The sequence below is a fragment of the Triticum aestivum genome, chromosome 6A, assembly GCF_018294505.1.
Source record: "Triticum aestivum cultivar Chinese Spring chromosome 6A, IWGSC CS RefSeq v2.1, whole genome shotgun sequence".
Lineage (NCBI taxonomy): Eukaryota > Viridiplantae > Streptophyta > Magnoliopsida > Poales > Poaceae > Triticum > Triticum aestivum.
In genome coordinates, this window is record NC_057809.1 from 610,671,978 (window position 1) to 610,744,066 (window position 72,089).

The following is a 72,089-nucleotide window of genomic DNA, read 5'->3' on the forward strand; positions in this document are numbered from 1 at the left end:
CATTTGCCTCTCGTTTTCCTCTCCCCCACTTCACCCTTGCCATTTTATTCGCCCTCGCTTTTCTCATTCGCCTCTTTTTCGCTTGCTTGTCGTTATGGCTAGTCCTCTATCTTCTCCGTTGTCTCCTGAGAATGAAGTTCTTAATTTTAAGCAAAGGGAGGGAGAAAATCTAAAAGACGCTTGATATAGAATTTGCAATGCTTAAAATAGATCTACCAGGAAGCAATCTACTTCCGTTCTTCTCCGCAATTTTTAAGTAGGCGCTACTCCTTGGTACAGATATATTCTTGATACCATTACCGAAGGGAATTTCTTGGGTAGCCATACTTTTCATTCTTATAATTCTATGATAGATTTGTTGGCTCGCCACCTCTTTTGGTTAATGGAACTATGTTAACTTTGGAGCATGTAATGAAAAGACTTGAAATTATTGAAAATAAAGTTGCTACCGTAGAGTTAATTGAAAATCTGGATAAAAAGATCCACAACCAAATTACCCAATATGGATCTAAAGTAGGAGTCACTTTGAAAAATATTAAGGAGAAGGAACCCATAGTTGATGAAAGAATGAATCAGGATTCCACTAGAATCGATAAACTTGAGGGTATCATTACCAACTTGGGGACCGCCTTCTCTTCCATAAAGAATACTCCAAGTCCTCTGACTAAAATTGCCAAGCTTGTTTATGTTCCTAAAAATAAGGGTGAATCCTCTAGTAAGGAAACTACAGATCTAAAATCAATAAGTGTTCATCCCAATCTTTTTGCTATCATTAAGGAACCATTTGTTGCAAATGATTTTCTTGATTTTGTGCCTAGAAGTTTGATAATTAATATAAAGAAAGAAACTCCTAAGGGTGATAGGTGTTTTATTGAAGAATTGCCTACCAAAGATGGCGATACCTAGATCTATCCTTGCTTCAATGCCTACCTAGGGGCGTTAAACAATAGCACTTGTTGGGAGGCAACCCAATTTTATTTTTATTTTTTTGCTTTTTGCTTCTGTTTAGGAATAAATCTTTGATCTAGCCTCTGGTTAGATATTTTATGTTTTAATTAGTGTTTGTGCCAAGTTAAACCTATAGGATCTTCTTGGATGATAGTTATTTGATCTTGCTGAAAATTCCAGAAACTTTCTGTTCACGAAAACAATTGTTAAAAATCACCAGCACGTGATAAAATACTGATTCCAATTGCTTCAGATCAATAAACAAATTGTCTAGGTCGTCCTATTTTCTTAGATTTTTTGGAGTTCCAGAAGTTTTCTTAAGTTACAGATTACTACAGACTGTTCTGTTTTTGACAGATTCTCTTTTTCGTGTGTTGTTTGCTCATTTTGATGAATCTATGGCTAATAAAATAGTTTATAAACCATAGATAAGTTGGAATACAGTAGGTTTAACACCAATATAAATAAATAATGAGTTCATTACAGTACCTTGAAGTGGTGTTTTGTTTTCTTTCACTAACGGAGCTCACGAGATTTTCTGTTAAGTTTTGTGTTGTGAAGTTTTCAAGTTTTGGGTAAAAGATTTGATGGATTATTAAACAATGAATGGCAAGAGCCTAAGCTTGGGGATGCCCATGGCACCCCAAGATAATCTAAGGACACCAAAAAGCCAAAGCTTGGGGATGCCCCGGAAGGCATCCCCTCTTTCGTCTACTTCCATCGGTAACTTTACTTGGAGCTATATTTTTATTCACCACATGATATGTGTTTTGCTTGGAGCGTCTTGTATTATTTGAGTCTTTATTTGTTAGTTTGCCACAATCATCCTTGTTGTACACACATTTTGAGAGAGACACACATGATTCGGATTTTATTAGAATACTTTATGTGCTTCACTTATATCTTTTGAGCTATATAGTTTTTGCTCTAGTGCTTCACTTATATCTTTTAGAACACGGTGGTGGATTTGTTTTATAGAAACTATTGTTCTCTCATGCTTCACTTAGATTATTTTGAGAGTCCTACAAAACAGCATGGTAATTTGCTTTAATTATGATAGGCATTCAAGATTAGTAAAAAAATCTTATGAGTGTGTTGAATACTATGAGAAGTTTGATGCTTGATAATTGTTTTGAGATATAAAGATGGTGATATTAGAGTCATGCTAGTTGAGTAGTTGTGGATTTGAGAGATACTTGTGTTAAAGTTTGTGATTCCCATAGCATGCACGTATGGTGAACTGTTATGTGATGAAGTCGGACCATGATTTATTTATTGATTGTCTTCCTTATGAGTGGCGGTTGAGGACGAGCGATGGTATTTTCCTACCAATCTATCCTCCTACGAGCATGCGCGTAATACTTTGCTTTGATAACTTGTATATTTTTGCAATAAGTATATGAGTTCTTTATGACTAATATTGAGTCCATGGATTATACGCACTCTCTTCCTTCCACCATTGCTAGCCTCTCTAATACCGCGCACTTTTTGCCGATATCATACACCCACCATATACCTTCCTAAAAACAGCCACCATACCTACCTATCATGGCATTTCCATAGCCATTCCGAGATATATTGCCATGCAACTCACCGCCATTTTGTTTATTATGACATGCTCCATCATTGTCATATTGCCTCGCATGATCATGTAGTTGACATCGTATTTGTGGCGAAGCCACCGTTCATAATTCTTTCATACATGTCACTCTTGATTCATTGCATATCCCGGTACACCGCCGGAGGCATTCACATAGAGTCATATTTATGTTCATGGCGTTCATATCCTACTCATGCTAGTGTACAATGTTACTTATGCATAATGCATGTTTATGAACATTGTCGCTCTGTAGTTGGCCGCTTCTCAATCTAATTGCTAGCCTTCGCCTGTACTAAGTGGGAACTCTGCTTGTACATCAAAAACCATGAACCCAAAGTTATTCCAGATGAGTCCACCATACCTACCTATATGCGGTATTAACCTGCCGTCCTAAGTAAATTTGCATGTGCCACCTCTAAAAACTTCAAATAAATATCCTTTTTTGTACCTGGATCGTTCATGGAACGACATGAGGTGGTCGGTATCTTCCATGCTAAGCGGGTTATTCTCAGGTCGAGTGTTTATTCACTCGCCATCGCACGAGAAAAGGGCGGTAATAGGGATTCCCAATCCCCGAACTCAAAAATGCAAATAATTAAACAAAACTCCCCCGGGACTGTTGTTGGTATGGACGGCACCCATTGTTTCGGACAAGCCGTGGAGTGTGATTGATGGTGGAGGGGGAGTAAACCTTTACTTTTATCACTTGGGAACCACCACTAGCATGCTTAGCATGGAAGATATTGATAACTGATGGTCGTGAAGTAAATGAAAAAGGTGCATGTCTCAAAATATCACTTACCTCTGTTTTAAAACTTGAGCTCTCGCACCTCTGCAAATCACTGCTTCCCTCTGTGAAGGGACTATCAATTTACTTTTATGTTGTGTCATCACCTTCTAAAACAAGCGCTAGAACCTGAGAGCATAGTTGTCATGACTTATGCGTTGTGTGTAGCTAATGTTGGGTGCATCATGACTGGATCTTTTCTACCATGAATTACAATGTTTAGTCGCTTCTTGAACTTTGGAGGTGCTCTGCATTTATGTTTTGCGGTCTCAGAAAGGGCTAGCGAGTTACCACTATTGTCATATTATATCATGGTTGTTTTGATAACGTATTGCTGTTTCAGATATCTTATTATTGCTCGCTAGCTGATTATGTCATTGATATGAGTTAATATGATTTTTAAGAGTTATTATCAGCATGGTTAGTTATAATGTTGGCTGAAAACCTGGGTGTTGTTTAAGCTTATTTATGAAACAAGAGCAAAATAGTTCGTAAAAGTTTTTCTTTTTCACTTTCAGTTTATCAACTGAATTGCTTGAGGACAAGCAAAGGTTTAAGCTTGGGGGACTTGATACGTCTCCAACGTATCTAATTTTCCTAACACTTTTCCTCTTGTTTTGGACTCTAATTTGCATGATTTGAATGAAACTAACCCCGGACTAACGATGTTTTTAGCAGAACTACCATGGTGTTGTTTTTGTGCAGAAATAAAAGTTCTCGGAATGGAACGAAACTTCTTGAGGATTTTTCATATAATAAATAAGAATTTCTGGAGCCAAGACCTGCCGGAGAGGGGCACCTGGGTGGGAACAACCCACCAAGGTGAGCCCCCCTCTCCTGGCGCGCCCAGGTGGGTTGTCCCCACCTGGTAGCCCCGCTGGCCCTGAAACTGACGCTATAAAAATCAGATTATTCCAAAAAAAATCAAGGAGAAAGAATTATCGCGATCCATGAGACGGAGCCGCCAGCACCTCCTGTTCTTCATCGGGAGGCCGGATTTGAAGTCCGTTTGGGGCTCCGGAGAGGGGGATATTCGTTCGCCATCATCACCAACCCTTCTCCATCACCAATTCCATGATGCTCCCCACCGGGAGTGAGTAATTCCTTCGTAGGCTCGCTGGTCGGTGAGGAGTTGGATGAGATTCATCATGTAATCGAGTTAGTTTTGTTAGGGCTTGATCCCTAGTATCCACTATGTTCTAAGATTGATGTTGCTATGACTTTGCCATGCTTAATGATTGTCACTTTGGGCCCGGGTGCCATGAACTCAGATCTGAACCATATATGTTATCATCATTATATCCATGTTTTAGATCCGATCTTGCAAGTTGTAGTCACCTACTATGTGTTATAATCCGGCAACCCCGGAGTGACAATAGTCGGGACCACTCCCGGTGATGACCGTAGTTTGAGGACTTCATGTATTCACTGTGTTAATGCTTTGTTCTGGTTCTCTATTAAAAGGAGGCCTTAATGTCCCTTAGTTTCCAATATGCACCCCGCTGCCACGGGAGGGTAGGACAAAATATGTCATGCAAGTTCTTCCCATAAGCACGTATGACTATTTACGGAATACATGCCTACATTATATTAACGAATTGGAGCTAGTGCCGTATCGCCCTAGGTTATAACTGCCTCATGATGAATATCATCCAACAAGTCACTGATCCAATGCCTATGAATTTATCTTATATTGTTCTTGCCAAGTTACTACTACTATCATCACTGTTACAGTTGCTACAAAATTACTGCTATCACTATTACCGTTACCGTTGCTACTGTCACTACTATCAAAACTATCATATTACTTTGCTACTGATTACTTGCTGCAGATAATTAATCTCCAGGTGTGGTTGAATTAACAACTCAGCAGCTAATACATTCAAATATTCTTTGGCTCCCCTTGTGTCTAATCTATAAATTTGGGTTGAATACTCGACCCTCGAAAACTGTTGTAATCCCCTATACTTGTGGGTTATCAGACGTCAGCAGACGCGTCATGCCATCCCTCTCTTTGTTGTCTACCACAGACGGCAAACCGACCCAGCCTTTGCCGTCAGCCACAGACAACAAAGTGACAAAATGGTCAGCTCCCAGGTTGCACAGGTTGCTGCCACATGGCCTCTTTGCCATAGGTGGCAGACAACAAAGTTCATGTATAGCTACTACTTTTTGTTATATCCCTGCATTTTCAAAATACATATATGATATATATATTTTTTCAACCTCAAACATAGCCCATGTATCCAACATCTAGCAGTCCATCAATGGAACAGAACACATAGGGTATTAAAAGGTCCAATACATACATAGTTTCACGAAGTTCATCAACATATATACATACATACATAGTTTCACGGAGATCATCAACATACATTGGTCATCAACACAAAATCAAAATAGAAACTAAAACTAGCAGTCCCTCAATGCCAGCTTCCATGAAGTGAATCAAATCTGCAAAAATGCCAGCTTCCATGAAGTGAATACTAGAAGAATAAGAATAAGAAGAAGACTAGCAGAAGAAGAATACTAGAAGAAGAAGAAGAAGAAGACTAGAAGAAGAAGAACAAGAAGAAGGTTTTTACCCTTTTCCTTCTCATTCTTCTTCTTCTTTTATTCTTTCTTTTTCTTCTCTTTCTTCTTCTATTCTTTCTTTTTCTCCTCTTCCTTGTTTTTCTTCTTCTTATTCTTTATTTGTGTCATTTTAGAGCTAACATAGGTAATTATGCCATTTTTTAGCTAGCTAAGCTTATTATGTCATTTTGGAGGAAAATAAGGTAAGTATAGGTAATTTTTGTGCTAAGCTAAGTAATTATGCCATTTTTGAGCTAACTTGTGTAAGTATAGGTCATATACTTAGCTTATTTTCCTCCAAGATGGCATAATTACCTAAAAATAAAGAAGAGAAAAAGGAATAATAAGAAGATATTTTCTTCTTCTTCTTTTCTCATCTTTCTTCTTCTCTTCTACCTTTTTATCCTTTTTCTTCTCATTCTCATTCTTCTTCTTTTATTCTTTCTTTTTCTTCTCTTTCTTCTTATATTCTTTCTTTTTCTCCTCTTCCTTGTTTTTCTTCTTCTTATTCCTTATTTGTGTCATTTTAGAGCTAACTTAGATAATTATGCCATTTTTAGCTAACTAAGCTTATTATGTCAACTTGGAGGAAAATAAGGTAAGTATATGCCATTTTTGTGCTAACCTAGGTGGTGATGACATTTTTGAGCCAACTTAGGTTAGTATAGCTCATTTTTTGGGAAAATAAGCTAAGTATGTGGCATAATAGGGCTAACAAGCATGCACGAAGCTAAGTATGCATTTGTTAAGCAAAACACTAGAGAAAACTTACCCTCGTCATGGAGCTGGATCACTGGGGTTGCTCGTGCCGGCACCATCTGGAGAAGGATCGTGCGATGCTTGTCTGGAGTTATGCTGCACCAAAGATCATTTGCAATGTCTGGTTAGCATGATGACACTAAAATGTTAAGACTAGTAACTAATGACCATTCAAATGAAACTCACCGTGGTCCCCAGAGCAATGACTGGCATCGGCGGAGGGGTCTGACCAGTCTTCTCGCACATAGACTACACATTTGGTTTTGACGAGTCAGACATATTAGTTAGTAATGAAATGAACATTACGTGCATGATTTTGCTAATATGCAGAAGAAACTTACCACGAAGAGCTCGCACATGGCCCGGTTCTGCATGTCATTCTGTGCCCTCTCATCCTCCACCAGCCTAGTCGTCCTCTCCTCCAACTCCCGCTCCTTCTCCGCCGCCTACCGGTCCCTCTCCGCCAAAAGCGCCTTGGTTCTCTCTCTCTCTCAAGAGCAGCCTGCAACACCACTCCTCGTTAGCATTGTAATCATCGATAGCTGCACACACAATGTAATGCATGAAAGAAATCTGAGTCTATATAACTAACCTCGAAGGCGAGCTCGATTGGCCGTGGACAAGGCCTTATCTCCAGGAGAGTGCGAGGACAATGTACAAGTCCATATCCAATGGCTATCGAGCCATGCGACCTCCCGCCACCATATATCATCACCAGATCCGGATCAAATTGCCCGCTCGGGTTAAAGTCCTCCCCTTTCCTCACCTTCCCCACATCTCTGTACCTCATGAGCTTGTTGTGGGAGGAGATATTGGTGAAGTTCTCTGGATGATCGAGGTCAGACGCAGAGAATGCCTTGGGCTTCTTGTACGGGGCAGTATGGGCCATGGCATAGAGGTCGAACACTGGTGGCACCGGTGCCATATTGTCACTGGTATAGCAAGGTGCTATACAAATGGTTTTTAACCCCTTTCGGCGACGACGTGCGGAACCGTCACCTAGTGAGTGACTGCGATAGGGGGTCCTTCCCACATGACCCAGAAACCGTCGTGGATATGCCCTCCTGGCACACACGCTCGGCAAAATGAGGTCGTGTGTGACCAGCGAGCACTCAAATACGGAAATACATACAGTAGAGCTAAAAAATAAAATTATACAGGCGAAATCATTTTTGGTCATAAGTACATCCCACACAGTCAGTCCCCACTAAACGTTTCCGTTCGTATATACATCCCACACAGTCACTCCAAGGAAAACGTTTGTGCAAGGTGGCATAACAAAACAGTTTTCAAGAGAATGTCGTGTGTGATTGTTCATTGATCCAACACAGTTTATTCCTAGAAACTATGTGTGTTGCCTGTGGTCGTCGCCCACGGTGTTTTCTCAATAACCGTTTGCAACAGGAAAACCCAATTAGCAGGCTAATTGCCCTATTATTAATAATCCATTTACTAATGTAATTAACATTCATATTAAGCACATAATATATTTCATTTCCATATTAAGGAAGCAGGATTTCATAATTGAAATACATCCGAGTACGACATGATATAGCTTCAGCACTCAGCTACCCCATTACACAACTACACCAGCACCAAGTTTCACATGCAACATCTAGAACCTTTCGAAATTAGCATCATAGACGGTACATAGACAGATGCATCTCATCTGGAAAACTGCTGAAGTGGAAGGCGAATATTGAGCCTTCATTCATGTTGAAGGTCTTTGCAACTTTAGGCCAGTGCTTGTGGATGATCGACTGTCCATCCTTCGACCTCTTTAGGAACACTTCAATATTGAACCGTGGGTGTTGTATGAAAACTTTCCTCGCCTCCTGACCACAGAGGTGGTTTGAGAGGTAATCATCAGTGAACTGCTTTGGAAAGGCCTGAAAACAAGGATGTGCATATATATCTTCTCTATATTGGAAATGGGGCAAAGGAATAAAAAGGCAAGGTATAATAGTTAGTACCATCTTGTAAACCTCAGTGCTTCCCATTGTTTCCCTACAACACATATAAGGTAGTTAGTCATCAGGTTAAGTAAGGGTTCGCATGTTATCAATAAAATATGTTGATGATAAATAAGCACATTCCAGATTCATCAGATTAATTCAAGCCACATGGAAACCCCATTTATCCAAACCAAGCATGATTAAGAACTAGGAAATATAGCACTTGTATATGTTTCTCATGTATTAAGTGCAGCCAAATTCGATTTATTCCTCACATGGTATACAATAACAGAATGCAGCCACAACAATTGAACACCGCATTGCAGAATTGAACCAAGTAGTTAACTAAACACCACAACAAATGAACCAAACTTTAACTGAGCACCACATTGCAAAATATAACATACTCCTAATAGAAGATCAGACAGTTAACCAAACCAAGCATGCTTAACAACTTGGAAATATAGAAATTGTATTTGTTTCACATGTATTTAGTACAGCCAAATTTGATTTATTTGTCACATGGTATACAATAACAGAATGCAGCCACAACAATTGAACATCGCATTGCACAATTGAACCAAGCAGTTAACTACACACCACAACAAATGAACCAAACATTAACTGAGCACCACATTGCACAATATAACATACTCCTAATAGAAGATCAGACAGTTAACCAAACCAAGCATGCTTAACAACTTGGAAATATAGTAATTGTATTTGTTTCTCATGTATTTAGTACAACCAAATTCGGTTTATTTCTTGCATGGTATACAATAACATAATGCACCCACAACAATTGAACATCGCATTGCAGAATTGAACCAACCAATTAACTAAACACCACAACAAATGAACCAGATGTTAACTGAGCACCACATTGCACAATATAACATACTCCTAATAGAAGATCGGACAGTTAACCAAACCAAGCATGCTTGACAACTTGGAAAATTGCACCCTGAAGAATTGAACATCACATTTGCAGAATTGAACCAAACAGTTAACTGAACACCACATTGCATGACATATAGAACATATCCTCTAGAGCAGAAGATTGCATGGTAAAAGTACATAGCACAATCCACTAGAATTTGTTAAGGAAACGCAGTAGCTAGCAAACTGAACATGGGTCCTTATAGTGAGCTAATAAGACAAGCTACTCCTCATTGTCGGAGATATCGATGACGGTTGGCTCCTTGGACATAGAAGAGGGCGAGGCCTCCACATCGTGGGTGCCCTCGTCGTAGTGGTGAGTTGCCTGAGCCACTCCGGGCACCAACCTGCTGGCTCTCGAGATGAGGTAAGCACGTGCACGCTGAGAAAACACCTCGTAGTCTTTGTCGAAGTCACCGACGGTGGCCTTGAGAAAACACCATGAACTGTCGTTTAAAGAAGCCAACCGCGTCGCGGCATCGCGTGAGAGGCGTCAATGGTGGCCTCGACGGCGAGGTGCTCCTCCAAGATCTGGGGGTCGGCACGAATGGTAGCCATCGTGACCTCATCCGCGTGTGCGGCCGCGATTTGCTTCTCCGCTGCCAAATGCTCCTTAAGCTCCTGGCTATACTGCATGCACCATGGCTTAGGGCAGCTCTTATTTGGTGGAGGGGTCAGTGATTTGGGTGGAAGGTGTTGCGTCGGCGGTCGGGGCATGTGGTATGTGGAAGGAGGAGGAGGAGGATGGGGGTCGGGTGTGGATTACCTGCCTGGATAGACGAGGCCGAGCAGTGTGAAGGAGGGTCACCAGCGAGGAGGTGGCGCTACAAGCAAGGACTGAAGGTTTCAACTTGGAAAGGAAGGCGGAAACAGGGGAAATGTGGCTTTGGTAAGGGGAGGGGGCGGGGAGGTATATTTCTGCGGAAGCCGAAAATTTGGAATCGCTTCAGCGAAAAAACTGGACGCGCAAAGTGTCACCAGACACGGTCCCTTATTCAGAGCGGGCTATGGACTGTAGCCATTGCACCTTCTCACGTACGGTGCTCCAAGATATTTTGTGCTGCATCTCACACAGTTGGTTATAATAAACTGTGTGGGATCTACTTGATTTTTTGTCTTGATTTAATGGACGGTGTTTGAATTGCTAGACCTTTTATCTGCACTGAACATGCAACTATATGTGTGTCGTAAAAGAATTGGAATTATTCAGGGTTTGTTTGGACATTTTATACATTAAATTGGTTTTCTAGCCATTTCAGGTGCACAATTCAAAATTAAACTACATGCACATGCTCCGGTGCACCAACATGGGTTGTAAAATCATATATGTGTCCATGGGTTTATGCTTATGTCTCATGCAAGAATTGGGGATGAATTTCGAACACCACGGCACCATGGCTCTCCAGCAAACGTTGGCATACTTGCTTTTGTAATTATAGTAAATCCAAAAGTCGTCCAAATTCATGAAACTTGGCATGCTATCATGGAGCGGCATCAACATGACGTGGTAAACTTTTTGTCCCATTTAGGGTAGGTTTGGGTATAAGCTTCTCATAAACCAGAGCTTCTCACAACAAGCGTGATGGTTTCGGTAGGGAACGTTTCATCTTTCTAGACGAAACGATATCCGTTCCCTCTTCTTGATTTCAATTTTTTCCTAGTGTCAACATAGAACAACGGGAGTGTTGTGTCAATTTTTGGGATTTTTTAGGGTTCGCTTGGACATTTTTATACATTAACTGAGTTTTCTATGCATTCATGTGCATAATTCAAATTTGTACTACATGCACATGCTCTAATGCATATAAATTAGTTGAAAATTCAAATTTGTGTCCTTGGTTGCATGCTTAGGTCCCATGCAAGAAATGGAAATGAATGTCAAACACCCTGCCACCGTCACTCGGCCGCAAACATTGAGATACTTGGTTTTTAAATTCTAGTAAATCCAAAACTCGTCAGAAATTCATGAAACTTGGCATGCTATCATGGAGCGGCATCAACATGTTGTGGTAAAAAAATTGTCCCATTTGGGGCAGGTTTGGGTATAAGCTTCTCATAAACTAGGGCTTCTCACAACAAGCGTGATGGTTTCGGTAGGGAACGTCCTACCTTTGGGGACGAAACGATATCCATTGCCTCTTCTCGATTTCATTTTTTCCCTAGTGTCAACATAGAACAACAGGAGTGTTGTGTCAATTTTTGGGATTTTTTGAGGTTCGCTTGGACATTTTTATGCATTAACTGTGTTTTCTATGCATTCATGTGCATAATTCAAATTTGAACTACATGCACATGCTCTAATGCATATAAATTAGTTGAAAACTCAAATCTGTGTCCTTGGTTGCATGCTTAGGTCCCATGCAAGAAATGGGAATGAATGTCAAACACCCTGCCACCATCACTCGGTCGCAAACATTGAGATACCTGGTTTTTAAATTCTAGTAAATCCAAAATTCGTCAGAAATTCATGAAACTTGGCATGCTATCATGGAGCGGCATCAACATGTCGTGGTAAAAATTTTATCCCATTTGGGGCAGTTTTGGGGATATGCTTCTCACAAACCAGAGCTTCTCACGATAAGCTTGATGGTTTCCGTAGGGAACGTCCTACCTTTGGGGACGAAACGATATCCATTGCCTCTTCTCGATTTCAATTTTTTTTCCTAGCGTCAACATAGAACAACAAGAGTGTTGTGTCAACTTTTGGGATTTGTCGGGGTTTGTTTGGACATTTTTATGCATTAACTGAGTTTTCAATGCATTCATGTGCATAATTCAAATTTGAACTACATGCACATGCTCTAATGCATATAAATTGGTTGAAAATTCAAATCTGTGTCCTTGGTTGCATGCTTAGTCCCATGCAAGAAATGGAAATGAATGTCATACACCCACCGTCACTCGGCCGCAAACATTGAGATACCTGGTTTATAAATTCTAGTAAATCCAAAACTCATCGGAAATTCATGAAACTTGGCATGCTATCATGGAGCGGCATCAACATGCTGTGGTAAATTTTTTGTCCCATTTGGGGCAGGTTCGGGGATATGCTTCTCACAAACCAGAGCTTCTCACAACAAGTCTGATGGTTTCGATTGGGAACGTCCTACCTTTGGGGATGAAACGATATCCATTGCCTCTTCTCGATTTCAATTTTTTCCTACTGTCAACATAGAACAACAGGAGTGTTGTGTCGATTTTTGGGATTTTTGGGGGTTTGTTTGGACATTTATATGCATTAACTGAGTTTTCAGTGCATTCATGTGAATAATTCAAATTTGAACTACATGCACATGCTCTAATGCATATAAATTAGTTGAAAATTCAAATATGTGTCCTTGGTTGCATGCTTAGGTCTAATGCAACAAATGGGATTGAATGCCAAACACCCTGCCACCGTCACTCGGCCGCAAACATTGAGATACCTGGTTTATAAATTCTAGTAAATCTAAAACTCGTCTGAAATTCATGAAACTTGGCGTGCTATCATGGAGCGGCGTCAACATGCCGTGGTAAATTTTTTGTCCCATTTGGGGCGGGTTTGGGTATATGCTTCTCACGAACCAGAGCTTCTCACAACAAGCATGATGATTTCGGTAGGGAACGTCCCACCTTTAGGGATGAAACGATGTCCATTGCCTCTTATTGCTTTCAAAAAAATTCTCGTGTCAACATAGAACAACAGGAGTGTTGTGTCAATTTGTTTGATTTTTCAGGGTTCGTTTGGACATTTTTATGCATTAACTGAGTTTTCAATGCATTCATGTGCATAGTTCAAATTTGAACTACATGCACATGCTCCAGTGCATATAAATTGGTTGAAAAATCAAATCTTTGTCCTTGGGTTCATGCTTAGGTCTAATGCAAGAAATGGGAATGAATTTCAAACACCAGGGCACCGTTGATTGCCGGCAAAACATTGAGATACTTTGTTTTTAAATTCTAGTAAATCCAAAACTCGTCTGAAATTCATGAAACTTGGCATGCTATCATGGAATGGAACCCGACGTGTTGTGGTATTTTCCATGTCCATTTTGAGAGAAGGCGCACTCGAATAACAGCCAACAAAGGCATTTTGGAAAAATAGTTGCCACTTTAATATCTCAAACGTTTGTATAATTCAAACCGTGTGCGTTCTGTTAACCATTCACGTGACACCATGTGTCTTGGTTTTAAAGGCTATAGGTTTTAATGGCTCTTGATCGCAAACGTTTTAGATAGAACACTCGTATGCAAAGTGAGAGCAGGATTTGTGCATCTCTTGAACGCAAACGGTTCTTTTGGATGACCCGTGTGCAACCACTTACAAACAATTTGGTAGGATTTGCATCTGTCATATTGGGTATGTTGACATTTGTCAAACTGGAAAGATTGACATTTGTTGATCTAGTAACATTGCCATTTGTCAACCTTGTAACACTGCGTTTGTCAAAATATTAAGCTAAAGATCACTAGCGGTATCTAATTTTTGGAACTAAAATTCAGTAATTAAGCATAGATGGAGGCGAGGAGGCGTGTTCAGTCGGGCATGCAGTGGGCGGTGCAGTACAATTCGATTTGATAGCAGGCGGCGCAATTCCCGATACGACTTTAATGCAGACGAGGGAGAGGGTAGCGATTCCCAAAATGTTGAACGACCAATGATGCATCCTCCTTCAATTAGCATCGTGAATACATGAGGGAAGTAATGGGAGGAGGACCGGGAAAAGAGGCAGCACGATGTGAATGCAACGCAGTTTGCACCCATATAAAGGCGCCCCTCCATTCCAATGCATCTACCACATCGTATGCACCTAAGCATTTGCCTAAGCACCGACACTAATAAGCGCAAAAGTGCTCACTCCAGACCCATGGCGGCGATGCGCGCGAGCGGCCAGTGGTTGTGCCAGATGGTCCATGACGTTGGCCTGCGGCATGGCACCGAGGATCGTCTCGAGACGGTGTTGGCGACCGGCTGGTGGATGGCCGCCGTCGATGCTAGCTACGACTTTCAGTTCGACCAGATGATCGTTGCCACCACCAACAAGTTCACCGTCGTCAATAAGCTCGCAGACAACATTGTCGTACTCCTCCAGCTCGCGCACCCGGGCTCCTCATTGCCTACCACCCTAATCGGCCTCCATGGTCAGAACCTCTTTCAAGCACTGGTGGCCCTACGACTACCCGTCGACGCCACGAAGAATGTCCACCTCAAGGTCACGCTCGCCGCGAGGCGCCTCGCCCTGCAAGAATTCGTCAGCCTACACATCCACGTGTACGAGCAAATCGTGTACATAGGTATCTACAAGGCCAGTGAGGACGCTATAACGTTGGCCTTCTTCAACCGGCTGGAAGCCTTGGATGCCTTTGCTGAGAAGCACCTTGACCTCGCCACAAAAGTCGCCGCTCCTTGATGGATGCATCTTTCTTCTTGCCTCCTTTAACCACCACTACGATCGTATCATCGTGGCCTTAATTCTTATTGTGCTATTGCATTCTCGTTCCAGTCAATACAGACATGTGCGATCCCTTTTCTTAATTATATGCATCACTTTAACTAGTACTCCATCTGTCAATTTATAAGTTGTGCTGCTAGTGTTTGGGGACGGCGCATGATCACGCATGTTCGTGTGCATGCGGTTGCGCCGGGCGCGGCGCAACGATGCAGTTACCCGCTGCAAAAACTGCCATGCGGAGGACGTGGCATTGACCATTGGGCGGCAATAGCCGGTCATCCGGGTGCCCAATAAAGGATGCAAAGAGGGATCCTACAGCAGCAAGGACCAGCTTCCCTACCGATAGCTCATCTAATATAACTCCCAAGTTAAGTGTGCTGAGGCTTGAGTAGTCATCAGATGGGTGACCGGATGGGAAGTGGCCTCGATGTTAAATTAACTAATGTGATGGGTCACTGTAAATATTTAATTGCATTGAATGTATATAGTGCTCCATCATATTAGTAATTAAAGGGCTCAAGCTAGCATGACAGAATGAATTGCATGAATCATGAAGCAAACCACATACCCAGTTCCACCCGTACTGATATAAGTTGGCGCTGCCTTGATGGTGTGGCACACTTCTCATTTGGGCATGCCGGTTCTTGGCATCGGTGTGGACGGCTAGCCATGCGTCTGAGCACCACTCATCCACCAACGCCTCCCGACAATCCATCTTATCCACACACCATCTCGGGGGCACCTTAATTAGTAAATAGAAACTTGAGCGCTACGCCTACAAATCAAATCAATGAAACTAAGAAAAAGGCCTTAAGAATATAGGCAATTACCACCATGTACTGCTCCTTGTTCAGAAACTTCCTGCGACACTTCTTCTTGGGCTTCCTAACACCACGCGAGGCGAAGTAGTCTCAAACAGCCTGCACCCAAGCCTCGTGCCGTAAGTTTTGTAGTAGGCGTCTACACTCGGCATCGATAACCGTGCACATGCCTCCTCGTATCCCTCCTCACACCTATAGAAGGTCTGAAATCAAACGAGACAACATTGATTAGTACAATAACTAGTTATTTGAAGATTTTAGTTGTGTAAAGGAGAAATTACCCAAAACATTCTGATCACCATGTCGGTATCGGCTCTTGTGTGGCATAAGACAACGTCGATCATCTCCTCCGACAAGGCCAGGGCAGCCAGGTAGTTCTCCCAGCTCAATCCTAGTTATGGAAGCTGACCCTCACTGGGCAACGTGACAAACCCCGAGAAGTTTTGTCGGCAAATCACACCAAGGACTTGGTTGGGCCTGCGAACATCCTGAGCGTGGTCCCAACCCCTGCAGTATGACAAGGCCAACACATTAGATATTTGAAGAAACTGAAGGAAATATGCCCTAGAGGCAATAATAAAGTTATTATTTATTTCCTTATTTCATGATAAATGTTTATTATTCATGCTAGAATTGTATTAACCGGAAACATGATACATGTATGAATACATAGACAAACAGAGTGTCACTAGTATGCCTCTACTTAACTAGCTCGTTGATCAAAGATGGTTGTGTTTCCTAGCCATAGACATGAGTTGTCATTTGATTAACGGGATCACATCATTAGGAGAATGATGTGGTTGACTTGACCCATTCCGTTAGCTTAGCACTCGATCGTTTAGTATGTTGCTATTGCTTTCTTCATGACTTATACATGTTCCTATGACTATGAGATTATGCAACTCCCGTTTACCGAAGGAACACTTTGTGTGCTACCAAACGTCACAACGTAACTGGGTGATTATAAAGGTGCTCTACAGGTGTCTCCAAAGGTACTTGTTGGGTTGGCATATTTCGAGATTATGATTTGTCACTCCGATTGTCGGAGAGGTACCTCTGGGCCCACTCGGTAATGCACATCACTATAAGCCTTGCAAGCATTGCAACTAATGAGTTAGTTGCGGGATGATGTATTACGGAACGAGTAAAGAGACTTGTCGGTAACGAGATTGAACTAGGTATTGAGATACCGACGATCGAATCTCGGGCAAGTAACATACCGATGACAAAGGGAACAACGTATGTTGTTATGCGGTCTGACCAATAAAGATCTTCGTAGAATATATGGGAGCCAATATGAGCATCCAGGTTCCGCTTTTGGTTATTGACCGGAGACGTGTCTCGGTCATGTCTACATAGTTCTCGAACCCGTAGGGTCCGCACGCTTAAAGTTTCGATGACAGTTATATTATGAGTTTATGTGTTTTGATGTACCGAAGGTAGTTCGGAGTCCCAGATGAGATCGGGGACATGACGAGGAGTCTTGAAATGGTCGAGACGTAAAGATTGATATATTGGACGATTATATTCGGACATCGGAAAGGTTCCGAGTGATTCGGGTATTTTTGGGGGTACCGGAGAGTTACGGGAATTCGTATTGGGCCTTAATGGGCCATACGGGAAAGGAGAAAATGGCCTCAAAGGGTGGCCGCACCCCTCCCCATGGACTGGTCCGAATTGGACTAGGGAGCGGGGGCGCCCCCTTCCTTCCTTCTCCTTTTCCTTCCCTTCTCCTACTCCAACAAGGAAAGGAGGAATCCTACTCCCGGTGGGAGTAGGACTCCCCCCTTGGCGCGCCCTCCTTGGCCGGCCGCCTCTCCCCCCTTGCTCCTTTATATACGGGGACAGGGGGCACCTCTAGAGACACAACAATTGATCTGTTTGATCTTTTAGCCGTGTGCGGTGCCCCCCTTCACCATAGTCCACCTCGATAATACTGTAGTGATACTTAGGCGAAGCCCCGCGTTGGTAGAACATCATCATCGTCACCATGTCGTCGTGCTGACGAAACTCTTCCTCAACACTCGGCTGGATCGGAGTTCGAGGGACATCATCAGGCTGAACGTGTGCTGAACTCGGAGGTGCCGTGTGTTCGGTACTTGATCGGTCGGATCATGAAGACGTACGACTACATCAACCGCGTTGTGCTAACGCTTCCGCTTTTGGTCTGCGAGGGTGCATGGACAACACTCTCCCCTCTCGTTGCTATGCATCACCATGATTTTGCTTGCACGTAGGATTTTTTTTGAAATTACTACGTTCCCCAACAATGGTATCAGAGCCAGGTATTATGCATAGATGTCATATGCACGAGTAGAACACAAGTGAGTTGTGGGCGATATAAGTCATACTGCTTACCAGCATGTCATACTTTGGTTCGACGGTATTGTTGGATGAAGCGGCCCGGACCGACATTACGCGTACGCTTACGCGAGACTGGTTCTACCGACGTGCTTTGCACACAGGTGGCTGGCGGGTGTCAGTTTCTCCAACTTTAGTTGAACCGAGTGTGGCTACGCCCGGTCCTTGCAAAGGTTAAAACAACACGAACTTGACAAACTTTCGTTGTGGTTTTGATGCGTAGGTAAGAACGGTTCTTGCTAAGCCCGTAGCAGCCACATAAAACTTGCAACAACAAAGTAGAGGACGTCTAACTTGTTTTTGCAGGGCATGTTGTGATGTGATATGGTCAAGACGTGATAAGATATAAGTTGTTGTATGAGATGATCATGTTTTGTTGAAGTTATCGGCAACTGGCAAAAGCCTTATGGTTGTCTCTCTATTGCACTAGATGCAAGCGCCACATAATTGCTTTACTTTATCGCTATGTGATAGCAATAGTTGCAAGAGCAATAGTTGGTGAGACGACCATGTGACGACACATTGATATAGATCAAGATGATGGAGATCATGGTGTCATGCCGGTGACAATGGAGATCATGACGATGCTTTGGAGATGGAGATCAAAGGCACAAGATGATGATGGCCATATCATGTCACATATTTTGATTGCATGTGATGTTTATCTTTTATGCATCTTATCTTGCTTTGATTGACGGTAGCATTATAAGATGATCTCTCACTAAATTTCAAGATAAAAAGTGTTCTCCCTAAGTATGCACCGTTGCCAAAGTTCGTCGTGCCCAGACACCACGTGATGATCGGGTGTGATAAGCTCTATGTCTATCTACAACGGGTGCAAGCCAATTTTGCACACGCAGAATACTCAGGTTAAACTTGACGAGCCTAGCATATGCAGATATGGCCTCGGAACACTGAGACCGAAAGGTCGAGCGTGAATCATATAGTAGATATGATCAACATAGTGATGTTCACCATTGAAAACTACTCCATTTCACGTGATGATCGGTTATGGTTTAGTTGATTTGGATCACGTGATCACTTAAATGATTAGAGGGATGTCTATCTAAGTGGGAGTTCTTAAGTAATATGATTAATTAAATTTTAATTTATCATGAACTTAGTCCTGGTAGTATTAGCATATCTATGTTGTAGATCAATAGCTCGCGATGTTGCTCCCTGTTTATTTTTGATATGTTCCTAGAGAAAACTAAGTTGAAAGATGTTAGTAGCAATGATGCGGATTGGATCCGTGATCCGAGGATTATCCTCATTGCTGCACAGAAGAATTATGTCCTTGATGCACCGCTAGGTGACAGGCCTATTGCAGGAGCAGATGCAGACGTTATGAACGTTTGGCTAGCTCAATATGATGACTACTTGATAGTTTAATGCACCATGCTTAATGGCTTAGAATCGGGACTTCAAAGACATTTTGAACGTCATGGACCATATGAGATGTTCCATGAGTTGAAGTTAATATTTCAAGCAAATACCCGAGTTGAGAGATATGAAGTCTCCAACAAGTTCTATAGCCAAAAGATGGAGGAGAATAGCTCAAGCAGTGAGCATGTGCTCAGATTGTCTGGGTACTAAAATCGCTTGAATCAAGTGGGAGTTAATCTTCTAGATAAAATAGTGATTGACAGAATTCTCTAGTCACCATCACCAAGTTAGTAGAACTTCGTGATGAACTATAATATGCAAGGGATGACGAAAACAATTCCCAAGCTTTTCGCGATGCTAAAATCGGCGAAGGCAGAAATCAAGAAAAACATCAAGTGTTGATGGTTGACAAGACCACTAGTTTCAAGAGAAAGGGCAAAGGGAAGAAGGGGAACTTCAAGAAGAATGGCAAGCGAGTTGCTGCTCAAGTGAAGAAGCCCAAGTCTGGACCTAAGCCTGAGACTGAGTGCTTCTACTGCAAAGGGACTGGTCACTGGAAGCGGAACTGCCCCAAGTATTTGGCGGATAAGAAGGATGGCAAAGTGAACAAAGGTATATTTGATATACATATTATTGATGTGTATTTTACTAGTGTTCGTAGCAACCCCTCGGTATTTGATACTGGTTCAGTTGCTAAGAGTAGTAACTTGAAACGGGAGTTGCAGAATGAACAGAGACTAGTTAAGGGTGAAGTGACGATGTGTGTTGGAAGTGGTTCCAAGATTGATATGATCATCATCGCACGCTCCCTACACTTTCAAGATTAGTGTTGAACCTAAATAAGTGTTATTTGGTGTTTGCATTGAGCATGAATATGATTTGATCATGTTTATTGCAATACGGTTATTCATTTAAGTTAGAGAATAATTGATGTTTTGTTTACATGAATAAAACCTTCTATGGTCATACACACCAATGAAAATGGTTTGTTGGATCTGGATCGTAGTGACACACATATTCATAATATTGAAGCCAAAAGATGCAAAGTTAATAATGATAGTGCAACTTATTTGTGGCACTGCCGTTTAGGTCATATTGGTGTAAAGCGCATGAAGAAACTCCATGCTGATGGGATTTTGGAATCACTTGATTATGAATCACTTGATGCTTGCGAACCGTGCCTTATGGGCAAGATGACTAAAACTCCGTTCTCCGGAACAATGGAGCGAGCAACTGACTTATTGGAAATAATACATACTGATGTATGCGGTCTGATGAGTGTTGAGGCTCGTGGCGGGTATCGTTATTTTCTGACCTTCACAGATGATTTGAGTAGATATGGGTATATCTATTTGATGAAATACAAGTCTGAAACATTTGAAAAGTTCAAAGAATTTCAGAGTGAAGTGGAGAATCATCGTAACAAGAAAATAAAAGTTTCTACGATATGATCGCAGAAATAAAATATTTGAGTTAACGAGTTTGGCCTTCAGTTAAAACAATGTGAAATAGTTTCACTACTCATGCCACCTGGAACACCACAGCGTAATGGTGTGTCCGGACGTCATAACCGTACTTTATTGGATATAGTGCAATCTATGATGTTTCTTAACAATTTACCACTACCGTTTTGGGGTTATGCATTAGAGACAGCTGCATTCACGTTAAAAAGGGCACCATCTAAATCTGTTGAGACGACACCATATGAACTGTGGTTTAGCAAGAAACCTAAGCTGTCGTTTCTTAAAGTTTGAGGTTGCGATGCTTATGTGAAAAAGTTTCAACCTGATAAGCTCGAACCCAAATCAGAGAAGTGCGTCTTCATGGGATACCCAAAAGAAAATGTTGGGTACACCTTCTATCATAGATCCGAAGGCAAGATATTAGTTGCTGAGAATGGATCCTTTCTAGAGAAAGAGTTTCTCTCGAAAGAAGTGAGTGGGAGGAAAGTAGAACTTGATGAGGTAAATGTACCTGCTCCCTTATTGGAAAGTAGTTCATTACAGAAACCGGTTCCTGTGACATCTACACCAAATAGTGAGGAAGTTAATGATGATGATCATGAAACTTCAGATCAAGTTGTTACTGAACCTCGTAGGTCAACCAGAGTAAGATCCGCACCAGAGTGGTACAGTAATCCTGTTCTGGAGGTCATGTTACTTGACCATGACGAACCTACGAACTATGAGGAAGCGAAGATGAGCCCAGATTCCACGAAATGGCTTGAGGCCATAAAATCTGAGATGGGATCCATGTATGAGAACAAAGTATGGACTTTGATTGACTTGCCCGATGATCGGCAAGCCATAGAAAATAAATGGATCTTCAAGAGGAAGACGGACGCTGATAGTAGTGTTACTATCTACAAAGCTAGAATTGTCGCAAAAAGGTTTTCGACAAGTTCAAGGTGTTGACTACAATGAGATTTTCTCACTCATAGAGATGCTTAAGTCTGTCCGAATCATGTTAGCAATTGCCGCATTTTATGAAATCTGGCAAATGGATAGACAAAACTGCATTCCTTAATGGATTTATTAAAGAAGAGTTGTATATGATGCAACCAGAAGGTTTTGTCAATCCTAAAGGTGCTAACAAAATATGCAAGCTCCAGCGATCCATCTATGGACTGACGCAAGCATCTTAGAGTTGGAATATACGCTTTGATGAGTTGATCAAAGCATATAGTTTTATACAGACTTGCGGTGAAGCCTGTATTTACAAGTGAGTGGGAGCACTACAACATTTCTGATAAGTATATGTGAATGACATATTGTTGATCGAAAATAATGTAGAATTATTCTGCAAAGCATAAAGGAGTGTTTGAAAGGAGTTTTTCAAAGAAAGACCTCGGTGAAGCTGCTTACATATTGAGCATCAAGATCTATAGAGATAGATCAAGACGCTTGATAAGTTTTTTCAATGAGTACATACCTTGACAAGATTTTGAAGTAGTTCAAAATGGAACAGTCAAAGAAAGAGTTCTTGCCTGTGTTACAAGGTGTGAAATTGAGTAAGACTCAAAGCCTGACCACGGCAGAAGATAGAAAGAAAATGAAATTCATTCCATATGCCTCGGCCATAGGTTCTATAAAGTATGCCATGCTGTGTACCAGATCTATTGTATACCCTACAATGATTTTGGCAAGGAAGTGCAATAGTGATCTAGGAGTAGATCACTGGACAGCGGTCAAATTATCCTTAGTGGAATAAGGATATGTTTCTCGATTATGGAGGTGACAAAAAGGTTCGTCGTAAAGGGTTACGTCGATTCAAGTTTTGACACTGATCCAGATGACTCTAAGTCTCAATCTGGATACATATTGAAAGTGGGAGCAATTAGCTAGAGTAGCTCCATAGAGAGCATTGTTCACATAGAAATTTGCAAAATACATACGGATCTGATTGTGACAGACCCGTTGACTAAACTTATCTCACAAGAAAAACATGATCACACCTTAGTTCTCTTTGGGTGTTAATCACATAGCGATGTGAACTAGATTATTAACTCTAGTAAACCCTTTGGGTGTTGGTCACATGACGATGTGAACTATGGGTGTTAATCACATGGTGATGTGAACTATTAGTGTTAAATCACATGGTGATGTGAACTAGATTATTGACTCTAGTGCAAGTGGGAGACTGAAGGAAATATGCCCTAGAGGCAATAATAAAGTTATTATTTATTTCCTTATTTCATGATAAATGTTTATTATTCATGCTAGAATTGTATTAACTAGAAACATGATACATGTGTGAATACATAGATAAACAGAGTGTCACTAGTATGCCTCTACTTGACTAGCTCGTTGATCAAACATGGTTGTGTTTCCTAGCCATAGACATGAGTTGTCATTTGATTAACGGGATCACATCATTAGGAGAATGATGTGATTGACTTGACCCATTCCGTTAGCTTAGCACTCGATCGTTTAGTATGTTGCTATTGCTTTCTTCATGACTTATACATGTTCTATGACTATGAGATTATGCAACTCCCATTTACCGGAGGAACACTTTGTGTGCTACCAAACGTCACAACGTAACTGGGTGATTATAAAGGTGCTCTACAGGTGTCTCCAAAGGTACTTGTTGGGTTGGCGTATTTCGAGATTAGGATTTGTCACTCCGATTGTCGGAGAGGTATCTCTGGACCCACTCGGTAATGCACATCACTATAAGCCTTGCAAGCATTGCAACTAATGAGTTAGTTGCGGGATGATGTATTACGGAATGAGTAAAGAGACTTGCCGGTAACGAGATTGAACTAGGTATTGAGATACCGACGATCGAATACCGACGATCGAATCTTGGGCAAGTAACATACCGATGACAAAGGGAACAACGTATGTTGTTATGCGGTCTGACCGATAAAGATCTTCGTAGAATATGTGGGAGCCAATATGAGCATCCAGGTTCCGCTATTGGTTATTGACCGGAGACGTGTCTCGGTCATGTCTACATAGTTCTCAAACCTGTAGGGTCCGCACGCTTAAAGTTTTGATGACAGTTATATTATGAGTTTATGTGTTTTGATGTACCCAAAGTAGTTCAGAGTCCCGGATGAGATCGGGGACATGACGAGGAGTCTCGAAATGGTCGAGATGTAAAGATCGATATATTGGACGACTATATTCGGACATCGGAAAGGTTCCGAGTGATTCGGGTATTTTCGGGGGTATCAGAGAGTTACGGGAATTCGTATTGGGCCTTAATGGGCCATACGGGAAAGGAGCAAAGGACCTCAAAGGGTGGGCGCACCCCTCCCCATGGACTGGTCCGAATTGGACTAGGGAGGGGGGGCGCCCCCTTCCTTCCTTCTCCTTTTTCCTTCCCTTCTCCTACTCCAACAAGGAAAGGAGGAATCCTACTCCCGATGGGAGTAGGACTCCCCCCTTGGCGCACCCTCCTTGGCCGGCCGCCTCTCCCCCCTTGCTCCTTTATATACGGGGGCAGGGGGCGCCTCTAGAGACACAATAATTGATCTGTTTGATCTTTTAGCTGTGTGCTCGGGTGACTCAGCTGGGGGTGGCGGCGAGGAAGGCGTAGGAGCCTGCCTACCTCTCCCACGGCCACATCCCGATTTACCTCCTCTCTTCTTCCCTCCCCAGCCTCCTCTCCCGGTGGCATAATTAGCTTATTTAGTTCATTTATGACATAATTAGCTTATTCATTTCAAAAATGGCATAATAATTTTGGTTCTCTCATAAATGTCATATACTTAGCTTATTTTCCTCCAAAATGGCATAATTACCTAAGTTAGATTAAAAAAATGAGCTATACTTACATAAGTTGGCTCAAAAATGGCATCATCACCTAGGTTAGCACAAAAATGATCTATACTTCTTCTTCTTCTTCTTCTTCTTCTTCTTCTTCTTCTTCCGCTTCTTCTTCTTCTTCTTCTTCTTCTTCTTCTTCTTTCGCTTCTTTCTCTTTTTGCTACTAGGTCAGAGGAGAACTGGTTGATGGCAAATTCTCTGATTCCTGTAGAGCTAACCATTATGTACACGATGGTTACAAGGAGCAGGTTAAGAACTCATGTCTTTGCTACTATGTCTCTTGGCTAATGCATACGATAGCATTTCCCGAAAAATGCACTTCTGGTAACCAGAGAAATCAATCCTTCCCACAGCGTTCCTCTTCAAGATGAAGTAATCATCAAATGACCGGACGCCATGGTAGAGACGATCGAAAACATTTTTGTGCATCCGAAAGCACTGGCAAAAATTGACAGCGAAGAGGGCATCAGGGGCAAAGTAGTCATCCATCGGCGTCAAATGCCGCGCTCCTGGTTGCGGTTTGACCACTCGATGACCCTTGATTGATCCCTTCAATTTCAGAACATGCTCCTCTGCACATCCGCGTATGCAAGCACCACCTACATCATCGCTGTCTCATCTGTGTAGTCTTCCTCGTCTGACGAGTCGGACGACTCAACATAGTGCTTATGTATGTACTCCATATCTGAATCCATTGCTTCAAAGAAGAAGGGACAAAAAAATTAGCTCATGCAATTCACCGAATAGTTGTCGGCATGGTGAGCCTCATAGGAGCGGATTGTACCTGCGCGACGGTCAAAGGAGAGGTGCGGAACGGCGCTCAAGGAGAAGTGACGTGGAGCTCGGGTGTACCGTTGGAGGTGACTGACTCATCGAGTTCCGGTCCGGCAGGGGTGTGGCGTGGCGGCTAGGGTGGTGGAGCAGGCGGCGAAGGCAAAAGAGAATAACTGAATGGGAGAAAATGGGAGGATGGTGGTGCGGGGTCTGTGAGGGGTTTTGGGTGGGCCGGGGGTGTCGCAAGCCTACGTGGATGTTGTCCGGACTCCCGCAACCCCCCCCCCCCCTCCCCCCATTTTGTCTCGGCTTTGCCGAAAAAAGTACTTCTAGACCGCTCGCCGGACCGATACAAGTCCGCGTTGGATGGCTAAACACGTCCAGACCACGCAATTCAGACGGTTGCAGGCAGTTTGAGGGTTTGCCTTGTAGATGCCCTAACCACATTAGCAAACCTACTCACAACCACATTAACATGCTCATACAATCATAATAGTGGCATAGAGACGCCCATGGCGAAAAAACCAAATGCAGCAGAGAATTGAGGTTAAGTATACATATGATAACATAATCGAATGGAACGCTTGGTGCGGGCACAAAACCAAAAACCAACAAGTTTTGGCTAATTGCAAGGTAATGGTAACCCACATAAATAAAGCAATCAACTGTGTAATTTGTATACAACATGATAGGATGGAAACAGATAATCGTTTAACATGTATTTCCTGCCTGAAGTAAATTCTGTGGAGTGTCACTCGATGTGGTCAAGAAATCAACATGTATTTCCTGCCTGAAGTAAACTCCATGGAGTATCTTGACTGAAAAATACCCCCTCCGTCTCAAAATAAGTGTCTCAACTTTATATTTTTTTTTGCAGGAAAAATTTGTATTACTCAAAGCATCAACGTACAATATTTCTTACATAGACCAATAACTTCTGGGAAGCCCGAGCCTAGCCAGACTACGGTCCATATGATGAGCTTTTGATACGTAGTGCTGGCTGTTTTGATTCCGCGGCCAACTTGCTGCTCTCCCCTGCTTTTCTTGGATAGGTTCCCCGGCCAGATCTTGGCGGCGGCGAGACAATACTCGACGGTGAAGGCACCCAAACTCTGGTCTGCACAGCCGCCCAGTCGAGCATTGATGATGTAGGCGACACGTCCGGCACGGTACAGCTAGATTTGAACAGCAGATGCGAGGGGCTCAGCTTGTCGGCGCCCAACACCGAGCAATCAAACGGCATAGACGATCCTCAGGCCGCCGGCTAGACGAAGAGGTATACATATGAACTCATGTATTCGTGAATTAATCATCCCACATTATCGCCCCCTGGTACACTGAGATGACACCACTCTGCTGAAGATGCGGTAGTACTAATAGTTGCTGTGGAATGCCCATACGCCAATTAATTGTAGTTAGATAAACATAAATGGAAAATAAGAGGTTCGTGTGAATTCTCTGACTTTTCTAACTTTTGTCACTTTTTTGGTTTGTTGTGTTTTGTGTGAATTCTCTGACTTTTCCCCCTGTTTTTATCTGTTGTTAGATGTTGATTAAATCTCGTCACTGTGATGGGCACATGGGGGGGGGGGGGGGGGGGGAAGAGATGGATTTTAGTTGATTTTGGCTGACATGGTGTTTGTTGGAGTTGAAGACTGCACTTCTGTGAATATTTTACAAAATTAACATTCCGATGGTTGCTTACTTACATCTTACAAACAGGGTTCTATGATCGGAACATTTTCAGTTAGTATTACTTCAACATCACCTAATGTAAAATAATGAAAAATATGTTAAAATGATCCTCACACCCTGTTGTTAATCACCTGGCCTGCACCCCACTCACTGACAGCTTGTTCATCGAGAACGGCGACTTGTCAGAGTTCAACATCAGACATTGATGAACCCGAGCTTTCGCTCTTTGCATTCGACCCCTTCACGTCAATGAACGGAGGCTCGGTAAGCTGGGGCAGCACCCTATCACCACTACCCAGCATATCCACCACCTTCCACATTGATGGTCCGAGGTTCAGCGACACCTGCGCACACAGCAGCCCGACTTGGAACACTTTGAGAGCTTCCGCCTCCGAGCATTGGTTGCGGAGGTTTGGGTCCAGGATCTCCATCAGGGTGCCGGTGTAGTGCTTCCATATCTGAAGATGAAAGGATGTCAGCATCAGGTTGTCTGACATGCTACAGTACACTAGTACTTGACAAGAGGGGAAATGGGAGAATTTACTGTGACATGAGGGACAGTCTCTCAGCCGTTGAGGCCACAGAGTTGTGGTTCTTGCAGCCGGTAGATGTAGATGTCGGTCACACCATAGCTGTAGATGTCGGTCTTCTCCGTTAGCTGCCCGTGAACGATGTACTCCGGAGCCATATATCCACTGCAAAAGTTAGGCATGGTCAGTTCTATTTCTTTGGACACATTGCACAATTTATCGTGAAATTTTCTTCACCCCTTGATCAGATTAGATGTTTTGGACAAGTGAACTTACAATGTTCACGCGAGGCCAGTGCTGAGGTGGGTCTGATCTTCCATGAATTTCCTTGCCAGGCCGAAATCGCCAATCTTAGGCCTAAACCTCTCATCCAGCATCACATTGCTGGCCTTGATGTCCCTATGTATGATCCTAACCTCAAAGCCACTGTGAAGGTATGACAAACCCTCCGCCGCATCGAGGACGACCTCCAACCGCCGCTCCCAATCCAACGCTTTCTTCTTGAAAGCCTCTGCATCACCAAGCATGGAAGATCAACAAGAATGAAAATCTACCATTTGAAGTATGATTATCTTTCACTTCGGAATGCAGGGATTGTTTTCTTTTCTTACCAAAGAGGTAGTGATCGAGGCTGGTGTTGCAGAGGTACTCGTAGACGAGGAGGCTCTCGGGACCCTCGACGCTGCACCCGAGGAGCTTGATGAGGTTCTTGTGCTGCACCTGGCTGACGAGCTTCACCTCGTTGAAGAACTAGTTGATCCACTGCCGCAAGTTGAGGTAGAGCCGCTTCACGGCGATCTCCCGGCCATCCGGAAGCACACCCTGGGATATCCAGCATATTATCACAATCTCAAATTCAGATGAAGCAAGCATTTCAAGAAATATGATCAATGAAATCGGTGTTGCATTTGTCCCAATGTGTGGTGTCCCAAATGGCACGGCAATGTACCTTGTAAACTGAACCATAGCCACCCTGGGCAAGCTTGTTGATCTGATTGATTTAAGTCATTAGTCGCCTTGCGCAGATCCTCGTACCGGAAGCCGAGCTGTGACGACATGCTGGTGCGGATGATCTGGCCTGAGCCATCCATGTCTACAGAGTGTCAGAAACTATCATCAGACCATAGTGTGGCATCGGACATATGTGATTGTAATTTTACCGTTTGGCATACCGTCGTGGAGGTCGTCTCTCCTGGGCCTCATTCATGTCCAGATGAATACTATGCTGATGACTGCCATGGCGGAGAGGTTGGAGGCGAAGACGATGATGATTATGTGTCGTGCTGCCATGGATAATCCAGAAGAAGAAAGAAGATGTCATATTCATGGCGTTTCATACTGATTTATTTTGCGGTTTCACGCTCTGAAGTCTGAAATATCACTATGTGGAATGCGCTGTTGCTGTCAGCAGAATTCAGACACGAGTACATGACAATGCACGACACTTGGACCGGGAACGGCAAGTAAGACTGAGAATGTGTGCACTCGATGATCCGCCGCCGCCGGCAGCTTTGGCTGGCAGGTAGAAGGGCTGCGTCGCGTACCTGAAGACGCATCCGGCATTGGCGCCGAGAAGGCGCTGCCGGACCACCCGGTCGCGCGCTCGCCGTGCAGGCCGCGCACGCGATGGCGTCCAACGACCTCCAGCACTGTGCCGCCACGTACACCCGCGCGCGCCGACGCGGACGCCCACCCGGCGTAGTAGTCCAACGACCTCCAGCACTGTGCCGCCACGTACACCCGCGCGCCCGGTCGACATCGCCGACGCGGACGCCCACCCGGCGTAGTAGTACCCCCTCGCCCCTGGCGCGGTCGGCGTGACGTTGCACACCAGAGCGGCGGCGCGCGGTGTGGCCAGTGCAGTGTCGTTTAAGCATAGGAACATGTCACTGGTGTCAGAAGCGACGGTGGTGAAGCTGCCCGCGCCGCAGCGGAGGAAGCAACCGTCGACGTAGATGCGGCCGGCGTCGGCCGGGAGGCAGTGGAAAAGGATCCCATCGTTTTCCATGCCGTTTGTACCTACAGCCCATGTTGATACAGTGTCGTAACACCGTCGCTATGTCCTGCACGGCCGTCTACACAAACTGTAGACCCGTCGGGTATCCATCCAGGTGTACGCATTAACTACCACGTATGCGCGCCCTGAAATACCGCATCATCCCATATCTCATGACGAGTTGGACGACGGAAGATACCGTGAGCAGGCGTGCTCGGGCACGCCAGTGAATTTTCACAAATAAGTGTCGCAACTTTGTATTAACTTCAGTATAAAGTTGTATTGAGGTTGAGACACTTGTTTTGGAACGGAGGAAGTATTACATAAAAAAATAGTGAGTTAAATTTGCCATCCATCACAACTCTTACCGAAATTTAGAAGAAAATATATAATCATTTTTATATGCAGATACACCATTTCAACTGCAGTAGGAAATTCTTATGAAGAGTTTCACTATCTAAAATACATTAATTAATGAATAAAAGAAAGCTATGCCTTAAGAGACCAGGTTCACAAGAGACATTAATCAGTTTCGTCTGGTAGATTCCTGGAAATTAGGAAGGGAAAGGTCGGCAATAAAGTGAAAATCAGAGAGCGGAGTAAGTGAAAGGCAAAGAGAGGAGCACCTAACTCCTAACCTTATATTTTACACTTTGTCGAGCAGGTAAAATCAATACGAAAATACAGAGTAGATGCAGGAAGTGAGTGTTGCTTGCCGGCAAGCAAATGCAAGACAACCACAACTGAACATACCTTGTTCTGTACTGGACGGCCGCTGTGGCTCTCAAGGCCCTCTCCTGCCCGAGGAAAAATCAAGCAATCAACAACCGAACAACAACTTGATAAGTTAAACCATGAGCGGTACCCCTTCTAGCATTCTAATTTATAAGATCCCAAGTACGTAAAACATGAGAATAATAAATATACATGCCATTCAAGATGTTGATATATTAACTATGAGCAGTAACATTCTAAGAGAAAGTGCCCAATAGCAAGAAAGCAAGATACATGGCCCATGCCTGAGCTGTCTAGGGCGGGACAAACGAGCAGCAAGAACATGGGGGAGCATCGTCACTCCCACTGATGGCTACAAATTTCTATAAACCCATGCACATTTGAGATGATTGCTGAATGTTAAAACGCTACTGTCTTGGAGAACAGATCATCGGTACTGAAATACTATACATCCATTTCTCCGACAAGTATTTCCGGACGGAGGGAGTAGAACATAAAGGGGAAAGTGCATACATAAATAAGTCCACCATACAGCTTGGGTGCTTTACAAATCAAATGCTTAAATATTCTAGAAGCTTGGGAGGGAAGGCATCAATTTTTATCACCTCTACACTAATTGTTTAGGACAGAGATTGCTTGAAGGTGATTAAAGTAAACTATATAAGTGGTATGGAGAAACTAAAGAAGGGAATGGGCTCACCAGGGACCTGGGCATTGATGTGACGAGGTCTTGACCTGAATGGAGATAGTCTACGACCAGGAAAGAACATATTAGAAGCAAAACCTGAAATAACAGTATAGGCAAAAGACATCTTAGCTGAATAGGGAGATGATTCTTGACCTACCACATTTATGAATTAATAGGAACAAGCATGTGATCTTCGATCTGGGACTCCATTCGCTGCCGATGAAGGAGAAGCCGAGGAGATCCTGGAAATTAGGAAGGGAAAGGTCAGCAATAAACTCAAGAACACATTAATGGCTGCCAATACCGGAAATTAGCGATTCTAGTCCCTTGTCTCAACAGGAACTTCCCATTTGTCCTGGATAAAAGAATTAAGAAACTATGCCTTGCATATGTTAAGAAGTACAGTTTCACTTAGTCTAGAAATATAGGGCCTGCCAATGCCTGGCACTCAGCATCTGGATAATACAAATATGTTGAAGAATTTGTAATCCACATCTTATAAGGATCATTGCCATGACTATCAATGCATATGCTGCATACAGTCAACCATGTGGTATTTATCATGGCAATACACATCTCGGTTAGTCCAGGTGAGGGACCAGCTGAACAGGCTACCCAAAAAATTGCTGCATCATCTCGCAGCAGCAGAAAACAATAGAAGATCATCTGCACTCTAGACAAAGTTGACCTGGGGTTTATTGCTTAGAAAGCAGAACCCACACCTTCACTCATAGCATACCTTAATAAGATTTTACAGAGAATTATAATACCATTCAAATTATCCAAAATAAATAATAATAATCAGCAAGAGTAGTGCTAAATTACTTTCAAGGGCTACCTTCATTGAGTGTCTGCTGACTACCAGGCGTGCATATAAGGTCATAAGATACTCACAGAACGGAAAATCAAATGAAAATGCACGAATGGAGATTAGCAATGCTAATCATTTTCAAAATTTCTAACGGGCAAACCTAACCAAATGTTGTGAGTTGTACCACTTGTCTATGTATTGCGGTCCTTTCTTCAATAATGGCAATCTTACGGCTCACGACAATCCTCACCTTCCAGCAGAATAAAATATTTTGAAACATCTTGAGAACACATAAATGTATGAAATCCTTATCAAATAGCCAAATATCATCCCGTTGTTTCTAGTGCATTGATGCATCCAAACAAGGCCATCAAAACACAGAAACATTTCCTGCATCTTTGTATCTCTCTTCACCAACTGCAATGGACATGTTCGCACCAAAATAAACTCTAGAGCCTCAACGCAGGGCTGTCCATCAGGTCTGACAAAAAGCTAAGCATAAGGAGACTACCATGCAGGAAGATGGAAGAGCTTTCAAACTTTAGATTGTAGACAGATAGAGAAAAATCTTTACAATGAAACACAATTTTAGTGGAGGAACAAATTATCAACTCATAATTGACCCTTCAACCATAAAAGTTACTGTATCCAGCTCGTTTTCTGAAAGGTCGACTTATAACACTCATTCCCATTCTTATTACAATTCACACCCATTCTTCATTGCCAGGAAAACCAAACAAGTTAATTCAAGGATCGAGGTATGTAGAACAAACTGCTGTTTCACAATTGGTTCGTGCACTCAGACCACAACACCATAGGTCCGTAAAACAGATACATGTCAAGTTCAGTAAACAACAAACCATCTGATAGGCCAGCTGTGGCCACAAATTTTGCTGGCTCGACTGATTTTATGCAGTCACTGTATGCAAGACTCCTATATACTTGTATAGGAACCTGTTTTAGTCCCCTAACATGTTTCTCAGTCACTACGATCAGAAGAAGAGAAGAATGTCCTGCAGATATGGACACACAGAATAAATGTGCCTCGATGTTGCACAAATTCATAAATCCCCCAACATGTTCCTCAATCACTACGCTCAGAAATTAATAAATCAACCAAAATTTGATTTTGCAACTGAAACTTAAAATTCGTTTAGCACAAACAGGATGTATAGCTCTAAAACACCGGCTGGTATTAGAGCAAGGTAGCTATCATCTAGAACACTGCATACAGGCAACACTAGTACTGTTTTGGACCTACATGTACAGCCTGTACCCCAAAGCTGGATCCTATAGCTAAGACTCATGGTTTCCAACTCTTTTTGTAGAAGTCTTTGTTCAGGTCGCCAAAATCATGAAACATAAAAATATAATAAATCTGTAATTATACAGATCAGACATCAAGAGAAGCACCTGATTCGTTTCCACATAAGAAATTGCCAGCCATGCCCATCAACGATCTCACATTCTGTATCACAGAAATAAATTCAGAATCACCAAGGATTCCTTGTAAAATTTGGATCCACAATAGGGGAAAATATACAGATACGTAAAAAAGCTACAGAATGTAAAACACAACAAACAATCCTCCATTGCATCGACTAAAAACATGCAAGAAGCAACAGATAAAGCTCATGCTTGCCCTATGGTGTTATCTTTGTAACAGAACTGTTCATTTCCTTTCTTTTCAAGGTTGGCCTAAGCTGTAAAATTAATTATTGATTCCTATTGTAACGGCTTAACCAGATAGAAGCACCGACATGTGATCAATAACATAGCTAAAGCCTAAATAACTGTTTGGCACATTAATCCCTATATGGAGGGAAAAGGTTTATTAAAATCAAACTTCTACGGTGATACAATTGAACACCCATAAACTGGTTTATCTGGAACTGAAAAGCGATGTCCAGGGTTGACTTTTGAGGACAATCACGTGGCCGGTGTCCAGGGTTGTTACACGATGTACACAGAAGAAGTATTGGAGGGCTGGCGCAATTGATATTGTGCTTCAGATTATTGGGATCACCATGCCCGGCCCCGCCGCATGTCTTACATCGTCCGCCATAAACTTGGCTCACACAATCCTTCAAATAGTGACCAATGTCGCAACACCGGAAACACACTGGCCCGGCAGGGGTAGTGCAGTTGCCCCTGGTGTGTCTAGTTCCTGTGCAACGTAGACATGGTAACTTCGGACAATCTTCAATGACATGACCCGGATCTGAGCACTTTTTGCACTTCCCTTTTTTCTTCTTGATGCTTCCAGAGGATTGGGCTGCTGGCAGCGATGGATTGCCGCATCCCTGCGACGGGCCTCCAGAGACGCCGACACTGGGCGGGGGCTGGCTGTTGGTGGGGAGAGAGCTGTTGGCTGGGGCCTGCGGGAGCAGGGGAATGCCGCCATGGGAGCTGCCCCCGAGAGCACCGGCCGCAGACAGCGTGTTCCTGGTTGGGGCGAGCGGCCGCGGGTTGACGGCGGAGGCGGTCGGCGTAGGCGCTGGGGGCCGATTGCCTCCTGCGGCAGGCGGCAGCACAGGGGCCTGCGGTCGGTTGGCTGCTGGAGCCCTTCCTGGGGCGAGCGGCGGCACGGGGGCCTGCTGCCGGTTGCCTGCTGGAGCGGGCAGCGGGTTCCCGACCAGGGGGACGGCCGCGGGGGCGGGCGGCGGGAGCGCGGCGCGAGGCCGATAGACTTGGCCGCCGCGGCGGGGGCGCTGCGCGAGACCATGGCCGCCGCGACGCATAGTAACCTAGATAGATCTGCTTTTTTTTTCTTTTTGGTTGAGGAACGACGATTTGGGGGCAGAGCTTTTCTTTTTGAGACACATATATATGAGGCAGGCCTGGGTTGGCTCGTAGCCCAGCCAGAAGCGAGAGACATCTACTCTTTTTTTCCGTGCCACTCGCAGGGTGTGTTAGTCTAGTTGTTCTTCTCTCATACATGCTGACTATATATATGCTGAATTCATGTAGTTGTTGTTGTTCGGCAGCGATGTATGCGCTGAGATATGTTGAGCTGAGACTTTGTTTGGCGGTCTGCATGTGTTTAGACATGCTGAACAATTTTGATTTCCAAAAAAAAAAATTGAATGGTGAACAAAATTGCAAAAACGTGAATAAAAATCTATACATATTTTGAAAAAAAATAAAAAATCATTTCAAATATTTATTGAAAATTTAAATAGATTTTGAATTTTTTTTTGAAAATTTGAACATATTTAAAATTCTGAAATTTTACGAATTTTTTTTAAAAATGAATATTTTATAAAAAAATCAAGCAAATTTTGATTTATTTGAAATTCCAAACATTTTTGAATTTTTTGTTTTTTTTTAAATTCTGAACATTTTTTGAAAATTTAAATATATTTGATATTCTAAACATTTTCAAAATTTTAAACAAAATTTGAATTTCTGAATTTTTTTGAGTGTCAGGGCCAGCATGGCTGCCTCCATGCACCCTGTCTAGGGTGCATGAGATGGGCATGGCTGAGGGCCTTTTTATGCATTAGATGGGCATAGCTCAAATGAGCACATGCACCCTACCAAACGCACCTGTAAGAGCAACTCCAACGCGCTGACCCAAACAACGCGCGCTTTGTTTGCTTTTCGTCCGTTTAGGTCGGCTGCCCGCTCGGCGTCCGCCCCTTTTTTCGTTTGGGTCGGCTCTGCGCCCAACGTACCGATCCATTTTATGTCCACACACAAATTTTAGAAGTCTCCTAAGTGTAGATCATGTCAACGGCCATGTCATAGCCTAAAAGTCATGCCGGCGCCATGTTAACGGCCGGCATACATGCCAACCTTCAGAAAAACCACCACACGGTTCATGCTGGCGCACTTGCCAGCGGTCGACACATGCCAGCACACAAAAAAGGGATGGGAGTTCGACCACGCCATCTTGACCGTGGTCATGCCAGCATAATTGCCGGCATAAAAAAGGGATGATGCTCTCCGCCATAGATCACTCATCATCAAACTTGAGCATGTCGGCATACTTCTTCTTCTAAATGTCATATACTTCTTCTTATTCATTTTCTTCTTCTTCTTCTTCTAATCTTCTTCTTCTACCTTCCTTATTTCCCATTTTGCAGATTTCATTCACTTCACGGAAGCTTGCATTGATGGACTGCTTGTATCGATGAACTATGCATGTATGGTTGGATGAAACTACTGTAATATGTATGGTTGGATGCCTGTATGTGGAACTTGCTATGTATGGTTGGATGAAACTATGCATGTATGATGAAATTTTATGTGTCGGATATCTCATATGATTGCTCTGAAATTGCCCTGTGAAAAATATATATATCATCTATTTGTTGTGAAAATGGTTGAATATAAGAAAAAACAGAAAAACTAGGCAATGCAGCCTCTTTGCCGTCTACCACCAACGGCAAAGGGGCCTTTGCCGTCTGCCACGGATGGCAAAGAGGCCACGTGGCAGCAATCTACGCAATCTGGGAGCTATACCATTTGGTTACTTTGCCGTTTGTGGCAGATGACAAAGGATGTGAGCGTTTGCCGTCCGCTGGCGGACGGCAAATGTTGCCGTTAGCCACCTAACGTGGCTAACGCATGTTATTTACCGTCCACATTCTTTGTCGTCTACCACAGACGGCAAAGAAGGTTCTTTGCCGTCCACTTTGAGAAAGCAGACGGCAAAGAACTAGTTTACCGTAGCTTTCTTTGCCGGGCAGCTTTGTCGTCGGTGGCAAACGGCAAAGAGGTTTGTTGTCCGCTTTTGGTACCTTTGCCGTCAGCCATGGCAGACGACAAAGAAGCTGATTCTTGTACTGCGTCATGGACGACCAAAGAATGTCACGTCGGTGCGTCTCCGACAGGCCCAGGATGTAAAGCCCATTTGCTGTCATAATTTTTTATCATAGAAGTAGGAGCCCACCACAACACTGATGATACGTGTTTATGTCACAATTTTCATCATAGAAGTGTCATAACCATGACAGAAAAAAATTCATTCGGGCCATAATGTCACGGATGTGTCTCTTTTTATAGTAAAGATTGTACTCCATGGAAAAGAAAAAGTCACAATGAGGGGCTCAATTATTCGATAGCGAACAAGAAAGGAAAGAAGCGGGTGAAGGAAATATGCCCTAGAGGCAATAATAAAGTTATTATTTATTTCCTTATTTCATGATAAATGTTTATTATTCATGCTAGAATTGTATTAACCGGAAACATAATACATGTGTGAATACATAGACAAACAGAGTGTCACTAGTATACCTCTACTTGACTAACTCGTTAATCAAAGATGGTTATGTTTCCTAACCATAGACAAAGAGTTGTTATTTGATTAATGGGATCACATCATTAGTTGAATGATCTGATTGACATGACCCATTCCACTAGCTTAGCACCCGATCGTTTAGTATGTTGCTATTGCTTTCTTCATGACTTATACATGTTCTTTTGACTATGAGATTATGCAACTCCCGTTTGCCGGAGGAACACTTTGTGTGCTACCAAACGTCACAACGTAAATGGGTGATTATAAAGGAGCTCTACAGGTGTCTCCAAAGGTAGATGTTGGGTTGGCGTATTTCGAGATTAGGATTTGTCACTCCGATTGTCGGAGAGGTATCTCTGGGCCCTCTCGGTAATACACATCACATAAGCCTTGAAAGCATTACAACTAATATGTTAGTTGTGAGATGATGTATTACAGAACGAGTAAAGAGACTTGCCGGTAACGAGATTGAACTAGGTATTGGATACCGACGATCGAATCTCGGGCAAGTAACATACCGATGACAAAGGGAACAACATATGTTGTTATACGGTCTGACCGATAAAGATCTTCGTAGAATATGTAGGAGCCAATATGGGCATCCAGGTCCCGCTATTGGTTATTGACCGGAGATGTGTCTCGGTCATGTCTACATTGTTCTCGAACCGTAGGATCCGCACGCTTAAAGTTACGATGACAGTTGTTATGAGTTTTATACATTTTTATGTACTGAAGTTAGTTCGGAGTCCCGGATGTGATCACGGACATGATGAGGAGTCTCGAAATGGTCAAGACATAAAGATTGATATATTGGATGACTATATTCGGACACCGGAAGGGTTCTGGTGAAGTTTCGGATAAAACCGGAGCACCAGGGGGTTACCGGAACCCCCCGGGGGGTTAATGGGCCTCATGGGCCTAATGTGGAGAAGAGGAAGGGGCTGCCAGGGCAGGCCGCGCGCCCCCTCTCCCCCTAGTCTGAATTAGACAAGGAGGGAGGGGCGGCGCCCCCCTTTCCTTCTCTCCCTCCACATCTCCTAGTTGGACAAGGAACGAGAGGGGAGTCCTACTCCCGGTAAGAGTAGGACTCCTCCTGCGCGCCTCCTCAAGGCCAGCCGCACCCCCCTTTGGATCCTTTATATACGGGGGCAGGGGGCACCCTAGAACACACAAGTTGATCTTCGTGATCGTTCCTCGGCCGTGTGCGGTGCCCCCTCCACCATATTCCACCTCGGTCATATCGTTGTAGTGCTTAGGCGAAGCCCTGCGTCGGTAGAACATCATCATCGTCACCACGCCATTGTGCTGACGGAACTCATCCCCGAAGCTTTGCTGGATCGGAGCCCGCGGAGCGTCATCGAGCTGTACGTGTGCTAAGAACTCGGAGGTGCCGGAGTAACGGTGCTTGGATCGGTCGGATCGGGAAGACGTACGACTACTTCCTCTACGTTGTGTCAACGCTTCCGTTGCGATCTACAAGGGTACATAGATCATACTCTCCCCTCTCGTTGCTATGCATCACCATGATCTTGCGTGTGCGTAGGAATTTTTTTGAAATTACTACGTTCCCCAACAGCAGGTTCCTAATCACAAAATGTGGATGACAATTTCATTGATATGATATTTGACCAAGACACAACCGTCATTATGAAGCAGGTTCCAATTATTCAAGCTGAAGATGATGATATTTTGTGCTGGAAACTAACTCCAACAGGGAAATTCAATGCAAAAGTGCATTCAAACTTTGTCTATAGGTGATGCAGGAAGAGGGTGAGCCGCAACCTAGAGCTCTAGGAAAACAATACTAAGGATCTTCTTAAGCAAGTTTTGAAAGCAAAAGACATAGCTCCAAGAATCCAAACTTTCGCATGGAGGCTAATTAGAAGAACTCTGCAAATGGGGAAAAGAGAAGGTAAACATTCTAAGGGAATTTCTAACCGGTCCCCTAAAAATAGTGGAGTATCTAGTGGAGTAAAAGCTTATGGAGTTTATATACCAGTACCACTGTTAATTTTGGGTACCGCTCAAAATTTTGTGATCCTAAGCGGTTACCGCTACCCCATGAAAAACACTCATGTCGGGCAAAAAAAATCGAGTTTTTTTGAATATTTTGAATTCAAACTTTGACCTAGTTATATACACGACATCTAACTTGAGATGAGAGAGCTAGAGGCAGTGGTTGGTGCGTGTGAACAGCCACTATGCTAGGGTAGGATTACTGATCTAAAAGAGTTAAAATTTTATCTATATTAACTTCAAAATATTTGAATTCAAAATTTGATTTTAAATTTCGTTCGAAATTTTTCGATATTTCGTGGTTACCATGGTAACCGTGAATTTCGGTGCCCCTCGAGAAAAAAGGACTGCTTGGGATCCAAAACCTTGATCGGTACCCGTTGTGCTAGATGTGGGTTGGAAGAAGATGATATACACATAGTGTATACTTGCCCCTTCGCTAGAGCAGCCTGGTTTGCCAAACCTTGGTACATTAGATCCGATTTATTAATTCAAAACTCTCATTGTTATGAATTTTGCTAGTTCAGATCACCCTTACGCTATTTTGTGCAATATTTTTTTACATTCATGTGGTGCTTGTGGAAAGCCAGGAATAATAAGCTCTTCCAGAGAAAAGATGTGTCTCCTTTCTAGATTTTTTTTTGCAGCACATGCTATGACAAAGGGAAGTAGGCACAGCTGAACAGGGAAGGTCAACCACTGAAAATCACAGGATGAGCCCTCAGGAAAAAGAAAAATTTAGACAAAGAACCACAATTGATAGCACCGTGCTCTCAGCTTCAGTCCAAATTTACACATACGTGGCTGGCATGAACTAAGAAACTCTGACACTATGGAAAGTGTAAGAACAGGATTTGGTTCTATTTTTTGCAGGTGCATCAGAGAGACCAAAAAATGGAAATTACAATCTCAACGATTATTGCACACACACAATCAGCAATTCAGGCAGAGGCACATGGAATCAATCTAGCGGCAGTCCTTATCAACATGCTAAACATTCAACAAGCAGCAATCCTGACGGACAATCTTACTCTTGCAAAAGCAGCAGCAACAAGATCTCCCAATACTCAACCTGGACATTGGTCAATAAGAAGCATTCTGACGAACTTCTGTAATACCACTGCATCAAAGACAGGTTCAGGTGTTTCATATTCCTAGAGCTCATAATTGTGAGGCTCACGTAGCAGCCAAGTTAGCAAGGTCTCAGGATTTATTTCCCCAACAACCTTCTAGGATTAGCTGTTGTAATGTTCAGCATAAAAAATGACGCTGTCCCCTGATTCAGATCATTGCAGAGATTACTCATCAGGGATATGTCATTACCCATGTAAACTGCAGATAAATGAATGAATGTTAGGCGCCTCGTGCGCCTTTGTCTCGTTCAAAAAGAAAAAGCCTATAATCAATCATAAAGTTGTAAACTGTGGTCAACTTGCTGTAAAAAAAACAGCAAATTTTGTCTGTAAATTGCACAGTAGGTGATTTTTCAGGCAATTTATTGGTAGCAACGCCAAAAGACGGAAGAGTAGCAACCGAGGTCCATTTGCTGACAGAAGGGAAGCACGGACATATACATTGTTCGAGGAAAGTAAAGCAGTCAGTTCGTTTGGCAGAGAAATTAGACTGGTCGATACAAAGATGGATTTTTTTACAAAGGGGAGAAGATACATGATTTACTGGCAAACTAAACTACTGTAACCGGCGACCCGCGTGAGCTTTGTGGCATCAAGTAGCAGCTGGACCGACGTTCGATCAGCTGCAGCTCGGCGGTGAGCTCCACGGCCTTGAAGGAGACGACGCTGCGTGGATTCTCCTCGTTGGTCTGATTAGTCACCGAAACGCAAAACCTGCCGCCCCCAAAGTAGGTCACCTGGGGGCGGAAGGAGCACCTTTTATATTCGGCGGCCCACCCGACGGTGGGCAATGCCTCAGGCCAGGACCTGAGGACCGTCGGCGGCCTGGCGTCCATGTCGACGGCGCAGAATTGGTGATCCCTGGTAGAACGGATGCCCAAGAGCAGCCGCCGGCCGCTGCCCAGAAAGTCGGGCACCAGGACGGCCCGGCCCACGACGGGCAGCATCCAGGCGCCCTCCTTGCGCTACCTCTGACGCGCCGTGTCGAAGGAATAGGTACCCTGCAGGCGCAGCGAGATCCAGACGCGCGCGCCCGCGACGAAGTAGGCCCGGACGTCCTCCCTCTGTCCACGAGGGAGGCCGGGCGGGTCAGGAACGGCGCTCCAGGCCCAGCGGCCGCCGCCGCCGGGGAGGAGCTGCTGCTGCAGAACCTCGAACCAGGGTCCCCCAGGGGGGACGTCCAGGCGCGAGTAGGCGGACATGGCGAAGAACGTGCGGTCGCCGACCGGGACAAGGAACAGGTAGTTCTTGACGGAGCGCATCTTCGGCCCGGGGGAGACGCCGCCGGGGGCGGCATCGTAGATCAGGGTCCGGCCGCAACCGGCGTAGTTAGCGGCGAGGATGACGTCACTAGAGGCAGAGGCGGCGAACGTCATGCGCTCAAAGTTATCGACTTGCTTGTGAACTGTTGCCTTCATACATAAATATAAGGTGTACATAAATATAAGGTGTACATAAATATAAGACGAATTGAATATTTCAATAGGGGACTACGTACAAACTAGAATGAATGAACAAACACAATAAAAAACTTGTGGCATTGGTATTACATTTTCAAAAAAAAAACTAAAACAAAATAATGAAGTTTTCTAAGAAAGAATGAGCCCTTTAAGAAGAAATAAAATGAAAAAGAAAAAACTTTCAAAACTTGCACACAATTTGCACTGATATTACACTTTTTGAAATATGCAAAGAAGAAGCATATAATAGTGCATTTTTTGCATTCTACTATAATTTCCACAGAATGTAACTGAAATAATATATTTCCTTTTAAAATAAAAAGAACTAAAAAACACTTGCGCAACTTTGCACCGAAATTGCACTTTATCGTAAAATGAAAAAATAATCATATAATCATGAAATTTTGGCACATATTATATAGTATTTGTTTGTATATAATTACACTCAGCCAAAAACCCACTAAAAACAAAAATAACCAATAAAGGAAAGAAAAAAGGGAAAAGGGGAAAAAGAAAAACCATAGAAACAGAAAACATAAATAATAAATGAAGCAAAACACCCTTCATTAGGAAAGTTATAAAAAACTAAAACAAAATAATGACAAAATTTGCACACAATCTGCACATAAATTGCGCTTTGTTATAATATGCAAGAATAAACACATGATAGTGATTTTTTTCGCAAAAAGAATTTTTTCTAAAGAAAGAATAAGTCGGGGAATTGCTATTTGATCCATGGTGTCTCTACTTCTCCGGATCAAAATAATGAATTAGTGATTTCGGGATTATAGTTTAAGAAGACAAAAAAGTAAAAAAACAATTATCTGCACAAAATTTGCACACGGTTTGAATTGAAATTGCGCTTTTTTATAATATGCAAGAATAAGCACCAATAGTGAAATTTCACAAAAAAAGTTTCCTAAGTAGGAATGAATTAGAAGTATTGGTATTACCCTCAAAGAATAAAGAAAATTAAATAAAAAACTTAAAACAAATTTAAAATAGTGAAGTTTTCTAAGAAACAATTAATTAGTGTCATTGGTTTCTCGTTAAGAAGAAAGGAATTGAAAATAATAAAACAAATAATGAAATATTTTGCAAACAATTTGCATAGAAGTTGCTTATTTTTATAATATGCAGAAATAACAACATAAAAGTGTAATTTTCATAAAAAGGAAGTTTCCTGAGAATAAATGAATTTGCGGCATTGGTATTGTCATTAAAGAATAAAGGAAATAAAATAATACTAAAAAACCAAAATACAAAAGTTTTCAAGAAAGAATGAATTAGTGGCTTACGTCTTACTCTTTAAGAAAAAAATAAAATGAAATAAAAACTAGAGCACAATCAAAATAATGATGTTTTATAAGGAAGAACGAATAATTAACATTGGCATTACCCTTTAAGAAGAAGAAAATAAAATAAAATAAAACAAAATCAATATAATAGGAAAAATAAATTAGTGTCATTAGTATTACGCTTTAAAAAGAAAAATAAATAAATGGATTAAAATAAGGAAGAATGAATTAGTAGCATTATTATTACCCATTAAAAATAACAAAAAAAGTTTGCAAAACTTGCACACAACTTCGCTCTTAAATTGCACTTTTTTAGTATGCAAACAATAATAGTGTAGTAGTGTAATTTTTGCACATATTGCAAATTATTTATGTGCGTACATTACACTCACCCAACATCCCAAAAATATCCACAAAATAAAAATAAAACCAACTAACAAAGAGAAACTGAAAAACACAAGCAAAAGCACATAAACACAAAAAAATATGTTAAAACCCCGAAGGGAGAAAGCGGAGGGCTGGATCGCACAGTTAGTGGGCTTCGGCCCAGAAGAAAATCGACTGACCCAAATAAGGGGTCAGTCGAAAAAAGAAAAGGCCCACACAACGAACAACACAGGTTAGGAAAAAAACACAGCATGAATCTCAGAGGAAAATCCAATAGCCACAAATTCGACTGACGCAAAAGTGAAATTTCAGCTGACTGAAATGTAGCTAAATTGATTTTGAATTGTTATTTTCCTATCCTTTTTTGTTTTCACTTTTGTTCGCAAATATTTTGCAAGGAAGATTACCACCTTTTAGGATCAGACCCTTTTTAAAATATGCAAACTCTTTCCTAAAATTACATGAACATTTTTGGAAATGCACGTTGAATACAATTTTCAAATACAAGAACATATTTGCAACAAAAATGCTAGACGTACGAACAATTACAGGATTTTACAAGCTGTTTTCATCTAATGACCAATCATAAACCTGTCCCCCCTGATTTTCAGGAGGGTGGGCCGGCTCCCTCATCTATTAACCAATCACAAGCCTCCTCTTTGTAAAGCCCTATAACTTATCTGTACGTCTAGCATTACTGTATTTGCAATCAACGTGCTAGAGCACTCGCGGCCTGCGAGTGATTCCTCAGTCTTATTGCCCGACCTTGACCAGATCCACCCCCGTTAACCAGATCTACCCACTACTTGGCCCTCTAGGGCATGTTTGGTTGGTCCGTACATACTTTTTGGTCCGCACAAGATGAACTTTAAAACACCTCGCAGCAAGGCCTATTAGGAACCTCCGAATCTGCAATTTCTAGCAAGTCAGGATCGTCCGAATAAGGGAAGGGGAATGTAGTGTTGAGCTCATGCGACCATGGAGATGGCGCGAGCTCGCACGCGACTCCGAAAAATAGGCGGGAGGATTTCGGATTACCTCACACCGATTTGGTCGCCCTATATAGCCCTCTTCGCCTCACCACCGAAATTTTCGCCACCCTTCTCCCCCCTTTCAAGCTTTCCCTCCGACGCGCATCGGTACCGACGAGCAGGTAAGCGGCGCTCCTTCTTCGGTGGTCCACGGCGGCGGCGACTCGTGTCATCATCTTCTCCGACATGTTCCATGCCTCCCTCGAGCTGCAGTGATGGCCTCTGTGAGTTCAATCACCCCCTTCTTTGTACTTGTTGTGGCTAGATCTGAGAGCTTGTGTTGTAGGGTTTGATCTATGAGCATCTTGTAGCATTGCACACTATCGACCTATGAGATTGTGATGTTATGGTAGCTATTGGTCATGGATTTGTAGCATGCTAGGGTTGTATCGCAGTGTTGACCACAATGGATTGGTAGCTAGTTGTGATGGATTGGTAGAATGCTTGTTGATGTATGTTGCACATATCGTGTTGTGTTGAGCTAGATGGTCTAGTAGTGCGTGTTATGCTTACTGTCAATGTGTGCTATGATTGTAGGACATGACCATGCAAACGCAAGGTCTTAGTCAGGCAATTGTCCTGTCCGAGAGCCAGTTCCCTTTGTCCTATCTCGAGGATTCCCAACGCCCTATCGAGGACCAGATGCCTCCTGATTCATATGTGTTCGAGGTTTCAGGCATGGGTCCTCCTTTTGTGTCTACAACTTTGTGTAGCTAGGGCTTGAAATCTATTTGATGGTCTGTATATTTTGGTGAGGTGGTATATGCTAACCCCTCACGCGGATGGCAAACTTGCGGTGGTAGGTTACACCCTCTTTTGGATGTGATGGTAGGATGAAGCCATAGTAGTGTGAGGTTGAACTCGTTATGCCGTATGACCATGCATGCTTACTATTGCTCTTCTGCTCCATTGCTTGCTGCTTGTGTGCTTCACTGTTTGTTGCTTGAACGATTGCTCTTCTGCAATGCTAGGACAAGTGGTATGTGGTGTTCCACACGAGGGTTCCAGGGGTTTACAGTTCATGGGAAGCATGCAATGCACAAGTGTCAGGTTTTAAGAATGGCTGCCACCGAGGGTTTAAGACTACGCAGGCGATAGAAGATGCTTATTCCAAGGTCGTGCTCAAGCAGGCATGCAGTAGTGTTGAAGTTGGCAAGGGGGTCCCGAACTGTGCATCTCGGGTAGGGGGTCTCGAACTGTGCGTCTAGGCGGATGGTAATAGGAGACAAGGGACACGATGTTTTTACCCAGGTTCGGGCCCTCTCGATGGAGGTAAAATCCTACTCCTGCTTGATTAATATTGATGATATGGGTAGTACAAGAGTAGATCTACCACGAGATCAAGAAGGCTAAACCCTAGAAGCTAGCCTATGGTATGCTTGTTGTTGTGTCCTACGGACTAAAACCCTCCGGTTTATATAGACACCGAAGAGGGTTAGGGTTACACATAGTCGGTTACAATGGTAGGAGATCTACATATCCGTATCGCCAAGCTTGCCTTCCACGCCAAGGAAAGTCCCTTCCGGACACGGGACGAAGTCTTCAATATTGTATCTTCATAGTCCAAGAGTCCGGTCGAAGGTATAGTCCGGCTATCCGGACACCCCTTAATCCAGGACTCCCTCAATAGCCCCTGAACCAGGCTTCAATGACGACGAGTCCGGCGCGCAGATTGTTTTCGGCATTGCAAGGCAGGTTCCTCCTCCAAGTACTTTATAGAAGATTTTGAACACAAAGGATAGTGTCCGGCTCTGCAAAATAAGTTTCCACATATTGCCATAGAGAGAATAGTAATTATACAAATCTAATCTGCTGACGTATTCCGTAGCGTGACATCACACCACAGCCAAGCATTTATTCGAATCGTTTTTACTGTCCCTCCTCAGCGCGTTTAGCGAGGCGGTTTCCTTGGCACGTCTTGTCGAAGCAGAGATCGTGTCCCTTTTATTTATGGGATTCTCATCAATACAGACGTGGGTAACCCAATCGTGCCCGTTGGCATGTTTTCTCGATTAAAGGTGAGTCCCAAACGGTTACGGGGAAGGCCCTTGGTGTTCAACCTCTTATAAAGAGACCAAGGCCTTACTCCTTTCTTTCAATCTCAAACGAGTTCGCCTTTCGCCTCGAGTTCCAACACCCAAGGCTCCAGATTTCACGCGCTTTGGATCTTCGACAATGTCCGGTTCCGACCTTCGAGGCCGATGGATGTCCTCCTCTGTTACAGAGGAGGACGTGCTAAAGCTGAGAGAGGCCAGGTTCTTGACCGGTGAAATCTCGCATAGGCTGCTTGCTCAAGGGCAGGTCATTCCTACTCCCAAGCCTAGTGAGAGCGTGGTGTTCATGTCTCACTTCCGTCGGGGGCTAGGCTTCCAGACGGATCCCTTCGTGAGGGGGCTCATGTTTTATTATGGGCTGGAATTTCACGACTTAGCTCCGGAGTCCATCCTCCATATTTCCTCATTCATCGTCGTGTGTGAATCCTTCCTCCGTGTTACTCCTCACTTCGGACTATGGCTCAAGACCTTCAAAGTAGAGCCGAAGATGATCGAGGGACGACACGCGGAGTGCGGAGGCGCTGTTATAAGCAAGAATGCCGATGCTCCTATTGGGGAACGTAGTAATTTCAAAAAATTTCCTACGCACACGCAAGATCATGGTGATGCATAGCAACGAAAGGGGAGAGTGTGATCTACGTACCCTTGTAGATCGACAACGGAAGCGTTAGCACAACGTGGTTGATGTAGTCGTACGTCTTCACGGCCCGACCGATCAAGCACCGAAACTACGACACCTCCGAGTTCTAGCACACGTTCAGCTCGATGACGATCCCCGGACTCCGATCCAGCAAAGTGTCGGGGAAGAGTTCTGTCAGCACGACGGCATGGTGACGATCTTGATGTACTACCGTCGCAGGGCTTCGCCTAAGCACCGCTACAATATTATCGAGGACTATGGTGGAAGGGGGCACCGCACACGGCTAAGAATATGATCACGTGGATCAACTTGTGTGTTTAGGGGTGCCCCCTGCCTCCGTATGTAAAGGATCAAAGGGGGGGTGCGGCCGGCCAGGAGAGGGCGCGCCAGGAGGAGTCCTACTCCCTCCGGGAGTAGGATTCCCCCCTTTACTAGTTGGAATAGGATTCGGGAGGGGGGAAAGAGGAGAGAGAGAAGGAAGGGGGGGGGGGCGCCCGCCCCCTCTCCTTGTCCTATTCGGACTAGGGGGGAGGGGCGCACGGCCCAGCCCTGGCCACCTCTCCTCTCTTCCACTAAAGCCCACTAAGGCCCATATACCTCCCGGGGGGTTCCGGTAACCTCCCGGTACTCCGGTAAAATCCCGATTTCACCCGGAACACTTCCGATATCCAAATATAGGCTTCCAATATATCAATCTTTATGACTCGACCATTTCGAGACTCCTCGTCATGTCCGTGATCACATCCAGGACTCCGATCAAACTTCGGTACATCCAAATGCATAAACTCATAATATAACTATCATCGAAACCTTAAGCGTGCGGACCCTACGGGTTCGAGAACAATGTAGACATGACAGAGACACGTCTCCGGTCAATAACCAATAGCGGAACCTGGGTGCTCATATTGGCTCCTACATATTCTACGAAGATCTTTTATCGGTCAGACCGCATAACAACATACGTTCTTCCCTTTGTCATCGGTATGTTACTTGCCCGAGATTTAATCGTCGGTATCTCAATACCTAGTTCAATCTCGTTACCGGCAAGTCTCTTTACTCATTCCGTAATACATCATCTCACAACTAACTCAGTAGTTGCAATGCTTGCAAGGCTTATGTGATGTGCATTATCGAGAGGGCCCAGAGATACCTCTCCGACAACCGGAGTGACAAATCCTAATCTCGAAATACGCCAACCCAACATGTACCTTTGGAGACACCTGTAGAGAACCTTTATAATCACCCAGTTACGTTGTGACGTTTGGTAGCACACAAAGTGTTCCTCCGGCAAACGGGAGTTGCATAATCTCATAGTCATAGGAACATGTATAAGTCATGAAGAAAGCAATAGCAACATACTAAACGATTGGGTGCTAAGCTAATGGAATGGGTCATGTCAATCAGATCATTCACCTAATGATGTGATCCCGTTAATCAAATAACAACTCTTTGTCCATGGTCAGGAAACATAACCATCTTTGATTAACGAGCTAGTCAAGTAGAGGCATACTAGTGACACTCTGTTTTGTCTATGTATTCACACATGTATTATGTTTCCGGTTAATACAATTCTAGCATGAATAATAAACATTTATCATGATATAAGGAAATAAATAATAACTTTATTATTGCCTCTAGGACATATTTCCTTCAGTCTCCCACTTGCACTAGAGTCAATAATCTAGATTACACAGTAATGATTCTAACACCCATGGAGCCTTGGTGCTGATCATGTTTTGCTCGTGGAAGAGGCTTAGTCAACGGGTCTGCTACATTCAGATCCGTATGTATCTTGCAAATCTCTATGTCTCCCACCTGGACTAGATCCCGGATGGAATTGAAGCGTCTCTTGATGTGCTTGGTTCTCTTGTGAAATCTAGATTCCTTTGCCAAGGCAATTGCACCAGTATTGTCACAAAAGATTTTCATTGGACCCGATGCACTAGGTATGACACCTAGATCGGATATGAACTCCTTCACCCAGACTCCTTCATTTGCTGCTTCCGAAGCAGCTATGTATTCCGCTTCACATGTAGATCCCGCCACGACGCTTTGTTTAGAACTGCACCAACTGACAGCTCCACCGTTTAATATAAACACGTATCTAGTTTGCGATTTAGAATCGTCCGGATCAGTGCCAAAGCTCGCATCAACGTAACCATTTACGATTAGCTCTTTGTCACCTCCATAAACGAGAAAAATATCCTTAGTCCTTTTCAGGTATTTCAGGATGTTCTTGACCGTTGTCCAGTGATCCACTCCTGGATTACTTTGGTACCTCCCTGCTAGACTTATAGCAAGGCACACATCAAGTCTGGTACACAGCATTGCATACATGATAGAGCCTATGGCTGAAGCATAGGGAACATCTTTCATTTTTTCTCTATCTTCTGCAGTGGTCGGGCATTGAGTCTGACTCAACTTCACACCTTGTAACACAGGCAAGAACCCTTTCTTTGCTTGATCCATTTTGAACTTGTTCAAAACTTTGTCAAGGTATGTACTTTGTCAAAGTCCAATTAAGCATCTTGATCTATCTCTGTAGATCTTAATGCCTAATATGTAAGCAGCTTCACCAAGTTCTTTCATTGAAAAACTCTTATTCAAGTATCCCTTTATGCTATCCAGAAATTCTATATCATTTCCAATTAGTAATATGTCATCCACATATAATATCAGAAATGCTACAGAGCTCCCACTCACTTTCTTGTAAATACAGGCTTCTCCAAAAGTCTGTATAAAACCAAATGCTTTGATCACACTATCAAAGCGTTTATTCCAACTCCGAGAGGCTTGCACCAGTCCATAAATGGATCGCTGGAGCTTGCACACTTTGTTAGCTCCCTTTGGATCAAAAAAACCTTCTGGTTGCATCATATACAACTCTTCTTCCAGAAATCCATTCAGGAATGCATTTTTGACATCCATCTGCCAAATTTCGTAATCATAAAATGCGGCAATTGCTAACATGATTCAGACAGACTTAAGCATCGCTACGGGTGAGAAGGTCTCATCGTAGTCAATCCCTTGAACTTGCCGAAAACCTTTTGCAACAAGTCGAGCTTTGTAGACAGTAATATTACCATCAGCGTCAGTCTTCTTCTTGAAGATCCATTTATTCTCCATTGCTTGCCGATCATTGGGCAAGTCAACCAAAGTCCATACTTTGTTCTCATACATGGATCCCATCTCAGATTTCATGGCTTCAAGCCATCTTGCGGAATCGGGGCTCACCATCGCTTCTTCATAGTTCGTAGGTTCATCATGATCTAGTAGCATGACTTCCAGAATAGGATTACTGTACCACTCTGGCGCGGATCTCACTCTGGTTGATCTATGAGGTTCAGTAGTATCTTGTTCTGAAGTTTCATGATCATTATCATTAGCTTCCTCACTAATTGGTGTGGGTGTCACAAAAACAGGTTTCTGTGATGTACTACTTTCCAATAAGGGAGTAGGTACAGTTACCTCATCAAGTTCTACTTTCCTCCCACTCACTTCTTTCGAGAGTAACTCCTTCTCCAGAAAGTTTCCGAATTTAGCAACAAAAGGCTTGCCTTCGGATCTGTGATAGAAGGTGTATCCAATAGTTTCCTTTGGACATCCTATGAAGACACATTTCTCCGATTTGGGTTTAATCTTATCAGGTTGAAGCCTTTTCACATAAGCATCACAGCCCCAAACTTTCAGAAACGACAACTTTGGTTTCTTGCCAAACCACAGTTCATAAGGCGTCGTCTCAATGGATTTTGATGGTGCCCTATTTAACGTGAATGCGGCTGTCTCTAGAGCGTATCCCCAAAATGATAGCGGTAAATCAGTAAGAGACATCATAGATCGTACCATATCTAGTAAAGTACAATTACGACGTTCGGACACACCATTACGCTGTGGTGTTCCGGGTGGCGTGAGTTGCGAAACTATTCCACATTGTTTCAAATGTACACCAAACTTGTAACTCAAATATTCTCCTCCACGATCAGATCGTAGGAATTTTATTTTCTTGTTACGATGATTTTCAACTTCACTCTGAAATTCTTTGAACTTTTCAAACGTTTCAGACTTGTGTTTCATTAAGTAGATATACCCATATCTGCTTAAGTCATCTGTGAAGGTGAGAAAATAACGATATCCGCCACGAGCCTCAACATTCATCGGACCACATACATCTGTATGTATGATTTCCAACAAATCTGTTGCACTCTCCATAGTACCGGAGAACGGTGTTTTTGTCATCTTACCCATAAGGCACAGTTCGCAAGTACCAAGTGATTCATAATCAAGTCGTTCCAAAAGCCCATCAGTATGGAGTTTCTTCATGCGCTTTATACTGATATGACCCAAACGACAGTGCCACAAATAAGTTGCACTATCATTATCAACTCTGCATCTTTTGGCTTCAACACTATGAATATGTGTGTCACTACTATCAAGATTTAATATGAATAGACCACTCCTTAAGGGTGCATGACCATAAAAGATATTACTCATGTAAATAGAACAACCATTATTCTCTGATTTAAATGAATAACCGTCTCGCATTAAACAAGATCCAGATATAATTTTCATGCTCAACGCTGGCACCAAATAACAATTATTTAGGTCTAATACTAATCCCGAAGGTAGATGTAGAGGTAGCGTGCCGACCGCGATCACATCAACTTTGGAACCATTTCCTACGCGCATCGTCACCTCATCCTTTGCCAGTGTTTGCTTAATCCGTAGTCCCTGTTTTGAGTTGCAAATATTAGCAACAGAACCAGTATCAAATACCCAGGTGCTACTGCGAGCTCTAGTAAGGTACACATCAATAACACGTATATCACATATACCTTTGTTCACCTTGCCATCCTTCTTATCCGCCAAATACTTGGGGCAGTTCCGCTTCCAGTGACCAGTCTGCTTGCAGTAGAAGCACTCAGTTTCAGGCTTAGGTCCAGACTTGGGTTTCTTCTCTTGAGCAGCAACTTGGTTGCCGTTCTTCTTGAAGTTCCCCTTCTTCTTCCCTTTGCCCTTTTTCTTGAAACTAGTGGTCTTGTTGACCATCAACACTTGATGCTCCTTCTTGATTTCTACCTCCGCAGCTTTCAGCATTGCGAAGAGCTCGGGAATAGTCTTATTCATCCCTTGCATATTATAGTTCATCACGAAGCTCTTGTAGCTTGGTGGCAGTGATTGGAGAATTCTGTCAATGACGCAATCATCTGGAAGATTAACTCCCAATTGAATCAAGTGATTATTATACCCAGACATTTTGAGTATATGCTCACTGACAGAACTGTTGTCCTCCATTTTGCAGCTATAGAACTTATTGGAGACTTCATATCTCTCAATCCGGGCATTTGCTTGAAAGATTAACTTCAACTCCTGGAACATCTCATATGCTCCATGACGTTCAAAACGTCGTTGAAGTCCCGATTCTAAGCCGTAAAGCATGGCACACTGAACTACCGAGTAGTCATCAGCTTTGCTCTGCCAGACGTTCATAACATCTGGTGTTGCTCCAGCAGCAGGCCTGGCACCCAGCGGTGCTTCCAGGACGTAATTCTTCTATGCAGCAATGAGGATAATCCTCAAGTTACGGACCCAGTCCGTGTAATTGCTACCATCATCTTTCAACTTTGCTTTCTCAAGGAACGCATTAAAATTCAACGGAACAACAGCACGGGCCATCTATCTACAATCAAACATAAATAAGCAAGATGCTATCAGGTACTAAGTTCATGATAAATTTAGGTTCAATTAATCATATTACTTAAAGAACTCCCACTTAGATAGACATCCCTCTAATCCTCAAAGTGATTACGTGATCCAAATCAACTAAACCATGTCCGATCATCACGTGAGATGGAGTACTTTCATTGGTGAACATCACTATGTTGATCATATCTACTATATGATTCACGCTTGACCTTTCGGTCTCCGTGTTCCGAGGCCATATATGTATATGCTTGGCTCGTCAAGTATAACCTGAGTATTCCGCGTGTGCAACTGTTTTGCACCCGTTGTATTTGAACGTAGAGCCTATCACACCCGATCATCATGTGGTGTCTCAGCACGAAGAACTTTCGCAACGGTGCATAATCAGGGAGAACACTTCTTGATAATTAGTGAGAGATCATCTTATAATGCTACCGTCAATCAAAGCAAGATAAGATGCATAAAAGATAAACATCACATGCAATCAATATAAGTGATATGATATGGCCATCATCATCTTGTGCTTGTGATCTCCATCTTCGAAGCACCGTCGTGATCACCATCGTCACCGGTGCGACACCTTGATCTCCATCGTAGCATCGTTGTCGTCTCGCCAATCTTATGCTTCCACGACTATCGCTACCGCTTAGTGATAAAGTAAAGCATTACAGCGCGATTGCATTGCATACAATAAAGCGACAACCGTATGGCTCCTGCCAGTTGCCGATAACTCAGTTACAAAACATGATCATCTCATACAATAAAATTTAGCATCATGTCTTGACCATATCACATCACAACATGCCTTGCAAAAACAAGTTAGACGTCCTCTACTTTGTTGTTGCATGTTTTACGTGGCTGCTACGGGCTTAAGCAAGAACCAATCTTACCTACGCATCAAAACCACAACGATAGTTTGTCAAGTTGGTGTTGTTTTAACCTTTGCAAGGACCGGGCGTAGCCACACTCGGTTCAACTAAAGTTGGAGAAACTGTCACCCGCTAGCCACCTTTGTGCAAAGCACGTCGGGAGAACTGGTCTCGCGTAAGCGTACGCGTAATGTCGGTCCGGGCCGCTTCGTCCAACAATACCGCCGAACCAAAGTATGACATGCTGGTAAGCAGTATGACTTATATCGCCCACAACTCACTTGTGTTCTACTCGTGCAAATAACATCAACATATAAAACCTAGGCTCGGATGCCACTGTTGGGGAACGTAGTAATTTCAAAAAAATTCCTATGCGCACGCAAGATCATGGTGATGCATAGCAACGAAAGGGGAGAGTGTGATCTACGTACCCTTGTAGATCGACAACACAAGCGTTAGCACAACATGGTTGATGTAGTCGTACGTCTTCACGGCCCGACCGATCAAGCACCGAAACTACGGCACCTCCGAGTTCTAGCACACGTTCAGCTCGATGACGATCCCCGGACTACGATCCAGCAAAGTGTCGGGGAAGAGTCCCGTCAGCACGACGGCGTTGTGACGATCTTGATGTACTACCGTCGCAGGGCTTCGCCTAAGCACCGCTACAATATTATCGAGGACTATGGTGGAAGGGGGCACCGCACACGACTAAGAATATGATCACGTGGATCAACTTGTGTGTCTAGGGGTGCCCCCTACCTCCGTATATAAAGGATCAAAGGGGGGTGCGGCCGGCCAGGAGAGGGCGCGCCAGGAGGAGTCCTACTCCCTCCGGGAGTAGGATTCCCCCCCTTTCCTAGTTGGAATAGGATTCGGGAGGGGGGAAAGAGGAGAGAGAGAAGGAAGGGGGGGCGCCGGCCCCCTCTCCTTGTCCTATTCGGACTAGGGGGGAGGGGCGCGCGGCCCAGCCCTGGCCACCTCTCCTCTCTTCCACTAAAGCCCACTAAGGCCCATATACCTCCCGGGGGGTTCCGGTAACCTCCCGGTACTCCGGTAAAATCCCGATTTCACCCGAAACACTTCCGATATCCAAATATAGTCTTCCAATATATCAATCTTTATGTCTCGACCATTTCGAGACTCGTCATCATGTCCGTGATCACATCCGGGACTCTGAACAAACTTCGGTACATCAAAATGCATAAACTCATAATATAACTATCATCGAAACCTTAAGCGTGTGGACCCTACGGGTTCGAGAACAATGTAGACATGACCGAGAAACGTCTCCGGTCAATAACCAATAGCGGAACCTGGATGCTCATATTGGCTCCTACATATTCTACGAAGATCTTTTATCGGTCAGACCGCATAACAACATACGTTGTTCCCTTTGTCATCGGTATGTTACTTGCCCGAGATTCGATCGTCGGTATCTCAATACCTAGTTCAATCTAGTTACCGGCAGGTCTCTTTACTCGTTCCGTAATACATCATCTCACAACTAACTCATTAGTTGCAATGCTTGCAAGGCTTATGTGATGTGCATTACCGAGAGAGCCCAGAGATACCTCTCCGACAATCGGAGTGACAAATCCTAATCTCGAAATACGCCAACCCAACATGTACCTTTGGAGACACCTGTAGAGCACCTTTATAATCACCCAGTTACGTTGTGACGTTTGGTAGCACACAAAGTGTTCCTCCGGCAAACGGGAGTTGCATAATCTCATAGTCATAGGAACATGTATAAGTCATGAAGAAAGCAATAGCAACATAATAAACAATCGGGTGCTAAGCTAATGGAATGGGTCATGTCAATCAGATCATTCACCTAATGATGTGATCCCGTTAATCAAATAACAACTCTTTGTCCATGGTCAGGAAACATAACCATCTTTGATTAACGAGCTAGTCAAGTAGAGGCATACTAGTGACACTCTGTTTTGTCTATGTATTCACACATGTATTATGTTTCCGGTTAATACAATTCTAGCATGAATAATAAACATTTATTATGATATAAGGAAATAAATAATAACTTTATTATTGCCTCTAGGGCATATTTCCTTCAGCTCCATGGCCCGAGGGCTCTTTTCAAGAGGAGCTCGGCTTATGGCAACGAGAGTGGTTCTATATCGCCGCTCCCAGGGGCACCAAGTGGGTGGCGCCACCTGTCTTTCGCTCGGGTCCCCCAACACAGCTAGCGTCATGGGTCAATAAAGGACTAGACTGGGGGCCATCCAAGGATGTGCCCTTATTGCAGGGCCGCATCAGGAATCTCTTAGAAAGAGACCTCAGCCTGGTCGAAGTGACGCAGGTCATGCTGATCCGTCGAATCCTGCCCGGCAAACGTCGCCCCCTTCGCCTGTGGAAGTTCAATCTAGAGGGACCGCGAGCTCTCCAGCATTTCATGGGCGCAACGCCCGCAGAGATGTATAAATTGTTCTTCGGATCACAAGCAATGTGTCCGAACTTGACCGAGGACGCAAGTCTGAGCTGCAACCGCCCGGATACTCAAGTAAGTAGCCTTGTGCCCGGACTCGCTATCTGTATATTTTGTCATAAACTTGCCCCTAAAAGAGATGTCCTTTAAACAAGAGTGGATAGCGAAAGCAAAGTTGATCAGGTGTCTGGCTCCCCTCCCCGAGACCACGCCGGATCCCGTGCTAGTTAGGATGTTGAAGATTGTGCCTTTGAAGGAAAGCAAGGGAGGGGACAAGGAAACTACGGCCTCCTCGAAGGAGGCTGTTCGGAAGGGAGGAACCGAAAATTCCTCTCCTCAGGGGAAGAAGAGGACCGCCTCTGAAGACCCGGAGACCATGGCCTCAAAGCGGGGGGAAAATCCTCGTCAGAGGGTCCTGCGCTGGGGGATACCTCGGCCGAATTATGCCCTCAAGGGGATCAGCCCTCCACCGAGCCGTAAGTAGAGAGAGTTTTTCTTTTTAAGAGATGAGAGAAATCCTTGCTTTATATCTGAGGAAAGTAACCGAAAATTTACCTTGTAGCTCAGACCTTAGCCCTTCTCAGCAGAGCTCGTCTTCGGGGGACCTTCTTCCAGAGATGACGGAGAGCGGAACGCCTCCCCCTGCCGTACCGCCTAGCGAGGCGGGCGACCCTGAGGTATCGTCGCGGAGGGTTTCTCCGAATCTAGCAGGGCCGGAAGGTAGTCGTATGGGCCCCCAAAGCCCTCCGTGTTCGGCCTTCAAAAAGGGCCATCGGACGAGTCCGACACCGTCCGGTGCGCGGTCGGAGGAGCTGAAGGATCTGCTAGGGCGAGCGTCTATCTCAGAGGAGCACCGTGCATTGATGGGTACGGTGATTGAGAGGATTTCATCCGCGGAGAGCGGATTGCCCGAGGCCGTCAGGAGTTTACTGACAGGTTTTGAGGTACGTGAAATAATGTACCCTTTCTTGACAGTTGCGCATAAAGAAGATGCGCCCCGTGTAGATAGTAGCCCCTGAGACTCTGTGCGTTGTCAAAAGTGACGGCGCGCAGAGGATCATAATCCCAGGTCTAATATGCCGCCTTCATACATAGGTGGCGAAGTGTCCGGAGGCCAGCCGGACTGATGAATTTGCCGAGCTAAAGCGGCAGCTTGACGTGGCAGATGCCGACATCGCGCTTGTCAACAAGCGGCTTGACGAGGCACAAGGTATGTAATTCCTCCAGTGGCACCTGGTAAGAGGAGCTTTATGTCAGTATCTTACAATGTGTTTGCTTGATGCAGATGGTGCCGCTGCCATGGAGAATCTTCGGTCGGAACTTGCCCAAGCCAAGGAGCAAGCCAGAAAAAGTGATGCCGCCGCCGGAAAGGCAATTGAAGAGCTGAAAGCTGAACAGGCTGCTCACTGCCGAAGCAAGAAGGAAATGGCCGAGATGGCCGTGAAGTTGAAGAGCGCTGCTGACCGTTGCAAGCTTCTTGAAAGAGAAGACCGGGAGGAACAAACGGACCTGGAGAAGGCCGTTGCCGATGCCAAGGATGCTCGCTCTCTGATGAGAGCTATGAAGGAGGAGCTGCGTCAGGCCGGAGAGATCGCGGCTGGAAAGCCCTTTATGCCATGGAGGAAGTTCTGTGATCCTAAACATGCTCCGTTAGACCGGATGTGGAGTACGGCGGGCACCTATCTGGATTTGGCAGCGAGTGCTGCAGATGCGACCGAACACTTTCGAGATCAAGAAGATCGCGAAGTGGAAAAGCTCTTCTGGTCGCAGTTCCACAATCCAGAGCGTCCACTGTCAGTAGCCGATCGTCTGGCCGAATGGGCCGAGCTAAATAGGTTGTCCGGACTCGCCATGAAGTGTGTCATGAGTCATCTGTGGCCGGGGAGGCCTGAGCCGAAAAGTTATTTCAACTTGGTGCAACAGTTCCTTGGTGCGGTGCCGCATATTAATGCGGTGAAGAGGTCAGCGTGTATAGAGGGTGCACGGATGGCTCTTGCCCGTGTCAAGACATACTGGGCGGAGATGGAGACCACCGCTATTGCATCCCGAGATTCGGACAAAAGCCGGGTACCTGCCGAGCACTATTTTCAGGAAGTTCTTCAAGGCGCTCGTGTAATAGAGACGCAGTGCTCGAAGGATGCTATGTTCGAATAGCAACAGTATTTTGATAAATTGTAAAAGCTTTTTATACTTGTGCCTTCAAGTATTATGACACCTCCTGTGCGGCCGTTTAAGATATATATAATCTGAAAGATGGCAGTCGTCGACTTCAGCCCCACGCAAATAATGCGGGGGTGTTTGCAGAAGGCGCATTTTCACACTTAATCCAATGTCTTGGTCCTACAAAGGAGGTGATAGCGCAGCGAACTAGGCAATCAGACTATGATGCTTTATCACTTTCACTTAGCCATAGGAGTTTGACAGTGAGGCTACTTATATAGCCCCTGGTGGCGTCTGCGCTTGCCCGAACTCGGGGTGCGTATGTGCCTGGCCGGGAAACGGCCCTTCGTTAATGCGGAGGAATCCTAAAGATTCCGATAAGTCATCGAGTGGTTGACCAGTCTCACGCTATATCATGACAGTCAGTTTTCGGCTTTCTCTACTGAGGTGCTCGCCTGGCCGAACTGGGGCACAATCACAGTAGTTCTCCTGGTGCCACCTTAGCCGATAGAGCGGAACATAAGGCAGCAAAACACAGGAGCCGGGCAACCCAACATTTGACCAAAGACATGATTCGGAGCTGATGCATATAAGGCCAAACTCGCGACGCCGAACACTCCCTAAGGTATTCGGTCTTTATGAGGGCGGGCGGGACAACGCCCTTAGTTATAAGCCCCTGGTGTCCAGGTACGCGCAAAATTCTGACATGGCCACATGCCAAAACGCCAGCCTCCTCCTTGGTTATATCAAGAAACCAGGGGAGATGTATCAACAAGAGACAGTAAAAAAGGTTTATGCAGGGTCTTAATCTGAAAAGAATCCTTGGAACGGGTCCCTACTGCATGTCTGCGCCTGTGTCTCCGTTGTGCCGTATCCTGGACGGGCGTAGCACGGCGTTCATCTGTAAAAGAGAGGAACTTAGTTGAAGAAAGATCGTGCTAATCATAAGTTATACTAAATAAACAAAGTATAAATTGAAATGGTTAAAATTGAGCTTTATTGTCTCTCGTTTTATATGCACGGAGCCCCTAGTACAGGGGCATACAGCTATTAAGCCTTTATCAAATGCCGGACTCGTCCAGCCGTGGCCGTGGTCTTAACGACCTGTTTAGGTGTTTTGGCTGGTGAAGCCATTTTATTGTGGGGCTGTTAAGGCAGCCGCACAGTCTTCCGTGCTGGGGGCGCACTCAATGCTTCCCCTTTAATGAGATGATGCCTCGTGGACCGGGCATATTAAGCGTAAGAGATGCATAATGCGGTATTGCGTTAAAGCGGGCGAAAGCTTCACGTCCCAACAGTGCTTGATAGCTACCTGAAAATGGGACGATGTGAAAAGTTAGCTTTTCGCGACGGAAGTTATCGGAGGAGCCGAACATAACTTCTAGCCGGAGAGAACCCGTGCAATGGGCATCCGGGCCTGGCGTTACCCCTTGAAAGGAGGTTTTGCTATGGCAAATTTTTGTTGGGTCTATCCCCATGTCGCGGATTGTGTCCTGGTATAACAGGTTTAGGTCACTGCCGCCGTCCATCAGGACATTTGTAAAGTGGAGTCCGCCGATTATCGGATCTAATACCAAGGCAGTCCAGCCTGCGTTCCGGATACTTCTAGAGTAATCCTGATGGTTGAAGGTGATCGGTTTTAGCAACCAGTGGCGAGACTCCTTTGGGATAGGCCGTATGGCGCGTATCTCTATGGGCGCCACTTGTTTTGTCACGTGAAGTAAGTTTACTGTTTTGACTTCTTGTGGGAAATTCTTTTGTTTCCTGGTGCTCTGCTTGTGGGGTTCGTCGTCGTCCTCACTTGGTGTGTCGAGCCCCTTGTGTTCGGCGTTGAGTTTGCCGGATTGCTTGAAGACCCAACAATCTCTGTGGCTATGGTTTGCAGGCTTCCCGGGAGTATTGTGTATTTGACATATCCTGTCCAAGATTTTATTTAGGTTGGATAGCTCGTCCCTGTTATCCTGGAGGGGCGGCTTTTTCTGGTTCTACCGCGAGCTTTTGAATCCGGTGTTGACTGCCGTGCTCTTTGGGCTGTTTCCCTTATTCTGGCGCTGGTCCTTGCTGCGTCGGGGTTTTCCGTTTCCATCTCTAACTTCGGATGTACTTGGGTCGCTGGTGCTACATCTTGCCAACCAGCTGTCCTCTCCTGCGCAAAAGCGGGTCATGAGGCTTGTTAATGCGGCCATTGTTCTGGGCTTCTCTTGGCCGAGGTGTCTGGCAAGCCATTCGTCTCGAACGCTATCCTTGAAAGCTGCTAAGGCTTCGGCGTCCGGACAGTCGACTATATGATTCTTTTTAGTAAGAAATATGTTCCAGAATTGCCGGGCTGACTCTCCGGGCTGTTGAGTTATGTGACTGAGATCGTCTGCATCCGGAGGACGGACATAGGTCCCTTGAAAATTTGTCCGAAAAGCGTCCTCGAGCTCTTCCCAACTTCCAATTGTGTTTTCGGGAAGGCTTTTAAGCCAATGCCGGGCTGGCCCTTTAAGCTTGAGGGGTAAGTATTTTATGGCGTGGAGATCATCTCCTCTGGCCATATGTATGTGGAGGATATAATCCTCGATCCAGACTCCAGGGTCTGTTGTTTCATCGTACGCCTCTATGTTTACGGGCTTGAATCCCGCTGGAAATTCATGGTCCAGAACCTCATCGGTGAAACATAGGGGGTGTGCGGCACCCCTGTATCTAGGTGCGCTGTGATGTTCGAATATTGGTTGTGTTGCATTGCTTACAATAGCTTGCTTTCTTGGCCCGTAGATAGATCTGGCTGGGCCATCTTTTTGATGCGAATCCTTGAGTGGACCGCGTGCTGGCTTGTGTGCGGCGCCGCTTGCCGCTCTGTGCTGGCCATGGGGTCGTCTATCCGACCGGGTGGCTTTCTTATTTTTTGATTGCGGGGGCTCTATGGCCTCCTCGTCAAATTCAGGCAGTAGCTTCCGCTTTGGATAGCTTTTGGTGTGGCGACTGCCGCCGTATTTGTCTGCGGTGTTGAGTACTTTGCTTCGTCTGATTCTGAGTGCATTTTCTGCAGTTTTGAGCTTCCGCTTCTGCTTTTTCAGGCTACGCGCAGTGGCAACGAGCCTTTTGTGGAGGTTCTTTTGCTCCATGAGCTTGTCCGGTGTAAGGTCGTCCGGAATCCTGTTTTCGCCAGGGACGGGTTGTCCGGTTTGTTTATCTGGGTTGCCCTGTTCGGATGTTTGCTCGAAGGCATGTTCGTCGTCCGCCGGCTCATCCTGCTCTACGGCTGGGTCTGTATGGCTGCTGTCTCTGTCGAGGCGGGGTTTGGAGCGGCGCTTACGTCGCCGCTTTGATTTCTTTTCGAGGGAACGATCCCTCGTTGCATCCATATGTTCCTCGTCGTCGCTTCCTTTAGGTGTGTCCACCATGTATACATCATGAGATGAGGTGGCTGTCCAGTGCCCTATAGGCGTTGGTGTATGTTCGTCTCCTACATCGTCGTCCATACCGTCGATGTCTTCGGAGTCGAAGTCGAGCAAGTCATTTAAATTATCGACAGTGGCTACGAAGTGGGTGGTGGGTGGGCATCGAATTTCTTCGTCGTCCGCATCCCAATCCCGCCGGTCATAGTCCGGCCAGGACTCTCCTGACAAAGAGAGAGACCTGAGTGAATTCAGAGTGTCGCCGAAGGGCGAGTGCTGAAAGATATCCACGGCGGTGAATTCCATGATCGGCGCCCAATCGGATTCGATTGGCAGGGGCGCGGAAGGCTCGAAGTCCTGAGAGGAGTTCGGCACCTTGGAGTCACGGGCATCGCAGAGGGAAATGCTGGTGTTCGGCTTGATCGCCGTAGAGAGTGCAGCCCCTGAGGCGGTGTCTAACCACCAATCCTCGATCGGTGTGGTCGGCTCCGAGCTAAGGGTCGGAGCAGACACAGGTGCGGCCTCCAGGGCTCTGTTCGGCGGCAGAGCTAGATCATGTCCATCGCGACAGTGCGGCGCGCTTGGTTGTGGCTCAGATCCGTCGAAGATCAAGTCTCCGCGGTCGTTCGCCGTGTAGCTTAAGCTTCCAAATCTGACCTGATGGCCAGGGGCGTAGCTTTCGATCTGCTCCAGATGGCCAAGTGAATTGGCCCGCAGTGCGAAGCCGCTGAAGATGAAGATCTGTCCGGGGAGAAAAGTCTCACCCTGGACTGTATCGCTGTTGATGATCGAAGGAGCCATCGGACCTATCGATGACGACACAGAGGAACTCCCAATGAAAGCACCAATGTCGGTGTCAAAACCGGCGGATCTCGGGTAGGGGGTCCCGAACTGTGCGTCTAGGCGGATGGTAACAGGAGACAAGGGACACGATGTTTTTACCCAGGTTCGGGCCCTCTCGATGGAGGTAAAATCCTACTCCTGCTTGATTAATATTGATGATATGGGTAGTACAAGAGTAGATCTACCACGAGATCAAGGAGACTAAACCCTAGAAGCTAGCCTATGGTATGATTGTTGTTGTGTCCTACGGACTAAAACCCTCCGGTTTATATAGACACCGGAGAGGGTTAGGGTTACACAGAGTCGGTTACAATGGTAGGAGATCTACATATCCGTATCGCCAAGCTTGCCTTCCACGCCAAGGAAAGTCCCTTCCGGACACGGGACGAAGTCTTCAATCTTGTATCTTCATAGTCCAAGAGTCCGGTCGAAGGTATAGTCCGGCTATCCGGACACCCCCTAATCCAGGACTCCCTCAGTCAGGTTTTAAGAATGGCTGCCACCGAGGGTTTAAGACTACGCAGGCGATAGAAGATGCTTATTCCAAGGTCGTGCTCAAGCAGGCATGCAGTAGTGTTGAAGTTGGCAAGGTGGGTCGTCAGTTTGTGATAAAGAACTTCATCATCATCATCCAGTTTGTTGCCATTGCAGTGATGTGGCGTTGGTGTGCTCGATGTGATCGTGTGTAAAGTATAGCGAGTAAGCTCACCACATAGGGTATAAGGTTAGCACACCTTGCAGCCTATGTGCAACCAAACACCGTGTAGTTGCATAAACGGAGACAATGCAAGACACCAAACATCATGCCAAAACCAATCCCCTAATGCAGGCAACCAAACGCGATGCGGATGATGGTTTTTTCCCTGTTTTCCCTCAACCAAGCCCAACTCAGCAACGCCTGCACTCCAAACAAAATCGATACGACCAACCAAACACGCCCCCACTAGTTCATCCAGCATCTTTGAGGTAACGTCCACATGACCAATTTTTTGTTTATGTACTAACTAGCAAAAAGGCCAGTGTGTTGCAACGGGTACAAAATAAATAAATGATTTGAAACCCAATAGCATACCAGTAAAATATTCATATTTACTCAACAGTTTTGAAAAGAAATCCATTCTCAGATAGAAAATATTTTTTGTACTAAATCTATAATTTACCGCACGCATCTTCAGCCTCTTTTCTCCTCTCTGCACTCCCTGTTCATGGTTCTCCCGTTAGATAAAGTTCATCTTCTTTGTTCTCCAGTATGGCAAAGCTCCTGCCGCTGATGACATGTTTGCTCCTAAGCTCGTCGAGATGGTTCTATTTTCTTGCTTTTAATAGCCTCAGACCTAGATAGGGGAAGGACCCGATGCTTGGTTTTAAGACCTGCAAATCGTCATCATCAGCACACACACAACAGAATTGTGACCGTCGGTCGACCAGCACCTTGCCGGCCCTTCTCGTGGATGAAGTTGCAAGTCAGAAGTACAAGAAAGGCAGAACATGTCATTAGCGGGTAGAGAGGGAATTGTTGAGATCAACCAAACAGTCTATAAACAAATGCACGGTTCGATCACAAGTGGGTTTAGGTGAAACAGTTGCTAGTATATGCATGTCAATTGAGACGAATCAGCCTGATGAAAACAAAACATTCTCAACTCGGGAGAAACGATAAATACAATGGGAATGTATCCATGTTGTCTCAAAATGAATAAGGTTTGTTCTCTTTATTCTTATGTACTATCATTTTTCCATCATTAATCTTCCTGTGTGCAAAGATTCCTTTAGAATGTTATTATGCTTCTTTAAACATTTTTATATCAATGGACTTGAGTAATCTTGATAATACTTGCTGAAACACCTACAGTTATGAACTCATACTCAGAGTCGGAGGTTTATATCTTACTGTTATTTGTTACAATATCAAGCCATAAGTAAAAAAGGAAACAGAGTACATGGTACAGAAGCATATCATCCTTTCATCTATGTGCTTAGGCTAAAATTAGATCTCTAGAATTATGTCAGCGTCTATACTATTCTAGTATGCTTTTAAGCAAAATCCATACATGGCTAGTCGCCACAAGATACTCGTATAAGCAAGAGACTGGCCATCACTATTGAGAACAACATGCTCAGTTGTATGCAACGGCGGAGCTATGTGGTGGGTTGGGGGGCTACAACCCCCTCTAGCTCCGCCACTGGTTGTATGGGCTGCAGAAAGTTTTCAAACATGTGTAGTTGCCAGGTAATCTGTGCTACATTAAGAGCTTTGCTATACGCACGGAGTTTTATCACGGACGTTTACAGGATGTGCTAACGTGGAAACTTGTGATTGGGATTAAGAGATGAAGCGGGCCCCACCCCCATGAAAATCATGGGGGGAGTTTAGGAGTAAGTTGGAAGGGGTCCGTCGCAGCTCCGTAAGACTCCGTACGTGTAGCATTTTTGCTACATTAATGATCTCTTGCAAAAAGATGCAGGCATGTCACATGCCAGGTCACTGCAATTCGCCCAGGCTTCGTGCCTTTTCTCCATTTCCTCACAAGTTCTAGATATTCACTTCAGTAAACCTATTAAGGCCAACTCTAACCGATCCTATCTGACTATAGAGGAGTAAATATCTGAGTTTAGTCCTCTAAACCCGAGAGTCAATTACACTTTGGTGCTTAAACTTGACGTGAAAAATCATTTTAGTGCTAAAACTTATGGCGTACATTGAACGAGTGCCAGAACTTGGCTCAGTCGTGCATATACGATGCAAATCCCGATTGTATACGGCTGCCGCATTGTATATCTGTAGTCTGCCCATGTGGCAGCGAGTGGGTCCCATGTGTCAGCTAGCAATAAAATTATTAGTTGCCTATGTGGCATCGGCTGGGTCCCACCTGTCAGCCAAAGAGCACAAATAATAGAAATCTCTACTATTAAAGAAGAATCGGACGTCGTGATGGTTCAACCTCCCTATTCCCTCACCCCCACGATCGCTACTCCCGCCTCGTGCGCTCGCAACTTCCACCGCATCGTGCGCGATTCATACAGAAAGAAAATTCCAGCGTAAACATAGGAGGCGATATGAGAAAAACGAGAAAAGAAAATAGCGGCGACCCACGCACGCACGTTCCCCTCCTCGATCCGCAACTGCCGCTTGAACAGTCGTATCGTACCCAGCGTGTCCGCCCTTCCCTCGAGCCTCGACCTTCCCAGCGGCCTCCACTCCTGTCCTCATCCCTCTCCCTCTCCCTCGAGATTTGACCTCTCCAACGGCTTCAATCTTGGCCCACAGTCCATGCGAGGCATGAAGACGGCGGTGAGGCGACTGTGAAGCAACCAAGGTGAGGATCAGAAGGAATATGAAGTGCTGGGATAAAGCATCAGCTCGGTGTGGTGACCTCGTGGCTGCGCCGTTAGCCACCGAAGGTGAAGGCCTTTCTTCCCCACATATCTTCCTCCCCTCGATGTCTAACGCACCAGGGCGCATCCGTCTGTCTGTGACTACAGGTTCAATTATGCTTTATTTACTGTGTTTTTGCAGTTGGATGCCCAATAATCCGGAAGAGATTTATGGATCAGGTATAGCATAATCAGTTAGAATTATGTCTATGAGTTGAGGTTATCTCCCTTCTTTTCATCGTTATCAATTTTGTATGTGTCATCGATCAAGGTTCGCTAGAGGGTCTAGAAAGTTCCACGTTGTTGGGCAGATGATTTTCTTTTGAGAGGCTGGGCAGAGGATTTCTGTCAAGTGATACACACAACATATCTGAGGCTGCTCCTAATTCAGGAATCAAGGTTCAATAACTTATCGACGTGTTTGGTTTGGACAAAAAGTGTGGCTTCCGAATACAGCGACTTTCAAAATTGTAGCCAGCTTTGGTTTCCCTCGCCATGTATTCCGTAACAGTGCTTTCTGATATGGCACTTCGCAGAGTTGAAATAACCGCACGAACCGGACGGGTTAAAATCGGGACTCGATTCCACAAACTAAACAAAGGAGGTATTACGTAAAAATATTCGGAAGCAACGCTTCCGGATACACTAAACTGAATACGTTACGTTGCCCGAACCAAACATGTTTTATATGTTGTTATCAACAGTTCTATTTATTGTTTATGTGACATGAGAATTTCGTATGACTTGTGGAAACAACATAATAAGACCCGTTAAACTGCTGTAGGTTATCAACCAAAAGGAAGCATCTAGCAACAAGCTTTTCAAAGATAAAGAGCTCCCCTCATGTTGGGGATAGGTGAGTTAAGTTCTGAATTCACAGATATTTTTCGTAGGGCATTTGCTTCAAGAGTGCTTCCTCATGTTGTAAACCAGTATGTATCATCCCTGATTCTTTATTTTTTGTACCATCGGTAACACATGATATTTTTTACTCACAACTAAATATTGTAGATTGCAGCTAAAAGACTATTGTAGATTGGCCATTAAACATGTAAAGGTTAAGTACTTAAGTTGCTATATAGGCTTCCTGGTACTGGAAAGACCCTGTTGAATGGAAAGGATCCCAAGGTATGGTTATTCTTATTGAGCATCGAGTATAGTTTTGTTACTTGTCTAAATCTATTGATTTGAATCTGTTTATGTTTGGTCATGTGAAATCCTATTGACTGAAATCATGCAGATGTACATAACTGTTAATGTAAAAAATGAAAAATGAAAAATGAAATCATGCAGATGGTACATAACTGTTAATTAAGCATTGGTAATATTCAACCACACACAGGATGTGGTGTGGATGATTTGCAAAAAATGAAAAATGAAGGATCTTTCAGTGACATAGCCAACTATCTTCTATAGCATATTGCTTAGGTGTGAGGGGAGATCATTAGAAATTAAACTGCTTGCATGTGCGCATGTTTTGGCAAAGACTGGGTGTAAAGGAACCAGCAGCGATTCTTGGTCTGTCACCTCGCCAGTTTATTGTGTAATAACTGTAAATGTCAAGACTTGGATGGGGTATTTTGCTGAATTAATGGCCAGTCCATTTCACAAAACAATATCAGTCAATTTCAGGTTTTGGCATCGACTGTAACTACGAATCTTCCTCCTTTCAAGTTGGATATTAACGAGCGACTAGATGATTATGCCAAGGTGAATTTTTTGGCACACGGTTCTGGTAGGTGTGTTCTGCTCATATTATTGTTAAATAAGTAGCATCCTTGTATTCTACTCCCTCCGTCCCACAATGTAAGACGCTTTTGCAAGCTATGTTAGATTGCAAAAACGTCTTATATTATGGGACGGAGGGAGTATTTGGTAAAAAAAATTGCATGTCATTTACCGATTTCAAGAGATTGTGGATGGCCCAGAAGTTTTCTCATATCTATGAAGGCAGACGCAAGATGAACTCGTGTGTTTTTACAGGGTCCCTCTTTTTGCATTGTATGGTAGGCTATTGTTTCTTTCAAATTGCCACTCTACCTATGATTAATCTTTCTTACAACACCACTGATGTATTTACCCTTTCTTGTCTATGCAGGCCATCTGATTTCCAAAAGCTCCCTGATTCGAAGGTTGGCTAGGCTTGACAGCCTTTACTGTCTTTATGAGTGCCACCATACAAGTCACACTTCAGAATTTTTTAAGGTATATTTTTTATGCACTAAACTAGGGATTATTGGAACAGAGTAATTAATTTCCTGAATATTGGATTGCAACAGAAGAGTCCAAGAAACTCTAAGACTTTGTCGTTGAGGCTAAGAAGAATATGCTTTGCGTCATACCGGCACTTGCCAAAAGGATGCTACACAAGGTCATTTTTTTTGGTTCATCAACTTGCTTGTTGACATTGAGGCAAATCAGCTTGATGAATGGAACACATTCCAAAATAAATGGCTAAAATTTACCTTTGACAAGTACGTGGATTTTTTTCTTACACCCTTTGGCAGATTTCGAAAGATAGAAATGCGTGTTTTTTAGCATAAATGCTTAGGGGTTTATGACAGGATCTGTAGGATCCAGGAGATAATGAGATTGAGAAAGCTGGCTTTTGTCAGAGGTGTTCAGGATGATGGTGGCTAATCTTGACTACTGTATTCTATAACTGGGCTTGGCCAGAACCTTGTGTCTTTCTCTTCTTCTAATAGATACAGCACCTGCCTTTTTTATTTATTTTAGAAAAGGAGGTTATCCCCCAGCCTCTGCATCCGAAAGATGCATGCGGCCCTATTATTAAACAAGTTCAGCAAAATACAAAGTCTGTAATCCGGAGTACAGCTCACAAAGGGAGCACAAATAAAAAAGGCTAAGCAAATAATCCTGCAAATACCATAAGTTTTGATTCATAAACAGTATGGCATATTAATGGCTACAACAGAAAAACTCGACAATCTGCGGGAGCATAAAGTTCTGAAGTAAGATGAACAAAGCATCAACTATCCTAAACTGCAGTAGTCCTATCCCCTATGGGAAGATGCAGCGAGCAGCCGAGCAGGTACGAGGTCTGGCGTGCAAGCACCGGATGACACGCTGTATTGTTTGGTGTCTGGTTGGCTCAACTTCCAGGAATACTTTTTTGTGGTTATGTAAGAGCATATGACATAATAGAATCATCATCTATTCGGAGAACTGCAGAAGGTATATGTACAAGGCTGTTTTGATCACACACAATGGACTTCAGGAAATTCCATACTCCCTTTCTTGTTGTAGCGCCGCCTCCTCCAGTTTCTCCCTTATCTCAGAAAGAGATGGAGTGTAGATAGCGGTTGTAAGATCGCCGTCATGGGAGATCACGAGCTAACTCGAGCACGTCACCCTCTTACTGAAAAAGGCTTGCGCCCCGCTTTATATATAAAGCACCGAACCACAAGGACCATGATACAAACTCACGCCACCACGGCACATGACACGCACACCCAAGACGAGATACAAAGGTGCCGGGCACCGCCACACCACCCCAACGACTACCAAGCCACTATAAATACGCGAGGACGAACTGCTTGGAGCCATCGGAGACCTCCTCCTCCGAGGGGAGGTGAGACGGCAACAACGGAACCAGGACTTCAAGGCACGCCCGCCACCGCCGCGCTGGTCACGCCGTCGCCACGAAGCCGCCGCCAGCAGGCTCCAGCTTGTCGCCATGCTGCCGCGCCCGCCGCCAGCGCCGCATCCCAGGCAGCCGCCTCGACCCACACCGAAGGCCCCCGCTGAGGAGACAAGGCAGCCCCGCCACCGTCGACGCCTACCAGGCTTCGCCCTGGCGCGCCCTCTCTGGCGGCGGCGAGGGAGAGGAGGGAGGAGGAGGGGCAGCCCACCGGCAGCGCTAGGGTTTCTCCCGCGACGCGCGCGCGGGGCGCGTCGCGGGTGCGAGTCTGTACCTTTCCTCGCATGTCACCCTCTTCGCATACCTCTTCGACAGTCCCATCTCTTGCATGCGCCTATTCAAATTACTGACCGTCAAAAAGAGCATCAAAAGAATCTTTGATGAAATAATAATATTTTGTACCAGTACAGGATTTATAAGCAATGCTTAGAGATGGTGACGATAATGAAGGTGGAAGGAAGAAGGGTAGGGGAGAAAGATGACACTTTAATTATCTTCTTGCAAGGAGATGCCCGATAACGAGATATGAAAATTGCCGAGGGGGAAATGAGCAGGGTCAAAGAATGATTTTGTTGTTGTATGGAAAAACTACATTTGATTACAACACACTTTTTTAATTAGAATATATGTTTAAGCATTATTTTTTTATGCCGTGGCAACGCACGGGCGTTCAACTAGTAATAAGTAAAAAACTGCTACTCTACGCAGCTTTTTCAGGTTTCGAATCTACGATCTCGTCAAAACCTGCGGATGGTGCTAGCCAAACAACCCAACGAACTTAATTGTCATATATGGACACAAACTGTCTCTTAATATTCTTTAACCCAAACAATATAATTTAAATTTTTAATCTGAAGGAAAAGGAACTAGCGCGCGTTCGAACCTGCTACCAAAATCTTCCCGGTGCGTCAAAAATATAATTCCCAAAGCGCGCGGCATGGCTACAAGACCAACGTGTTTTGATGTCCTAAGTGCATACACATAATTTATATCCTTTCAACCAAATATCATACATTAAAATTTTAATCCGAATAAAAAGGAAGTAGCATAAATTAAAGAAATCACGTATTATATGAAAACATATTGGTTGAACTTCAAAAATATTAATGAATTATAAAAACGGTTGCATAATTTAAATATTGTTCAATTGAAAATCTGCAATTTGTGTGCCCACTAGACTCATATTTTTTCATTAAATTAGAATATGTTTTGAAACACACATAAACTTTATTAAAACGCGTGAAAAAAATTAAACAACAGAAATTTTTCTTAAAGGTTGAATACCTTTATACACTACATGATTATTTTATTAAAATCACAAATTTTTAAACTCATATGAGAATTTATTTAAATATATGGAAAATTTTAAAAATAATTTCTTATTTTTATTAAATATGTAAATTGTTATATGAAAGTTTTAAATTCATAATTTAATTATATGGATATATCATATGTGAATGGATATTTTCTAAATGTAGTACGTGAATATTTTCATAATTTAATATATTTAATTTTATATCTAATATTTAAAACACATGATTATAATTTACATATGTTTTGCAATTTCTGAAGAAAAAAAACTAACACCGAAAATGGGCTACAATGGCAGTGTTCTGTTTAAGGCTAAACACCATAATGTCAGTGTATCCAAATAGCACACCGAAATTCATTCGGCCGGGTGGCTATCGACACACGTTTTAACACTGAGGTCGCATGTTCAAACCATGAGGCAACAACATTTTACTTTCTCTGGCTGACAGGTGGGACCCGACCGATGCCACATAGGCAGCTATTAATAATATGTACTGCCAGGTGACATGTGGGACCCACTCACTGCCACGTCGGCAGAATACACATTGGTAGTGCCATTTCAGCACCGCAGCCAAATACGATCGGGATTTGCACCGTATATGTACACCTGAGCCAAGTCTAGTACCCGTTCAATATATGCCACAAGTTTTAGCACTAAAGTGACTTTCCACGTCAAGTTTAAGCACTAGTGGTGTAATTAACTCTAAACCCGACCTAGCCCAAGTACTAAGATGTATGTATAGAGGAGTAAAAAAGTTACTCTGAGCCGCATCCGAGGAGTAAATATGTCTGGAAGAAAATTTCTGCCTTCCACTCGCCGCGGGGGAACCAGCCGCATTGCTCGCAAAGGGGCGCGCTCCTCCGCGGCCTCGGCCGCTACACGCTCGCCGTCGACTGCTTTCGCGCGGCGCTCCCCGCGGCGCCTGCGGCCCCGACGAGGCATGGGAGATGTTCGAGCAGTGCAGGCGCCCCGAGGCGCAGGCTAGGAGAGGGGCGGTGGACCTGTT

General features: G+C 44.2%; 1 protein-coding gene and 1 pseudogene across 4 annotated transcripts; both read right to left on the reverse strand.

Annotated features, from left to right (window-relative positions):
* Positions 1–27,257: 27,257 nt before the first annotated feature.
* Positions 27,258–29,130, reverse strand: LOC123129012 (cysteine-rich receptor-like protein kinase 42; annotated as a pseudogene).
* Positions 29,131–30,013: 883 nt separating this feature from the next.
* LOC123129011 (uncharacterized) lies at positions 30,014–34,867 on the reverse strand. 4 transcript variants are annotated; one of them, XM_044549144.1, is made up of 6 exons: positions 33,484–34,867; positions 32,321–32,551; positions 31,417–31,501; positions 31,272–31,321; positions 30,590–30,633; positions 30,014–30,383 (listed from the first exon to the last, which is right to left on the reverse strand). In XM_044549144.1, exons 2-6 carry the CDS (start codon positions 32,348–32,350, stop codon positions 30,359–30,361), a joined length of 234 nt encoding a protein of 77 aa, XP_044405079.1. In that variant the 5' UTR covers positions 32,351–32,551; positions 33,484–34,867; the 3' UTR covers positions 30,014–30,358. The 4 variants fall into 4 exon arrangements, 1 of the variants encoding a protein (XP_044405079.1); XR_006463568.1 differs by lacking the exon at positions 32,321–32,551; XR_006463569.1 differs by lacking the exon at positions 32,321–32,551 and having other exon boundaries at positions 30,014–30,633; positions 31,279–31,321.
* Between the last annotated feature and the right edge of the window lie 37,222 nt (positions 34,868–72,089).

Excerpts from the sequence above, each read along its gene's own strand:
- LOC123129011 (XM_044549144.1), bottom strand. The coding sequence starts at position 32,350 with ATGTTTCAAAATATTTTATTCTGCTGGAAG. Across the intron at positions 31,502-32,320 it reads ATATTTTATTCTGCTGGAAG|GATCTCCTCGGCTTCTCCTT; the intron begins GTGAGGATTGTC and ends CCTAATTTCCAG. Across the intron at positions 30,384-30,589 it reads GCCGTCCAGTACAGAACAAG|GAATCTACCAGACGAAACTG; the intron begins GTATGTTCAGTT and ends CCTAATTTCCAG.